This window comes from Bos taurus, chromosome 10 (genome assembly GCF_002263795.3).
Source record: "Bos taurus isolate L1 Dominette 01449 registration number 42190680 breed Hereford chromosome 10, ARS-UCD2.0, whole genome shotgun sequence".
In the NCBI taxonomy this organism is placed as follows: domain Eukaryota; kingdom Metazoa; phylum Chordata; class Mammalia; order Artiodactyla; family Bovidae; genus Bos; species Bos taurus.
Genome location: NC_037337.1, coordinates 46,981,605 through 47,053,172, shown reverse-complemented (window position 1 = coordinate 47,053,172; position 71,568 = coordinate 46,981,605). Strand labels below are relative to the sequence as shown.

The 71,568-nt window shown below is 45.2% G+C and overlaps 1 protein-coding gene and 1 long non-coding RNA gene across 30 annotated transcripts; one reads left to right on the top strand and one right to left on the bottom strand.

Moving 5' to 3' along the window:
* Positions 1 to 20,786: 20,786 nt before the first annotated feature.
* LOC132346368 (uncharacterized) lies at positions 20,787 to 30,303 on the bottom strand. Its single transcript, XR_009496190.1, has 2 exons — positions 26,416 to 30,303; positions 20,787 to 24,990 (listed from the first exon to the last, which is right to left on the bottom strand). It is a non-coding gene; the product is annotated as an uncharacterized lncRNA (long non-coding RNA).
* A 33-nt stretch (positions 30,304 to 30,336) lies between these two features.
* TPM1 (tropomyosin 1) lies at positions 30,337 to 59,910 on the top strand. Of its 29 annotated transcripts, none has more exons than XM_059890209.1 (10): positions 30,337 to 30,529; positions 31,280 to 31,405; positions 31,606 to 31,731; positions 45,411 to 45,544; positions 47,492 to 47,609; positions 48,776 to 48,846; positions 49,628 to 49,703; positions 50,175 to 50,237; positions 50,525 to 50,594; positions 59,101 to 59,910. In XM_059890209.1, exons 1-10 carry the CDS (start codon positions 30,416 to 30,418, stop codon positions 59,181 to 59,183), a joined length of 981 nt encoding a protein of 326 aa, XP_059746192.1. In that variant the 5' UTR covers positions 30,337 to 30,415; the 3' UTR covers positions 59,184 to 59,910.
* Positions 59,911 to 71,568: the final 11,658 nt, after the last annotated feature.

Sequence of the window (71,568 nt, the reverse complement as noted above, 5' to 3'; positions counted from 1 at the left end):
ATGCTTTCCTTGCTGCCTGCTGTGTTACTACCTTCACGTCTGCATGGTGGCTGTCGTAGTATGTGTGTGTCAGTCGTGTCCGACTCTTTATGACCCCATGGACTGTAGTCTGCCAGGCTCCTCTGTCCATTGGATTTTCCAGGCGAGAATACTGGTATCGAACCCACATCTCTTGCATCAGCAGATGGATTCTTTACCATTGCACCCCCTGGGAACCATTATCATTTACTATATAAGGGCAGTTATTAAGCATCTACCAAGTGTCAGGCACAATGCTATATGCTAACCCTCAGATCAATCTTGCAAGCTAAATGTTGCTCTCTTAATTTTATGGGTGAAGGAATGCAAGTTCAGAGAAGTTAAATAACTTGTTGAAAGTTAACTTTTTGCATTAAAGTGGCACAGTTGGGATTCACATCTAGATTTGTCTGACTCTGAGGTCTATGTTCTACTCTGTCAACTGTTACTATAACAGCATTAGAGATGCAGTGGCCTTGACACCAAATGAGCTTCCTCTGAGTGCAGCTCCTGGAGTTGTAGGGCCAGCCAGGATTCCTGGTTGTAAACCAGAAACTGAATAGCTAACTTAAATATCAAAGGGGTTTGGGAGAGACATAGGGTAAATCAAAGACTGACAAACTGAAGAAGCAGGCAAGAACCCACCCCTACCAAGACTCACACAATGGGAAATTCACCTAGGAAGGTATTCAGATGCTGGGAAGCCAGAACAGAATGAGACACATTCACTGCAGAGTCTCAGGAATGGCAGAGCCTCAAGGATAGAATCCCAGTGATGAAAACTTGGTCAAATGTAGCTAAAAACCATAGCCGTCGGTACCTAGCCTTATTGCCCTCAATATTGAGGGCCTGGAAAAACAAGTCACCCATACAGACTTGAGGTGATAAGAGTCTGTTCCATTTACTCCTCCTCATCGCAACCCCCAAACTTAAGATTTTGTAGTTTCCCGATGGCTCAGCAGTAAAGAATTTGCCTGCAATGCAGGAGACCCAGGGTGAATCCCCAGGTTGGAAAGATCCCCTGGAGGAGGAAATGACAACCCATCCAGTATTCTTGCCTGAAAATTCCCATGGACAGAGGAGCCTGGTGAGCTACAGTCCAAAAGGGTCACAAAGAGTCGGACACAACTGAGCACGCACACACACAAACACACTGTTAGTGTGACACTAATCTCAGGACTCACCCATTCTACCCAGCCTTCAGGATTGCCCCAGTGATCCTTATCTCCTGGTATTCTTGCTCTTTGTATGGTCCCTTTCACATTGAATCAGGGCTGACCTAGGTTAACAATAGAATGCAACGGATATGCCGATACGTGGCTTCCAGAGCTGGGTCATAGAAGCATTACAGCTCCTTCTTGGTCTTCTTGATATGTAGCTGTGGAGAAAGCCAGTTGCCATATTGTGAGGATGCTCAAGCAGCCTCCTGGAGACAGTGATGTGGAGGGGAACCAACTTTCCAGCCATGTGAGTGAGCCACTGAGTCTGGGGTTAATTTGCTGTACAACAATAACTGGAGATAAGGAGATAAGGGGAGGTAATATGTGTGAAAGCTAACCACTGGAGCAGTACCTGACACGAAGTTCTTCCCGGGGCTGAAAGGGACTTTCCGGCAGGTGTGGCCATTTCCTCAGTAACATACCTAACAGATGCTCAGACTGTCAGTAAACCTGGAGGTCCCTTACATATACTTCACATGTAGTTTTGTTTGCAAGAGAGGCTAAATATCTTGGCCTCCTGAAGCAAGGGTAAGACGATGGTGGAGCCCCATGTAAGGCAGTTCGTGAGCAGCCTCCCCTTTATGAGAAGTGTCCTTCTGGCCCTCTGAGCCTGTCTGGCCACAGACCTTCCCATAATGTGTTTTTCCTTTATAAAAACCTAGGATTAGAACACTACAGCCCATGAATAACTCCCCTCTTTTTGTAAGTTAAGCTGTATTAGAACTCAGCCATGTTCGTTCATTTGTGTATTGTCTAATGCTATTTATGTGCTGCAAGAGCAGAACTACAGAGATATCAGGGCTTCCGTGGCGGCTCAGTGATTAAGAATCTGCCCACCAATGCAGGAGACGTGGGAGACAAAGGTTTTGTTTCCTGGGTTGGGAAGATCCCCTGGAAAAGGAAATGGCAATTCGCTCCAGTATTCTTGCCTGGGAAATCTTATGGACAGAGGAGTCTGGCAGGCTATAGTCCATGGGGTCACAAAGAGTCAGACTCTACTGAGCAACTAAACAACAAGAGATATTGTGTGTGCCCTGCAAGGCCTAAAATACTATCAGGCCTTCTAAGGGAGAGTTTGCTGACTTCTGGTAAAATGGTCAAAGCATTGCTGGCTAGCTTAGCTGAGAGCCAAAGAGGCAGCCTGAGTTGTCTGATCCCTGTTCCCAGCTCTGCAGAGGACAAAGGGGCACCATGGCTCTTCTCTCTCTCTCTCTCTTTATCTCTCTCTTATGAAGGACTTTCCAATAGGATGAACAATAGAAATGTCAAGTGGAATCCCACCAATCCTGACACATGAGCCCAAGAGAGATCTCCCTCCTGCATTCATTATGTCTTCCTATGTAGCAGACTACCCCAAAACTTGGTGCCTTAAAACAATGAACAGTTCTTATCTCTCATGGTTTCTGTGGGTTGAGAATCTAAGGAGTTGCTTAGGTTGGTGGTTCAGGTTTGGGTCTTTGATGACGTCAAGATGTTGGCTGGGCAGGTGAATTCTTTACCACTGTGCCACCTGGGAAGCCCCACACCTATATTAGTGGTTCTCAATCCAGGGTCACTGTGACCTCCAGGGGACGTCTGACATTGTCTGCAGACTTGTTGGTTGTCACTGCTGGGTCAGGAGAGAAGTACCATTGGGAATACTAATGACCTTTGATGTATTGGGGCCAGAGATGTGTTAAACATCCTACAATGCACAGGACAGCCCCCTACAAAGAATTACCTGGCCCAAAATGTTAACGTGGCTGAGGCTGGGAACCCCTGATCTATACGATCACTCTTTATATTCAGTTTTGTAGTCAGATCATGGACATTTCCTCATGTCAAAACATATTTTACCTTATCTCTTTGTATTCTTCATTCAGTAATAAATTTTTAAATGAGAAATGGGGTGGGGGAGATGTTGGCTGGGGCTGCGGTCACCTAAAGGCTTGACGGGGGCTGAAGATCTGATACCAAGGTGGCTCCATCACCTGGCTGCCAAGTCTTTGTTGGGAGTTGACAGGTGGCTTCTCTCCCACCCCAGCAGGAACTCTTTTTCCTTCGCTCTCTTCTTTAAGCTGGGCAAGTTGTTCCATGGTGTTTTGCCTTTTCTAAAAGCTGCCCCAGAGCCTGAGGTATTCATGAGAAGTGATCTGCAAACCTCATCTCAGGTTGCTGGAAGAATTACACTCTCATACTAGTCTGGGCAAAAGGCTGAAGCCCCTCCTCCACCTCCTCCCCCAAATCCTGGCAGCTGGGCAAGGGTGGCACCTAAGCTGGCTGTGCAAGGCCTGCAGAGAGATGGGCAACTGCAAGTCCAGAGTCATCCTACATGGAAAGCAAGCCCCCCTTACTCTGAGGCTCCCTCCTCGATCACCCCAGTCAACTGTCCGGGCCTCTCCCTTGCCCTCCAAAACAGCAATGTGACACTTAGGACCTACATTTATTACATTAACAGCTGGAGAACAGCCATATCATTTCCCAACCAGAGTGTAAGCTGTGGAATGAAGAGCCTTCTGACCCTCTTCCTGTCCTCTGCACACCCGGCCCCACACCCAGAGATGAATCAGAGGTTACAAATGTTTGTCGAGTGACTGCTCCACTGACGGCATAACACATGGGCTGCAGACCCTGCCTCCCAAGGCCTAAAATAGCAGATATTGTGGTCAGTGGGGCAGTGGAAAGCAGGGTGCCTCTCAGGACCCATGCAGGTAATTGAGAGTCAGCTGACAGGTAGGAACACCCCAGCCCACTACAGCCCCATGTGTTTCTCCAGGCTGTAAGCAGGACCTGTCCTGGAGGCCACCCCAGAGATGAGGCAAGCCTGGCAATCTGCTGGTCTGCAGGCTGGGGCTGTTTCCCCTGAGATTCCAGGCCTTCTGGAGCAAGGTCTCAAGTTACTCCTTCCTCCCCAGCTCCCCAGCCTGTGATGGGAGCTGCTTCAGGACAGGGCCGTCACCACCACCCCATTAGTGCAGGAAATATTTGCCAGACAGCGTCACCCTCCAGGAGGAGAATGACAACTGAAGATCTATGCTTCGTGTGTCCCAGGACTCTTTTAGCTTTGATGGGTTCCTTAATCCTTCCTCTCTCCCAGTCAGCTCAGACACCTGCGGGCCTTCCACACACTGCGTCCTGTTTAAGTTTAGAAAGTGACCTAACAGTTATACTTCCTGGCAATAGCCTTGCAAGTCCCCTGGTGTACACAGCCTGGTGTGTCTACATGGCAACACTGAGGCAAGACGAGGAGACGGTTCTGCATAGGTAAATAATAGAATAACCACAACACTGAACACTGTGCTAAATATTTCATACATACCACCATAAGTAAGCCTCAGGACAACCATAGAAGGTGAAACTATATAATGTAATATGTCAATTGTACCTCAGTTTTAAAAATCAAGGCTGTATTCACAACAATTACACAGGGGCTATTTTGTGATAATAAACAAATCATAATACTTTTGTTTATTGGCAGGCCCAGCCATAACATACCAGAGGCATCAGACTAGTTCTTTGTATTGACCACAGACAGATATTGAAAGCTAGAATCATGTTATCTACTTATGTTTCCACCTGCACATTTTATTTTAGGTATCATAGTTTTATTTTTATATTCATAAAAACATTTTTAAACATTCAATTGCATTTTCAAGAGATTACGTAGCAACTCCACTTTAGTTTTAAGGTAAAATTTTGCCTTAATGTTGATTTGCAAAGTTGATATGAATTGATTATCATTTATATTTTATATTTCATTTCAACAGATTATTTTGCATATTTATTTGCATAAATATTCAGTCACATAAAAACATTGGATGGGTTCACATCCCACTCCAGTCACACTCACTTTTCTCCCCACAACTTGAGCTGGAAAACAGTGGGTTGTCCAAGTGTGGAGCCCTTACCATCAGCACCTGATTCAGCAGGAAGCACGTAAAAGGCTCTCTGAATGGGCAGGAGGGGCCTCTCTTACAAACTGTTCCAGCGGCTACTGTGTATGCTGTTCACTTCCTCACTTTGTCTTGCTTTAACCTTGGCCTTCTGACTGTCCCTTGGAACCTAACTATTCACCCAGCTTGCAGATTGCCTTGATCGTCAGTGTGAGCACTGCCTTCCTGAACCAAGTCTTTGTCAACTTGGCTTTGATCATCACCATAGCCCCCTCCTTCCCAACAAGTATCCCTCACATCCATTGGACTAGTGTGATACAGTTCACTAGTACAAATATTGGGTTGGCCAAAAAGTAAGATTTTATGCAAAAAGCTAAACGAACTTTTTGGTCAACTCAGTATATGCTGTAAAACTGCTCTTGTCCCCTCAAGAATACATAGAGAATGGTCTCCTTCATCACTCATTTCATATATAAACCATTTGTACAGACCAGCCTGACCCTGGCCTCACTAGGCCCCCTCTCAGAGTAACTCATAAATCATTAAGACTACAAAGGAGATTGACCAGTTCATCACACTTTTTACAATTGGGGAAACTAAGGCACGTGGGGAGGAAATGACTTGCTTGTGATCACACAACAACACTGGAACTACAGCCAGCTCTCCAGACTCCCAGCCCAGCATCCCTTCTCTTGCTCCACACCACCTAGTTAAGTAATTGTGCATTCCTGCAGCACCCCACCCTGTCATCTCTCCATGACATCCTAAAGAACAGTTATTGTGAACTGTGGGCCAGAAATTTGACACTGAGTGTGCCAAGGCAAAGCAAAAGAGGCTATTTCATCAATGACAAAATGGCACTCTTCAAAATTGAGTTGCAGGGCTTCTGCCGCCCTGAGAGTCTGCATGCCTTTCTGGAGACTAAACATTTTCACAGTTCCTTTGGCCCAAGGGTTATTTTCTTGTTGGAAAAAATTGGAAAATCCCCCTTACAGATGGTGAGAAAAATAACTTCAACTGGACTAGTCCAGAGACAAAAGTTCTTCTGAAACTGAAGGAGGATAGAGTAGCCAGGGGACGCAAATATTTACTTTATACAAAATACTGAATGTTTCTTCTGGGTTTTTTTTTTTTATCTGGTGATGTCTAAGGACTCCTAACTGGCTTGTTAGAGAGAAGCTGGGTCGCGTGGGTCAAAGGAGGAGCTGGGCAGTCATGAGCCTACAGAAGAAGGCCAAGGTCACTGGGGTCCCCTGTCTGGCTATGGTTGTTAGGAACTGCAGCCCGCAGACCCTGGATGGAGAATGGAATATTTCTTCGTGGGGGAACAGCCACCCACCCAGATGAGCCCCTCCCTAGAGATGGAATTATCAAAAGTCTGAGGCCCTGTTTTTATTACTTATCTTCAAAAATGTACTTCTTCCTAATGAATTAATGCTTTGGGCACTGAAATTTCTCTTGTTACAATTCATTTCTTGATATCAGACTAATTTATGTGCATTTCATTGATTTCAGAATGGTTTCTTTTTTTTTTTTGGTTGCACTGGTCTTTGTTACTACATGTGGGCTTTTTCTAGTTACGGCCATAGGGGCTTGTCTTGTTGCAGAGCACAGGCTCTAGGCGCACAGACTTCAGTAGTCGTGAAGTACTGCAGTTGTCCGTACCAGTTGTAGCACGTGGGCTTTGCTGTCCCGTGGCATGTGGAATCTTCCCAGACCAGGGATTGAACATGTGACTCCTGCATTGGCAGGCACATTCGTATCCACTGTACCATCAGGGAAGTCCATAGTCAACTCATTTTTATCTGAATATTCTCAATTATTTAGCTAAAGAAAAATGAGTTTCTTTAAGGAAAAAACCTAAGTCAATATCTGTTTAAAATATTCCACCCAGGAGACAAACCTGAAAAAAAAGAAATGTAACTGTTGGAAACACTGAAACTGTCGGCAAATTCAGGTGTCACGGAAGAGAGATTTCTCCTGTGAGATTAAGGAAATCAGCTGGCCATACCATCTATTCTGAGAACCCACTGATGTTTTCACAAGTGCTTACAGCTGCATTGTCATGACTGACTGTAAATATTGCCTAACAGCAGGTTACCATCTTCTGGAATGGTTTCCGTTTATTACATGAAGTCACAGACCAAGGGTTCTTACTTGCCAAAGAGTTTAGAATTGCCCTGCAAAGGCCAGTACAAGTAACGAGCCTTAAGTGTCACTAGCTTCACAATGAATCTGTCCTGTAAACCATAAAAGGCAGTTGGCTCAGATTCCCAAGGGTCATTTCACCTATACTTCAAAAAAACCTACCTTAGAGACAATGAGATGGAAATAGCCTGGTGAACTGGGATTACAGCATGATCCTGGGGTATGACTAGACCAGGGGAAGAAAGAGCATCAGATTCAAACTGTGTGACTTTGGGTGATGTTTTACATACCAGAAATAAAATGGTATTAGTAACACTGCATATTAATATCGATACTTCTATAAAATGGTTAATAATGCTAGTTTGATCCACTGCACAGAGGTGATAATCAGATTCTAAAAGATCTAGAAAAGTACTTTATAAACTACAAAGTACTTTGTGAAAGTAACATATGCATATATATATAGTTCACTCAATCATGCATTCCTTCAATGTTTATTGAGTACCTTCTGTGTGCTAGGCACTATTCCAATATTAGAGATAAAGCATTAAATAAATATTATCTTCATAATAGATAAAACTGATTTTCTTCCTGACCTCTAAGCTGAAGTGTTCTTTGGCATGGTGGTCAGTCTCCAAGATGGTCCCCAGTGACCCTCAACTCTATTATCTGTGCCCTTATGTTGCCCCCACCACATTGAATCTGACCTATGTGACCAATTGAATATGGTAGAAGTGACATCTGCAGCTCCCAAGGTTAAGTCATAAAAGACATTGCTGCTCCATCCTTGGTCTCTTGGATTACTTGCTCTGGAGAAAGCCAGCCACCATGTCATGGGAACACTTACGAAGCTACATAGAGGCCTATGGGGAGAAACACAGTGTTCTCAGCACTCAGCACCAAGTTGTATGCATTATATTGGAAGTAAACCCTTCAGCACCAGACGAACCTTTAGATAATTGCAATCCATCTGACATCTTAACTATAACCTCATGAGAAGTCCTGAGTCATAGTTGCCCAACTAAACCACTTCTTAATACTTGACCCACAGAATCTGTGAGAGACTTATCAGTTCAGTTCAGTCGCTCAGTCATGTCTGACTCTTTGCAACCCCATGAACCGCAGCACGCCAGGCCTCCCTGTCCATCACCAACTCCTGGAGTTGACCCAAACTCATGTTCATTGAGTCAGTGATACCATCTAACCATCTCATCCTCTGTCGTCCCCTTCTCCTCTTGCCTTCAATCTTTCCCAACGTCAGGGTCTTTTCAAATGAGTCAGCTCTTCACATGAGGTGGCCAAAGTATTGGAGTTTCAGCTTCAACATCAGTCCTTCCAGTGAACACCCAGGACTGATTTCCTTTAGGATAGACTGACTGGGATCTCCTTGCAGTCCAAGGGACTCTCAATAGTCTTCTCCAACACCACACTTCAAAAGCATCAATTCTTTGGCACTCAACTTACTTCACAGTCCAACTCTCAAAGCCATACATGACTATTGGAAAAACCATAGCCTTGACTAGACGGACCTTTGTTGGCAAAGTAATGTCTCTGATTTTTAATATGCTGTCTAGGTTGGTCATAACTTTCCTTCCAAGGAGTAAGCGTCTTTTAATTTCATGGCTGCAGTCACCATCTGCAGTGATTTTGGAGCCCAAAAAATAAAGTCAGCCACTGTTTCCACTGTTTCCCCATCTATTTGCCATGAAGTGAAGGGACCACATGCCATGATCTTCGTTTTCTGAATGTTGAGCTTTAAGCCAACTTTTTCACTGTCCTCTTTCACTTTCATCAAGAGGCTCTTTAGTTCCTCTTCACTTTCTGCCTTAAGTGTGGTGTCATCTGCATATCTGAGGTTATTGATATTTCTCCCTGCAATCTTGATTCCAGCTTGTGCTTCTTCCAGCCTAGCATTTCTCATGGTGTCCTCTGCATATAAGTTAAATAAGCAGGGTGACAATTTACAGCCTTGATGTACTCTTTTTCCTATTTGGAACTGGTCAGTTGTTCCATGTCTAGTTTTAACTGTTGCTTCCTGACCTGCATATAGTTTTCTTAAGACGCAGTTCAGGTGGTCTGGTATTCCCATCTCTTTCAGAATTCTCCACAGTTTATTGTGATCCACACAGTCAAAGGCTTTGGCATAGTCAATAAAGGAGAAATAGACGTTTTTCTGGAACTCTCTTGCTTTTTTGATGATCCAGTGAACGTTGGGAATTTGATCTCTGGTTCCTCTGCCTTTTTTAAAACCAGCTTGAACATCTGGAAATTCAGGGTTCACATATTGCTGAAGCCTGGCTTGGAGAATTTTGAGCATTACTTTACTAGCATGTGAGATGAGTGCAATTATGCGGTAGTTTGAGCATTCTTTGGCATTACCTTTCTTTGGGATTGGAATGAAAACTGACCTTTTCCAGTCCTGTGGCCACTGCTACATTTTCCAAATTTGCTGACATATTGAGTGCAGCACTTTCACAGCATCATCTTTTACAATTTGAAATAGCTCAACTAGAATTCCATCACCTCCACTAGTTTTGTTCGTAGTGATACTTCCTAAGGCCCACTTGACTTCACATTCCAGGATGTCTGGCTCTAGGTCAGTGATCACACCATTGTGATTATCTGGGTCGTGAAGATCTTCTTTGTATAGTTCTTCTGTGTATTCTTGCCACCTCTTCTTAATATCTTCTGCTTCTTTTAGGGCCATACCATTTCTGTCCTTTATTGAGCCCATCTTTGCATGAAATGTTTCCTTGGTACATTTTTATACTAATGTACCATTTATACTAATAATGAGAGACATTATTTTTTTCTTATTTTAAGCCACTAGATGTTGAGGTAATTTGTTATATAGCAACAGATAATCAACAGTCTTGGTCAAATAATTGTCCCCTAAGGATAAATGAACAAGGCCACATTTGGCTTCATATCACTACAAACTGATGTTTACTGCCTCTCATTTGTCATTTGGCTGGGCAACATTGCTCCCATAGCACCAACCATGTAGATCAGTTCAGTCAGTTAAGTCGCTCAGTCATTCCAACTCTTTGCAACCCCATGCAGCAAGCCAGGCCTCCTTGTCCATTGCCAACTCCCGGAGTTGACTCAAACTCATGTCCATTGAGTTGGTGATGTCATCCAACCATCTCATCCTCTGTCGTCCCCCTCCTCCTGCCTTCAGTCTTTCCCGGCATCATGGTCTTACCATGTAGATGGTGCTTCATAAATAAGTGTTTGCTGGCTGTTGGGTTAATGATTTTAAAACCACTGAGCACAACAGTGGCTTAGAGGGCAGGGAACAGGTCACACAAGTTTGGCCAAGACACGAGAGACCCACCAAAGCAAGTCAGGTTGTGGAGAATGGTCTCAGCCACAGATGATCTAGAAGTCCAGAGGGATGGGCTGGCCTACAGGAGTTTTGGAGATAACCAGTGAATATTCTCCTGGCTAGCCAGACAGATCCAGGCTAGGTCCATATTGGAGGGAGGAAAGTATTGGGTATAATTTGGAGAGAAGGTAGGTACTGGGACTCAAAGACAAGACTCCAGACTAAGAGAAGGCTGTAACGTGAAGTATGAGGGACAAAATAAAGAAACCCAGTCTCAGAAGCTTAGGGAATCAGTGGTGAATGAGTCAGAAGCCCAGACCTGGAGCTCAAGCCAGCTTAACCAAAGCTATAGACCAGCTGGCAGACTGATTCAGCACATGTCTACAGGACTGCAGCTCTAGGTCCTGCCATTACCCCATCTGAGACCTTGCTTGATCCAGGAGCCCAAAACAGAGTACAGCGTGCAGCAGAGACAGTTAAAGAGGCTCCCTGTCTGGTGAAGTAGAGAGCAGAATGGGCAGAAATTAGATCCATCTGTGAGTTGGGAGAGGGATCCAGCTGGTATAAGGTGTTAAATCTCTTTCCTCAAAGTAGAGAGACCTAAACCAAACCATGAGCTGAAATGTTAACTGATTTCAACTTCTGAGCCTCCATTGGAACTGCTTTTTCATTATTGTTGCTGGTCTGTGGCCAAGTAGACTCTTGTGGTTTCTTTGTGCTTCTTCTCCCTGGCCACTTGGGATCGAGGGTCAACTAGATAGATGGATTCAAGCAGTCTAGAGAATCGAGTCTAGGCAGCAGGATGGTTAAGAAAAGCAGACAAGCATGCAGATGACTTCCACAGATTCTCAAGGGACTCAGGGGTGAGTGTTTAAGATCAACACTCTCCTCTGGAGAGTGAACCAGCCACCAGGTGTCAAGGGCACTCTAGCACATGACTGCCTTCACAGAATGTCCTGACTCTTCAGCCCAATCTCTCCTCCCAATCACACCCTCACCTCTCTCCTCTGCCACCTCAGCTACCTTTTGGATTTGGCACCCATTACGGCCCCCTTCAAGAAGCAACAGTTAGAACTGGACATGGAACAACAGACTGGTTCCAAATAGGAAAAGGAGTACATCAAGGCTGTATATTGTCACCCTGCTTATTTAACTTATATGCAGAGTACATCATGAGAAATGCTGGGCTGGAAGAAGCACAAGCTGAAATCAAGATTGCCAGGAGAAATATCAATAACCTCAGATATGCAGATGACACCACCCTTACGGCAGAAAGTGAAAAGGAACTAAAAAGCCTCTTGATGAAAGTTAAAGAGGAGAGTGAAAAAGTTGACTTAAAGCTCACCATTCAGAAAATGAAGATCATGGCATCTGGTCTCATCACTTCATGGGAAATAGATGGGGAAACAGTGGAAACAGTGACAGACTTTGATTTTTTGGGCTCCAAAATCACTGCAGATGGTGACTGCAGCCATGAAATTAAAAGACAGTTACTCCTTAGAAAGTTATGACCAACCTAGACAGCATATTAAAAAGCAGAGACATTACTTTGCCAACAAAGGTCCGCCTAGTTAAGGCTATTGTTTTTCCAGTGGTCATGTGTGGATGTGAGAGATGGACTGTGAAGAAAGCTGAGCACAGAAGAATTGATGCTTTTGAAGTGTGGTGTTGGAGAAGACTCTTGAGAGTCCCTTGGACTGGAAGGAGGTCAAACCAGTCCATCCTAAAGGAGATCAGTCCTGGGTGTTCATTGGAAGGACTGATGTTGAAGCTGAAACTCCAATACTTTGGCCACCACATGCGAAGAGTTGACTCATTGGAAAAGACCCTGATGCTGGGAGGGATTGGGGGCAGGAGAAGGGGACGATAGAGGATGAGATGGTTAGATGGCATCACTGACCTGATGGACGTGAGTTTGAGTGAACTCCGGGAGTTGGTAATGGACAGGGAGGCCTGGCGTGCTGCGATTCATGGGGTCACAAAGAGTCGGACACGACTGAGTGACTGAACTGAACTGAACTGAACGGTCCCCTTGGTTTGTTTGTTTTAATTGGGGTATAGTTGCTTTACAATGTTGTGTTAGTTTCTGCTGTACAATGAGGTAAATCAGCTGTATGTATACATATATTCCCTCCCTCTTGGACCTCCCTCCCTGCATCCCATCCATCTAGGTCGTCACAGAGCACTGAGCTGAGCTCCCCATGCTATGATGTAGGTTCCCACTAACTATCTATTTTACACGTGGCAGTGCACGTACATTAATCCCAGTCTCCCAATTCGTCCCACAGCCCCTTGTTTTGTTTTGTTTTTTAATCTTCCCCCCAACTATGATTCTTCATCCTCAATCTAGCAACGCATCCTTGAGCTGCTGCCATAAGTAATGCCCTTCCCTGCTTGCTCACCCAGCAGTTGGACCTTCTCAGCCGGGCACCCATCCCACAGTTAGAGTGTTCACTATTCTCACCTCAACGTTTTCTAGTTCCTGAGTCTGAGTTTACCTAGATTTGCCATGAGGGGGGCCTTTTACACATCCTTCCATGCCAAAATCTCAAGGGAAGCTGTCTCTGCTTAATCATACTATGACAGTTTTTGTTCCCCATCTTGTAGCCTGTCGACAATGGACAATGTCTCTGAAACAGATAACAATGAAACTCTAGTGATTACACCATATTGTGAGTCTCCAATGAGGAGTCAAGTCAAGAAACTTCACTGGCAAGAGGACTTAGCCCAAGAGCTCTGGGGATAATCAAATGGAAACAAAATACAGGGTAACCAAAATAAAGTCCTCATTTCCCAAAATATCTTTGCCTTCTATAGCTTGATCCTCTAACCACAAAAAGGATAATACAATGTGAAATGACACATTCCCACCCAAATTCCTTTTTCCCACTCTAGAGACTGCTTGTGGTTTTGTAACATCTCTTACTTTTTCAAATTTATAAAATTTTCCGGGTATTCTTTCCAAAACTAAATTCCTCCCCCTACCCAAATCACCCAGATGCTATGTAGATTTGTCCTGAGTTCTCCATGTAAACCTCTGCCCTTTCTACTCTTTATGGGAGTTTTTCTACAGCAGTTTCTCTAACAACATTCACCAGTGTGAACTGAACTAACACAAGTCATTGTGCCTTCCTTGAGCTGTAAGAATTGTTATTACTGGAAATGTTTCTGAACTAAATCAAATTGGGCTCTGGTTCCTCACAATCCAAATTCAGTGTAAAGTCCGATTTGGGTCATTTTTTGGTAGTTTCTCTGTTTTCTCTTTGGGGCTTTCATGACCCATAAGCAAGTCCTTTAGTTGTGGTTCCTCATGGTCACAGTTGAGGTCCCTGGTCCAAGCTTGTGGAGTCCTTCTAAAGGTGAGCTGCTCCACAAACATATCCACGACCACCATGCCACACTCAGGCATGGGACAGAAACCAAAGTTGTGTAAGTACGGTGTTTGCACCTAGGCCCTTAAGCGTCCAAGCAGGCATCCCACCCTGGGTCCTGCCACCCTCAGGAATGAAGGTCTCCCATCATCTCTCCAATCCAAACCCCAAGCCCCTGACCCCTTCTCCCCTAGGACAACCAAGACTTCCTCTTAACCAGATCTTGTAAAACATCCCAGATGCTGGCTCCTGGAATCACACACACATGCACACACAATGAAGCAGTTTGTTATCAACCCTCTACCCCATTCTCATCCTCCAGGGGAAGATGTGCAGGGCTCAACAAAAGGCAGCTCACTGGCTGCCCTATCCAGTGAGGCTCAAGAGAGAAGTAACTCTCTCTTCTGCTGAGGAGCCCACAGCATCACAAAGACGACTCTCATTTGTCATAACTTGATCGTTCATTTGCAATCACCTTTCCATGTTCTTGATTCTAAAATAATCTACACCTTTAGAGCAGAAGGTCCACGGAATAGAACTCACAGGTCAAGGGCTCAATGAAGCTTGGTTGGTGAGTATTGAAGAATGATGTGAAACTTGCCTTTGCTTCTTGCAGCTCGGGCACAGTACAGTTTGAGGGAATAAGCTAAGACTTCCAAAACTATACTAAACATTTGTCTGTTTGGTTTGTTGAAACAATTTGTTGCATGTTTGTTTGGCACTGTCGGAGAAGGCAATGGCAGCCCACTCCAGTACGCTTGCCTGGAAAATCCCATGGATGGAGGAGCCTGGTGGGCTGCAGTCCATGGGGTCACTAAGAGTCAGACATGACTGAGCGGCTTCACTTTCACTTTCCACTTTCATGCATTGGAGAAGGAAATGGCAACCCACTCCAGTGTTCTTGCCTGGAGAATCCCAGGGACAGGGGAGCCAGGGGGCTGCCGTCTATGGGGTCGCACAGAGTCGGACACGACTAAAGCGACTTAGCAGCAGCAGCAGTAGCAGCAGTCAAAGATGGACATGGGATGGGGGAAGGAGAGGGTGCGAAGAATTGAGAGAGTAGCACTGAAACATTGTTACCATTCTTCAGTTGAGTCTCATTCTTTGTAACCCCATGGACTGCAGCATGCCAGGCTTCCCTGTCCTTCACCATCTCCCAGAGTTTGTGCAAACTCATGTCCACTGAGTCAGTCATGCTATCCAACCATCTCATCCTCTGTCATCCCCTTTTCCTCATGCCCTCAGTCTTTTCCAGCATCAGGGTCTTTTCCAATGAGTTGGCTCTTCACATCCAATGGCCAAAGTATTGGAGCTTCAGCTTCAGCATCAGTCCTTCCAATGAATATTCAGCATTAATTTTCTTTAGGATTGACTGGTTCGATCTCCTTGCTGTCCAAGGGACTCTCGAGAGTCTTCTCCAGCACCACAGTTTGAAAGCATCAAAACATATAGCATTGAAATATATATGTTACCATATGTAAAATTAGATAGCCATTGGATATTTGCTGCGTGATGCAGGGAGCTCAAACTCAGTCCTCTGTGACAACCTAGAGGGCTGGGAGGTGGGAGGGAGTTTCATCGGGGAGGGGACATACATATACCTATGGCAGATTCATGTTTATATAAAGGTAGAAACCAACAAAATATTGTAAAGCAATTATCCTCAAAATAAATTTAAATTGATAAAAAGACATAGATGATGTGGCCCTGACTCCTGAAGACTTTTATTCTCTAGGTGAAAAGGTATTCACCCATGAGAAAAGGTCAATAATAGTATACAATAACAGTGAAAGTAATATCCCAAGACACATTGGTACATCTCACTGGATTCCTGCAGCAATCCTGAGTGATATGTATTCTGATCTCCCATTTTGTAGATAAGGAAACAGAGACTCAGAGAAGAGCTGGTGTCCTCCCATAAGCTATGCATCTGGAAGTGGAAACCTACATGGAACCAGAGGAGACCATGCTCAGCTGTAACCCCTCCCTAGCTTGGTCCCTACCCTCCCTGATCTGCAAATTTCCCAACCCATACCCACAATCTTTCTATGTCTTAAAGGGCAACTGACTCCGTAACAGTCTATAAAAGTTTTATTGTTTCTGCTTTTAGAAAGTTGCTGAATCTCCCCAGCACTTTGTAAATAACGTGGCGCCCCAACTGCTCCCCCACCCTGTCCCTAACCATAGGCCCCCAGGGAAGCCAAGGAAGTTCAGTCAGGGGATTCTGAGGACACAAGCTCTACCTATGGGTTTTCGACCCACCACCCCGTCTGTCCCAACTTGCCAAGGTGGCAGGTACCATGGCCCAGGTGAGAGGCATCCTGGCTTTCTGATCTCACTCCATACTCTGCCCACCAGTCTCCCCGGTACATCAAAAGTTGTTTGTTGTTGTCCAGTTGCTACTGTTCAGTCCAGCTCTTTGCAGCCCCATGAACTGCAGCATGCCAGGCTTCCCTGTCCTTCACCATCTCCCAGAGTTTGCTCAGGCTCGTAGCCCTTGAGTCAGTGATGCCATCAAAAGACTTCTCACTGTTTTCTGGATACTCCTTTTCTCCAGGCTTTGGCTCATGCAGAGTCCTCCTGGAGTGTTCTTCCTCCAGTTATGCTTGTCCAGCACTGCCCGCCTACTCTTGAGCACTAGGTCTAAAAATCTCTTTCAATCCTTCCTCAATTTCTTCCATCTGTATATGAGCTCACCAGTCTCTGTAATGCCACAGAATTTCACCTGGATCATCGAAAGGCATTCTTCTCCATATGCTTCTTATTACAGTTATTTGAGAATTTGCCTTGGGGGATAGGAGTGTTCTGAGTCTGTGTCCAGCCTCCACCACTTATGACTTGTGCAAAATTGGGAAACTGAGCCATAAGCAGCTCATCTACAAAATGAGGTTTCTTGAGGATGAAGTGAGATAATAAGGAGGAAAGCACTTACAAATGATAATGGTCTTTAATTGTGTTACACTTACACTCTCTGCCTCAGTTTGCACATCCAAAAAAATGAGGAGTAATGGCGTCTCTCTTGGATTTGCAGCAAGGATTAAATGCCTTCATGTATGTAAAGGACACTTAGCACAGTTCCCTGCCTCTGGCTCTGCCCCACACACGTGATATGAGCAGAGTTGGGACCATACGTCCAGCTTTATGTTCTTTACTCTGACCATGAATTATGCAGGACTCAGGGTGCTGCTGTGAACTCTCCTGCATGTGGGTGACTTCTGAAATCTGGGCAGGAATTCCAATGATCTGCAATAATAATTATCATCATAAACAGTTGGTGGTCCCTGCCTCCAGGAAATTAGTTTTGGGGGCCAGGTCTGTGCTGTGATGGGACACCCTCCTCAGGGGGAGAAACTGCAGAGCACGTGTCTATAAAACCAGAGTTGATTCTCAGAGCCAGATGAAAGGACTGTAGCTGGATGCTGTGCTAGAGTCAGAAATGCCCCTCAAATGGCAGTTTGGGGAGCACTGGTTTACACTTATCAATTAACTCGATTACCACAACAACCTGATGAAATGGGTACTATTATTTACTCTCATTTTTCAGGTGAAGAAACTGAGGCCAGAGAGGTTCAGTGACTTGCCTAATGTCACAGAGCTAATAAATGGCAAAATCAGATTGGGTTAATTCCAAAGTCTAATGTTTTTCAAATAGTACTTTCCAACTCCCTAAAAAATATGCAAGTAGAAGTGTATACCCTCGATTCTCATGTGTGAAACATAAGACAAGACATGTCCTCGTTCATTCATCCATGGTTTATACTAATGACACACCTGGTAGCAAGACAAGCAAGCTTGTTTGTTTTGAGGAGTAAATAGGATTCCCTGATCATCTTCCTATGTGTAACTGTTGTAGGGGGAGCAACAGACATTATGGTTCTGTTATGATACTTAATCCTCCTAAAAATTTTATGAGGTGGATAGTCTATAGTTTGCAGAAGGAGAAACTGAGGCTAAGAGAGATTAAAGGGCCATCATCCCTATTCAGATTGTTACCCTGGTTGATGCCAAAGACCAGAAAGGCATTTTTATCCCCAAACAAGGCAGTCTGTCTCCTGGCATTGACTTCTAAGATGGGACCCATTCAGCTCTTGGGTTGAACAAGAAGGCTCATATGTGGCCTGGCTTTGCCCTGGATCAGGTGTGCTCAGGGAGTGGGTTGTGACACTTGGGGCTTCTGTTTATCTCCGACAATTCCAGGGTTCCCGGGCCCACCAACTCAGCAAGTACCAAAAAAGAGTCACGTTGAACCCACTGTGGGTTCCCTGTAATGGAGGAGCCTGGAGAGCAAGCACCAGCATTTGTGCCCTGGAGGAACTGACTGATGTCTGGGAAGTTGGCCTCCCCAGACGACGTGAGTAATGGCTCCCCCACTGAACATACACCTGGGAGAAACACAGCCTTTGCAGCCAGATGGCTGCTTAAACAGTGAAGTGGATGGAGAGTGAGCAGAGATGAAAACAGGCAACAGTGATCTTTGTCTTCTCTTTTTCTCTTAGCCGGGACGATACTAGCTGACTTTCCTATTGCTGTTAATAACCTATCAGTACAAGTTATTGTAACTGTACTTTTTCTTTAATTTCATTTATTTTTTATTATTTATTTTGGTTCACTGGGTCTTTGGTGCCACTGCTGCATGTGGCTTTTCTCTGGTTGTGGTGAGTGGGGGCTACTCTCTAGTTGAAGTTCAAGGCCTTCTCATTGCAGTGCCCTCTCTTGTTGTGAAGCACGGGCTCTAAGGCACATGGGCTCAGCAGTTGTGGCACACGGGCTTAGCTACCCCGTGGCATGTGGACTTTTCCCACACCAGAGAGCGAATCCATGTCCCCTGCATTAGCAAGCGGATTCCCAGCCATGGACCACCAGGGAAGCCCAGCAACTGTACTTTTTTTAATATATCCGTGTAACATTTGTCCACTCAATAAATGTGTGTTGTGGGTCCACTGTCCTTAAGTATTGGGAGAGGTGATACAGTCTAGAGGTTAAGAAGGTGAACTCTGGTGTCTGTCAGAATTGGGTTCAAGTCCTAGCCTTGTTCAACCTAGTCTAGTGAGAGTCTGCTGCTGCTATTACCTAGGACTCAGTGCAAGTCCTAAGCTGGGTCCTGGGGAAAAAGGAGAGTAGTACTCAAGGAGTGTTCCTGCTGGGAGAGGCATTAAGACAAGTACACAAATAGCCTGTGATTGTGAAATAAGAAACATGCAGAATATGGCAAGGAACCTAACAGATTATTCAGAGTTATAAGCCCTGTCCCTTTCAAAATCGTTCCTTTGGGAGGTCTCATATTTACATATAAAGCATTGTTGCCAACTGAACTGAAAGGAGTCTCTGAACATTTATTGATTTTTAATTATTATTATAAAATTAAAACATGTTCATTTTTGAAACTTTGAAAAGTACAGAAAGTATTTCAGAAATGTCTCATAATTCCATTATCTAAGAAATATACAGTTAATGTATCTTGCCATATACCCTTTTATTTGTAATTTTTCCAGAAATAGTTTTGAGCTCCACACTAGGAGCCTGGCTCCTTAGACTTGGTAGCACATTCTTTGGAATTTACCTCATGAGGCAAATCTTTATCCTTTGAAGGTAGGTTGGCATTCTGGAACAGCCTTAAGTTGCCAGGAACCAGAAATTTGGTTAGTGATTGAGCTGAAGCCATGCGGCTTTCGGTCCAAACACAGATGGTAAAGTTACGAAACTAATTTTATGACGTGGCTTGTAAAACAGCACTAACGATTGTTCCAGTCAGTAGCTTGAGATTTGAGTTTGCCACAACAGTGGCTTAGCAATAAAGGATCTCATGGAAGGCCAGAATGCTGGGCTGGACCACTTTATTTTTTAATTGTTTTTTTTTTTTTTTTTTTTTGGCCATGCTGTACAGCCTGCAGGATCTTAGTTTCCCTGACCAGGGATCAAAACCATGTTCCCAGCAGTGGAAGCTCAGAGTCCTATCCACTGGACCTCCAGGTAATTCTCCATTTTTTTTAATTGATTTTCTAAAATTTGTATTTGTTTTTTGGCTATTCTTGGTTTTTGTTGCTGCCTGGGCTTTTTTCTGCAGTTGTAGCCTGTAGAGATACTCTCTAGTTACTCTGACTTCTCATCGCAGTGGCTTCTCCTGCTGTGGAGCATGGGCTTTAGGGTACAGCAGGCTTCAGCAGTTTCAGTATTCCGGCCCTAGAGGCGGACTCAGTAGTTGTGGTACACAGGCTTAGTTGTTCTGCAGCATGTAAGTTCTTCCCGGACCAGGGATCAAACCTGTGTCTACTGCATTGGCAGGTAGAGTCTTTACCACTGAACCACCAGAGATGCACCTTAACTGATTTTTAATTGCTGTATGGCTTTAGCCTGTATACATGCCAAAGTGGATTTTCCATCCTCTAAGAGACTTGGGCTATGATAAGACTTCTAGAAATTTTTGTGATACATTCAGGAATATATTTTAAAGCAACAGTAAGAAAAATGAGAAATTGTATAATTCATAAAAATATTCATTTATGCAAATTAAATCTTAAAGATATGGCTGCACTCCTTTTTGATCACCATATCCAATCCTACACTCCCTCCCCAGAGGAAGTGAATTCAATTATCAGATAGATGTGCAAATTTCCAAAATTGCTTATATTTGTGTGTATACAAAACATCTATTTCTGCTTTATTGACTATGCCAAAGCCTTTGACTGTGTGGATCACAATAAACTGTGGAAAATGCTGAAAGAGATGGGAATACCAGACCACCTCATCTGCCTCTTGAGAAATTTGTATGCAGGTCAGGAAGCAACAGTTAGAACTGGACATGGAACAACAGACTGGTTCCAAATAGGAAAAGGAGTACACCAAGGCTGTTTATTTAACTTATATGCAGAGTACATCATGAGAAACGCTGGACTGGAAGAAACACAAGCTGGAATCAAGATTGCCGGGAGAAATATCAATAACCTCAGATATGTAGATGACACCACCCTTATGGCAGAAAGTGAAGAGGAACTACAAAGCCTCTAGATGAAAGTGAAAGAGGAGAGTGAAAAAGTTGGCTTAAAGCTCAACATTCAGAAAACTAAGATCATGGCCTCCGGTCCCACCACTTCATGGGAAATAGATGGGGAAACAGTGGAAACAGTGTCAGACTTTATTTTTCTGGGCTCCAAAATCACTACAGATGGTGACTGCAGCCATGAAATTAAAAGATGCTTACTCCTTGGAAGGAAAGTTATGACCAACCTAGATAGCATATTCAAAAGCAGAGACATTACTTTGCCAACAAAGGTCCATCTAGTCAAGGCTATGGTTTTTCCTGTGGTCATGTATGGATGTGAGAGTTGGACTGTGAAGAAGGCTGAGTGCTGAAGAATTGATGCTTTTGAACTGTGGTGTTGGAGAAGACTCTTGAGAGTCCCTTGGACTGCAAGGAGATCCAACCAGTCCATTCTGAAGGAGATCAGCCCTGGGATTTCTTTGGAAGGAATGATGCTAAAGCTGAAACTGCAGTACTTTGGCCACCGCACGCGAAGAGTTGACTCATTGGAAAAGACTCTGATGCTGGGAGGGATTGCGGGCAAGAGGAGAAGGGAACGACAGAGGATGAGATGGCTGGATGGCATCACTGACCCGATGGACTTGAGTCTCAGTGAACTCCGGGAGTTGGTGATGGACAGGGAGGCCTGGCATGCTATGATTCATGGGGTCTCAAAGAGTCGGACACGACTGAGTGACTGATCTGATCTGATCTGATCTGATACATATGTATTAAACATATATACTGTATATATCAAACATATTGTTTACTAAAATGTACATGGTATGTGTGATTCACTGCTTGCATTTTTCACTCAACTAAATGAAAAGTGACCACTTTAAAGAGGCAAACTCATTTAAATATTTAAATTCTGGTTCACTTCTTTTTGAAATAAGTTCTTAACTTTATGACCAGGCATTTGGGAGAATTAAGAATAGCCAGAGAAATCAGCAGAGGCACAGAAGAACTTCCACTCTGGGCTAGCCCTAGAATCGTTATTCAGTCACTCAGTCGTGTCTGACTCTCTGAGACCCCAAGGACTGCAGCACTCTAGGACTCCCTGTCCTTCACTATCTCCCTGAGTTTGCTCAGATCCATGTCCATTGAGTTGGTGATGCCATCCAACCAGTTCATCCTCTGCCATCCCCTTCTCCTCCTACCCTCAATCTTTCCTACCATCAGGGCCTTTTCCAATGAGTTGGCTCTTTGCATCTGGTGGCCAAAGTATTGGAGCTTAAGCATCAGTCCTTCCAATGAATATTCAGGGTTCATTTCCTTTAGGAATGGCTGTTTCCATTTCCTTGCTGCCCTGGAATTGACCAACTCATTACTGTATGTCTGACAGTGGCACAAAGGCACACAGTGCATAGCATGGGCTGAGATCAAACTCCAGGATTAGAGACATCCAAACCATTCCCATTATCTTTTATGACCCATGCTACACTATCCTCCATATACGTACCAGGCGTCTTAAGAACCTATTTCTATTTCCAGTTTGCCTCATCTTTAAGAGATAATGAATCCAGTGAGTTATATCTGCTATGAGAAAAAAAATGGTATCCCTGTTATCAACCCTGTCAGGCTGATCTAGAACATTAGCTAGGGTTTGTCTCTAATCTCCACATATTTTCATAGATATCAAAAGAGGATTTTGCTTCAGGGAAATGTGTACAGACATTCTCCTGTTGCTTCCATCTGGCATGAGCAGTAGAGAGAAAGATTGAAGTTGGGAGCCAAGAATAAAATCATCAAAACGACATTGGCTGGCATCGAGGTACACGGATCTAGTGGTTTTCTCCAACCTCTTCCCAAGGCAGATGTGACACATACCAACCAGGATCCATAGAAGCTCCACAGTTTGGGGAGGAACAAGAAGAACAGAGCGGGTAATGCAATGTCTCCCACAAGAAAAGCCTCCCTTGGGTGGTATTTTAGGACATTAGCTCAGGCTGCCTTGTCCTCAGTCATCTCGCTGGCATTTAAGTAGCCCCTTGGGTTACAGATCATGGCAGGTGCTGGGAAGTAAAGAAGGCCACACTAAAAATACCCAGCTTCTTCTGGAACTCAGCCGGCAGCCGGAGCTCCGTCCTCCAGTGCCAGGACTTCAGAAAAAGAACAGAGAGTTTCCTTCGCCTCAAGCAGTGAGAAAGGTCTGGCTCCTTCCTCCGCTGAAGTTACTGAGGTGGAAATGGTCCTCTGGAGAAAACATACTGAAAGAAGCACTTCTACTGAGAAATAGCGATTTCTACTAAATCAGGACAACCGTCTCTCTTAAGGAGAAGCCAGGGTCCCCGTAGAATGCACTTGGAAAGAAGGATTTTGTTAGTCAGGCAAGAAAGGGTATTTATAAAAACAAGGAAGTCTATTGCCTATTTTCAGAACCATAGGCCACCAAACCAAATCATCTCAACTGAAGATGAAGCTGTTGGCAGTAGTGGGCATAGGCCCAGAAATAAAATTTTAGAAACCCCAATTTTGAACTAACCTAATGCAGCGGCTCTCCTAGAGCCCAGATGGTTGGGAGCCAGACCTCAGCTCGAGCAGGAGGCACCAGGGTTGTCCACATCCATGGCATTTTTGCATCAGGTTTCACAGTCTGCAGAGTAAGCGTGGAGCTCTGCTCACCACTTGGGAGGCTGCAAAGGTCACTTTCACATATGTTCTCAGTAGAAACTCGAGAACCAAGTATAAAAATATAAAAATGAATAGGTGGCATCCAATATGAAGGAATGCAGGAATTGCTGGGAAGCAATGATTAAAACCATGCCAAAGCCTCGATGTGGCCCCTGAAGCTGGCTCAGGTCTCTAGTTGGTGAAGTCTGTAGATGCTTTCATTTCTGCCCAGGCTCTGGCTTGGGGAAGCACCCAGTGCTGTCCTGATCACATATTTTGTCTTCATTTTTCCTCAAACACACTGCCTGGATGGACTGGTAGCTTAAACCTTTTGCTGATCCAAAGGTTTAAAAAAAGGAGGTGTAGGTTTCTAACAGTTACCTCAAACTCTCCTTTAAAGCTACTGGAAACAAAATGATTGTACTTATCCTTCTGTCTTCATAAAGATGTTCTTTTTGTCCCATCTTGGGCCATAAACACAAGAGTAGGCAAGAAGGTTGGTTGCCTTGGCCCAACCATACTTTCTCACCAAGTTCTCCTATCACTGGGGAATGAGGGTGCCTTTAGAAGCCTAGGCTGCAGTCCTGGGCTGGGCCATGCAGGGTGAGCCTTCAGTCCCAGCCTTGTTACTATTATCTTTTAACCATGTTCATATGGTGGTACTAGTTGTGAAGAATCTGCCTACCAATACAGGAGATGTAAGAGATGTGGGTTTGATCCCTGGGTCAGGAAGATCCCCTGGAGATGGCAACCCACTCCAGTATTCTTGCCTGGAAAATCCCATGGACAGAGGAGCCTGGCGGGCTACAGTCCATGGGGTCACAAGAGAGTCGGTCATAACTGAGTGTCTGAGCACCACCATGATATGTAGACAAGACCTCTGGTGGCCCCTTCTCCTCTCCTCTTCACCTTATAATGTGTTGCTTTTAAGTACAAAATCAAGTATTAATATAAAAACAGTTGGGAATGGTTAATGAAAAAAGCGCCATTTCTGGGAACTGGGGCATTCACATCCTTATTCCTGCACAACTACCTCCCAGGTGGGTGATGCTGAGTCATCACTGCCTTTGGTTTTCTAATCTATAGAGAGGAGAATAGCACTCATCCTGATGCTGACATAAGAAGTTGTGAGGAAGAGAAAATAAGCTTTTTAGGTGCCTTCTAAATTTTACAGCCATAGAGAATATTGCTGTTTGTTCTTTCTTTTTTTCTTTTGACTGGGTCTTTACTGCAGTGTGCAGGGGCTTCTCTAAGTTGCAGCACAAGGGCTTTTCATGCTCAGGCTTCTCTTGTTGCTCAGCATAGGTCAGCAGTTGCAGCACATGAGCTTCTCTAGCTGGGCTCAGTTTCCTCAAGGCACGTGGGATCTTAGTTCCCCATCCAGGGATCGAACCTGCATCCCCTGCATTGGAAATCAAATTCTTAACCACTGGACCACCAGGGATGTTCCAATATTGACATTCTTGAGACAGCTCAATTTCACAAGTCAGCGTGATTAAATCTATACCTCGTTGCTGCTATTGAAAGAGAATTAAGATATAAGACAGGAAAACTCGTGGTCTTTTTTTGTACTGGGAGAACCATTTTGCCCATACAAACCCTCCAGATAGCAAAAGTATTCAGGGAGCTCGCCACAGAATCAGGACCAGCAATGTGTCACTAAACAATTAAGGAAGATGTCCGCGATGTCCTAAAGACCTTTCTCAGAGCTCCAAACCCTCCCTAGAAACAGAGCATATTTTCCTTGGGTTCTTGAGGGTAGTATCACAAACCCTCAAGAAAGAAAATGTTCTTGTGTATGAGAAGAACATGCCGTATCTTGTTCTGTGGGACATGACATGCTGCATTCCAAAACCCACTGCATGAAGCCATTGTCTATCAGCTTAATTACAGATTCTTCACTTTCCCTTAATTGTGTGAGTCAGCACTGTGGACTCTGGGGGAGTCACAGTAACATAGGTAGAGAGGCAATGCTGTTAAGTAGGGTGGGACTATTAGGTAATAAGGTTTTTGTTTTGTTTTGTAAACAAACAGACCTTGATGTACATATTCAAGTAAGTGTTCCTTTTAAAGGTGTCACATTAGTAAGCTACGCTAATGTTGACTCACTTTTTTTTTTTTTTTTTTTGACTCACTTTTCTAATCAAATATTGGGAAACACAGTCTGGTAGGTATGGGGGCTCTTATAGAGGGAAGGGACAGTGTATTTAAAATGAAAGATCTCCTAGAAAACCTGTGATATGGGGACTTTCCCAGTGGTCCATTGGAATCCACATGTCCACTGAAGGGGGCATGGGTTCAATCCCTGGCCAGGAAACTAAGATTCCACATGCTGCCTTTGGGGAGTGCCTCCCCTGCAAAAAAAGTATTTTAAAAATCTGCAATATGTTCCTCACAGCTATGGGGGGGAGAGCCCAGACAGCATTTGGGACAACAGTAATATAGTTGAAAAACATAATAAGTGACCTCCCCTGTGCCTCACCCCATCCCCCCACCAAGAGGGTTTTACCCTGTAACATACATAGATGCTTCTCCTGGAGGAAAAGATCCATCTCTTACCCACCTCCCTTGATCTTATAAACTCTAGTTAAGTGCCATGCACACAAAAGGGGCTCAGTAAATATTTGTGGGACATTTGTCCTACCCTATCACAACACATACCCATTCTTCAGGCAACATAACATAGAATCTCTATTTTGAATGGAATTAAGTCTTTTGAGCCTAGTTTTCTTGTGGTTCCTTCCCAGGAACTGTTTCTCCTACTTGTATGGTTAACAGCCAAGAAAACAGTCATTCAACAAACATTTATGGAGAGATGACTGAATACCAAGCACTGGAGAAATCTTCTGGAAATTCCAAGGATGCTCTTGGTGTTCACACAGAACCTCTGGACCAAGGATCCTGTGCGGGGTTCCACATCACCACGATCTGGTCAGTTTTTCAACTTCCAAGGAACATTGACTCTCTCATGTAACCTCAGGAAGGAAAGGGTATAATTATAAGGACCCCCAGAACTGAGATTTGGTCATTGTTTCCCAGTCTTTTTTCCTAATGGTGTTTCTGTTTACCATGATATGTCTATCCCATTCTTTTTCTCTACAACCAACTTCTCTGCTTCCTCATACCTTAAATGATACATGGCCTGTCATGATATATTCGTCAGGAGAAGCTAGTAATGCTTCAGTAACAAACAGCCCCCAGTTCTCAATGGCCTGAAACAGCAGAGGTTTATATCTTGCTTGTGCTACATGTCCACCAAGGGTTAGTTCTGGAGAGAGGGGAACTCTACTTACCACAGCCACTTGGAAATTCAGACTACAAAACAGCAACAACTTTGAAAAAGAACACAGTGAGTCATACTAACTCATAGTATCTACCATAAGTTAGTTCTGTTCACATTTCTTTGGCCAAAGCACGTCAAATAAGCACACTTAATTGGGTGGGGATGTGCAATCAATCCTACCAAGACCTGATTGGGAAGAAAGCCCAAATATCTGTAAACAGCCTTAATCACCCTCTTACAAGTGATCTCCAGCCCAAGATCATAACCCCTTTTTGTTTCAGCTGCTTCAGCTACGGATTCATATTTTCCATGCTCCTCAGTTCAAACTACAGTCAAAGAGAAGCCCAGAGGCACAGTCCATCTCTGCCTAACAGGCCACAACCCTAAGTCCCTGGCTAGTCTATGGATCTGTCCTTAAGTCATAGCCACTCAGGTGGGGAACAGAAATATACTGTATATCCCATGGCTGTCTAGCTTGCCCCTCTTTTTCTTTTTTTGGCTGGGGATCAAACCCATCCCCCCTACATTGGGAGCATGGAGTCTTAACCACTGGACCACCAGAGAAGTCCCCAGCCCACACCCTTGATGTTATCCAAAGACCAGGAGATCTGACCAATATAGAAGAAATTCTTGTTTAAGTGAAGATATTTTGCCTGGTCCTAACCCTTGAAGGGTAGTGGATGGTGCAGACCATGAAGTTGGGCTGAACCTGGTTGATTGCCAGGCTATTCATGGAGCAGAATCTCACCAGTGGTGAAATGGAAATGACTGAGGCCAGGGACCTGTTATGTTAACCCATCAGTCTGGGGATTACTGATATGGTACCAAGGAATTTTTTAAATTGGCTTTGTGCAGCTCCATTTGCATACTGGACACCATAGTCTTTGACTTCTAAGCAGGTAAGAGAGGCAGGGAGGGGAAGAAAAAATGGATGTTTTAAACTTAAACAATAAGGCCTGAATGTATGAATCCCTAAATTCAAGCCCCTTTGCCATACACCCCTCTTATCTACCTTTCCAGTCTCACGTCCCAGTTCATCCCCAAGTGAACCTACTGTCCAACCACCATCAAATATTCTCTTTTCTACCCTTGGCTCATACAATACCCTCCTCTCTATCTAATTGCTATCCTTCCTCTAAAATCAGTTTAAAAACCACCACTTTTCAGAATAGTTTTTATCTGTCTGTCAGAATAGTTTTATCTGTCTGTCTCTGACCTGGTCATTTCTACTTCTTTCTCCACTGTTCATGCTGAACACCTGGAAGACATGGATGTATCTTACTTAATTGGGGATCCTGGAGCCTAGTGCCTACCTGGTATATAAAAGTGCTCACCAGTGGTGTGTTTGAATAGATGGTCTATAACACTAGTTCATTTAAGGGAACTTTAGCGTGCTTCTCTATGTTTGGCACAGTAGAGAAAATTCGCAATACATGGTCCCTCCAGGAGTTTCTCTAGTTCAGTTGCCTCATTTTATAAATGAGAAAACTGAGGCCCAGAGACAAGAGATGACTTGCCCTCTGCCACCCGAGCAGCCACAATTTACTGAGTACTTTGCTATGCGCTAGACAAAATGCTTTTCATTCTTTATCTCATTTTCATCCTTGTAACAACCCTAAGAGGGAAGAGTTTGTATACCTACCTTACAGAAGAGAAAACTGAAGCTTAAAGAGATTATAACGTGGTTAAGGCCATCTTGCAAGGAGGTAGCCAGGCCAAGTTTGGATTCCAGGGTCTAACTCTGGGGTCCCTACTCATAAACCTTATGCTGAGCTCCAAGTTGGGAAGTCAGCTCCCTGGGGTCCACACATCTGTATATCACCCAGAGGCCTTGAACTCTGTCAGTGTTCCAGTGGCTGGGTTCACGTGCGGTGATTAAAGGGTCCTGGTGAGTTTCTGTACCATGCAGTGCCTGTGCACACAAATCTAGTGTTCTGACCATTAGGTCAGGGTATTTTTTTCCCCCTCCTGGGAGGTTGGGTTAGTGGAAGAAACCTGATAAAATCCTGGGAGGAACTTGATCATTCTCTGAAGGACTTACAAGTTGTTTGACCTGCCTGATCTGCTCAGATACCGTCCAGGGAATATTCAGTATCCATGTAGGACAGGTTGTGAATTATTCTGCAGGGACTGTTAGTAAGACCCAACAAGACCCTCACCAGCTCTGCCTCAGCCAGTCTCAAGCAGGGTTTGGGAACAGCCCTTTCTTCCCTTCCCATCGAAAGTCTGAAAAGAGCAGGCTTTTCCCCATGGGGACTGGGAGGAGTAAGAGTTATAGGAGGAAATCCTCCTGCCTCTGAGCAGAGCTTACTGTACAGAGCAGGGCCTGTTCCCTCCTCAGAGTTATAGCTGTGGATACAATGACTTGGCTGGGATAACATTTATCCCTGTGTTCTGGTAACCTAGTACCTGAGTGCCTAACATGGAAAGAGGCCAACTCCCTAAACTCAGTGCAAGGAAAATGATTAAAAGTTAGATCTGGCGGCACCATAGGGATCATCTACCCCTCATCCCCAGGTTTAAAGATGTAGCACAGAGGCCAACTCACTTGTCAAGGTTACAGAGCTGCTGGTGATAGAGACCAAAAAACTAAGTTGCCTGACTCGAAACTCAATAGCCTTTTCCATTAAAGTCACAAGCTCCCACCCACACACCAACAAACACACCCCACCCTTTGGGGAAGTACCACACACACAGGCACACACAGAACCGGGTCCTATGTCCCTAAGGTATACAACTGTCTCTCCCCTGGGGGACAGGGAACCACATAAGACAGATTTGCAGACGTTCTGGCCCTCACCAGCAGACATATACAGCACCCCAGGCCTCCCTCCCAACTTGTCCTTTCTCTGCTCCAGTTGAGTTTCCAGAACATGAGAGCCATCCCGGGCTGACACCCTGTAGGCAGGGCGGGCGCCGGGAGCGTATGGGCCTGGGCGCCGTCGCGGTGGCTGCGGGGACCCCAGGTCAGATGCTTGGCGAGCCGCTGGGTCTGGCGGCCCAGGAAGCGACGCGCATCCTCTACCTGCCCGGCTGGCTCCTCAGGCCTCCTGTGACTTAGGACGGCTCGGCTGGGGACCCTAGGGCCGGAGCGTGAACCCTGGGAGGAGGGGGCGCAGAGGGCGGAGGATAGCACCGAGGCCCCCGGTCCGGAGAGGCCCAAGTGCCCTCTTCCTGGCGTTCAGGTTTGGAAAACGGGAGGCCTCGCCCGGCGGCTGCCTCGGCTGGCTGCTCGGGTCCCCATATATAGTCATATCCACCGTCAACTGGGAGGCCGGCAGGCGGCAGCGAATGGGCGAGCAGCCCCCGCGGGAGCAGCGGGGAGGGCGCGGGGGGCGGAGGGAGGAGAAGGGGGAAACGGGGCAGGAGAAAAAAGCTCTTCCAAAAAAGTATTGGCTGTCTTGAGGAATGCGGTCGCCCCCTTGGGAAAGTACATATCTGGGAGCAGCAGGCGGCTCTGCGCTCGCACTCCGGCTCCGCCGCTTCACCGCGCGCTCGCCTCCCTGCTCCCGCCGCAGCCCCAGGGCCCCTCGCCGCCGCCACCATGGACGCCATCAAGAAGAAGATGCAGATGCTCAAGCTCGACAAGGAGAACGCCTTGGATCGAGCGGAGCAGGCGGAGGCCGATAAGAAGGCAGCGGAGGACAGGAGCAAGCAGGTCTGCGCCTCCCCAACCGTGCGCCCGCGGGTCGCCCGCGCTCCGCCCGCCCTGGGGCCGGGAGCCCCGGGACCCGGCCTAGCACCCCTTCCTGGCCCCTCACCCCGAGGACTCCGGGAGCCATCCCCACTCCAGGGCGCCTGAGAAGCGGGAGGGGAAGAGCAGAAGTGGCTTATTCTAACTTTTTCTCTTACCTGGGGACGCTTATTTCCCTTCTCCGGTTGCCGGAGCCCGCCAAGTCCCATCAAGTGCTAGAGGCACTTCGTTCTGAGGATCAGAAAACAGTTTTGGATCTGGGGGTGGGGGAGAGGAGGAGGGTTGAAGGGAATCAAGTCCAGAAAGTTTTAGAAGTTCTTCTGGACTTTTGACCGGGGAATATAAAACATTCAACTGGGGGAGGGGGGAAGTCCGGGAGTGGGGAACGACAGTCACGGAGTTTTTTTGGTTAAAACAAAGATGGGACAGAAGAGAGGGTATGGCGGGCGCGGAATCGGGCCCATCCATTTCTTCTGCAACGCTAAGTTGTGGCCTTGAGCCCACTGAGACCTCGGTAGGAGTCTCGTCCCCGGGAGCGGTGGGGGGTATGAAGTAGCCTCGGGACAAGAGGAGGTTACCTAAGGACCCTTGAACCCCAACTCGGTGGCGCCCCAAAGCTGAAGGGCCCCAGCCAACCCGGTGCCCGTGTTGTGTGTGTGTGTCTAACACCCGGTCCGTGCCGGCCGCCCGCGCCCGCCCGCCGCCGCCCCCCAGCTCGAGGAGGACATAGCGGCCAAGGAGAAGCTGCTGCGGGTGTCGGAGGACGAGCGGGACCGGGTGCTGGAGGAGTTGCACAAGGCAGAGGACAGCCTCCTGGCCGCCGACGAGGCCGCCGCCAAGGTACCCCGGGCGCGCGCGGCGCGGCGCACGAATGGCTAACTCTGTCTCTCTCTCTCTCTCTCCCTCCCTGTCTTTCCCTTTCTCTCTCCCGCTGTCCCTGTCCTTCTGGCTCTGTGCACCCACAACCCTCCCTTGCGGGATCACGCTGCCTGCCGCACCCCCCACCCCGTCCCGTCCCCGTCCCCCACGGCCACTCCCAGCTGGAAGATGAGCTGGTGTCGCTGCAAAAGAAACTCAAGGCCACCGAAGATGAACTGGACAAATACTCCGAGGCTCTCAAAGATGCCCAGGAGAAGCTGGAGCTGGCGGAGAAAAAGGCCACCGACGTAAGTGCACGCACACGCTGCCCCCCTCACCTGCTGCCCTTGGGGCCTGCTCTGGGGGTCACCACAGAGGCCAGAGAACCATGGAGGAGGGTCACCTCCTCTTAGCTGGACACGTGCGCACAGCCTGCCATGGCCCAGAGCACTGGATGCTGCCCTCAACTGCTACTGCACACGTTCATTTTTATTTCATCCATTCCTCTCTTTTTTCTCCTTCTTTCCCTCACCCCTGGGGTTGGAGGCGGGTGGGGGTGGTGAGAATCTGGGAGAACACAGCAACTGAAATTGGACTCTGGAGGTGAACCCTTCCCCGTGGTGGCAGAAAACCTCTGAGGTGTCATCACCAAGGTTTGTGCAAGCAGAATGCCTAGTTTTCTCCACTTTCTTTCTTTTTGCTATCTCTGGTGGGTGGGAAGGCCTGGTTTTCAGTGACCAATCTAGTCAGGATTCAGAAGACCTGGCCTCTATATTGAAAGAATGACATAGTGTGTGCTACTTATTCTGAGAAGGTTAAGCTTGATGGTGGGCCTCAGAAACCCTTGAGGCCTCCTTACCAGGGAAGTCTTAATCCAGCCCTTCAGATCTGCCTGGGAAGATGATACTTGCTTGGGTCTGCACTCTGAGGGCACTAGATACAGAAAGTAAGCTGGGAGTTATATATAGCTCAGTGCTTTATATGGTATAGTGTGCTAGCTGCCCCTGGTTCCCCTGCTTGCCCCGCCCCGACCTGCCAGCCTCTGACAGCCACCACATAGTCTCGAGGATGATGCACACACCACAAAAGCTCTGCCAGTATTTTGTCTTCTGCCCTCTGAAATCTCTTCTAGCTGAAGAGCTTGCCTCTTCTGCTGCATAAGTCAAGACAGGCATTAGATTTCCAAAGAAATGACTTCTTTTTCACACCATTCTGGAAGCTAATTAAGCCTAGAGGCCCAATTAGGCAAGAATTCCTAGGGAAGTGAGCAACAATTTCAAGAATGTATGAGCACCAGGGAAAGCTATGCCCAGAAAGTTGAACGACTAAGGGCAACGGCAGAATTTTTTGTATGGGAGTAAAGTATACATTGATGGAGGGTCTGGGTTTTGAAATCAGTAAAGGCTTTCTGTGATGTGAAAGGTGTGAAATGTAATCTCCAAGCGTGCTTTGTAAATGAGAGATCCAGACACAGGACATTTAGCATCTGACAAAAAGAAAAAGTTTCAGTGAAGAGCAAGGTCCCTGGAGAGGGGGTTCAAGGAAGCACTGATTTAGCTAAAATATTTAAGTCACAAACTACCTGGCTTTAGAAAAAGCCAAAAAACATGTATAACTCTGCACCAGTTTTGTATAATGTAGGTCAGATGTCTGCTCCGTATATGGTTAAATGGAGGAGGCCTGTCTCCCCCAGATTCTCCAGCAGGACGTTTATTTAGCTTTTTCAAAAGGGCCGCTGATAGATCAAGGAGAGATATTCCTTATAAGGAAAAGAATGCAGAGAATTTGAAAATAGCCCAGTAAGACTGAAAGCAAGAGGAGAAAAAAGCTACTACAATTCTTAAGGGGGAAAAAAAATCATAATTATTGTGTAACTATGTGGTGCTATCATGTCTTTATTGAAAAATCTTGTTTAAGGGAGCTTTGGAATGAGATGAGGCAGAAGTAGCAAAGAGGATATTTAAAGCTAGTTGGAGGGGGGGAGTGGGCGGAGCCAGGAGGAGGGGGAGGTTTCTGAAACTGTTCCCTCCCCCCCACTGGAAAACTGTCCCTAATATGGTACACTTTTTTGGGGGGGTAGTATATTGATTATCTTCCTCTTTTAGGTTGTTTGCAACCTGTAGGGATGTAGAAGACATTCGTGAAGAAATGCTTTATTTAGAGTGATTCCTAACTAGTAAAAATAGTCAAGACCTGAGGAGGAAGAGACAGATGTCACAAAGGGAAGGAGGAGGTAGGAGAGAGGTCAACTTCCTGAGGTCGAATCATATTACATTTGGGACTAGGGCATTGGATTGTCATTACTCACCAGTGTAAAATATTTTTACATTTTTCTACTGCTAAAAACATTTTTCTACTAATTTTATACCAAACGATTTACAAATCCTATTCCAGAAATGGGCTCGTCCTAGCTTGAAAGGTTGTAATTCACATGGTCAAATCTCTGATGGCTTTGTTTTGAATTTCTTATGGTCTCTCCACCTAAGTGAGGCTGGAGGGGATCAAGGGCTCCATTTTCTTTGGCTTTAAACCCCTTCCCCAATAACTGTGATGTCTATGGCATCTGCAATATGTGAGTCTTTATTCCCTGTAGGTCTTTTCTTCCTAAATCAGTGATTCTCAACCTTAACTAAACATTGATGGTTTAAAAACTTAAAATCCAAGCTGCACCCTAGGCCAATTAGAATCGCTGGGATTGAGGTGATTCCAATGTGCAGCCAAGGCTGTGAACAACTGTCCTAAACTCTTTTGTATAATGACATCAGCATGAAAGTGAACTCACCTCAAACTGACTTTCCCAGGTGTTTGAAAAGCAAGACATTAAGTCACTAGTTGGCTGCTTGGAGCATGTGCACGTGTCCAGCATTTTCCAGGGCTCCTGAAGGTTCCCAGATGCTCCCTCTCCCACCCTCAAAGTTGGAGACCTACTGTCTGTACCCTTAGGGAAGCAGTTGTGACCACCCTCCTGACTAGACAAACTGTGGAAACAAAGCGAGAGGCTCCACCTACAGGATGTGAGAGCCCATGCTGGGACCTGTGAGTCTCAGCAGAGACTGTGATAATGTCCTTAGCAAATGAGTCAGAAAAGCAAGTTCAGTTGTTAGGGCTTTCGAGGAGGAGGGGGTTGTCAACTGTGTTTTCTTTCTCTTCATTATTCCCACACTTAAACACATTGGAACTGACTTGAAGGGCCTTCTGTGAGAAAGGTGAGGAAAGAAAGCCATGAGACTTAGAAGACATTTAAAAACATAGCCCAAGGGGAGTATGGACCGAGACTTGTTCCCAGAGATTGTGTCCACTTTGGTTTTCATCCAGCTGCAGCCGGATGCTCTCATAGGGTTCTGTTGGCTTCCTTGGTGTGCTTTTTTTTTTTTTTTAACTTCTTGAAGGTTACATACTGTATTGTTGCATTTATATAACATTCAAACAATTATAACATTATAGAGAAGAAAAATAGTAGATGCCAGGGCTTATATAAGGGATGAGGCAGGGGATAAGTGAACAGGACTTCCAAAAGGCAATTTGAGGGATCCTTGGGGTAAAGGAAATGTTCAGTATCTTGTCTGTATTTATTGTTGTTGTGTAGTCACTAAGTGTCTGACTCTTGGCAGCCTCATGGACTGTAGCCTGCCAGGCTCCTCTGTCCATGGGATTTCTCAGGCAAAAATATTGGAAGAGGTTGCCATTTCCTTCTCCAGAGGATCTTCCTGATCCAGGGGTCGAACCCACCTGCATTGGCAGTCACATTCTTTACCTTGGTGTGCTTTTAAAAGGCTTCTCAGTCCAGCCCAGAATTGGTCAGATTCCAGATTACAACCTTCCTACAATCAGAGAAGGTTGTAACTAGAAGGGACCCTTGAGACAATTGTTTTTATGGAAAAGAAAGTAAGTTCCAGAGAGGCTGGCAGGTCTGAGGTCCCACAGATGGTTATGGGCCATAGCCTGACTCTTAAGACAGTGCTTGTGTGTGTTTTTTTTTTTTTTTTTTTAACTTTTTTATATTGGAATATAGCTGATTGACAATATTGTGTGATAGTTTCAGGTGAACAGGGAAGGGACTCAGCCAAATATATATGTATCCATTCTCCCCCAAACTCCCCTCCCCTCCAGGCTGCCACATAAGATTGAGTGGAGCTTCCTGTGCTGTATAGTAGGTCCTTGTTGGTTATCCATTTTAAATATAGCAGAGTGTACATGTCCATCCCAATCTCCATAACCATCCCTTTCCCTCAACCGTAAGTTGATTCTCTAAGTCTGTGAGTCTGTTTCTGTCTTGTAAGTTCATTTAAGGAGTTTCATACCTTATTTCGGAGAAGGCAATGGCATCCCACTCCAGTACTCTTGCCTGGAAAATCCCATGGACGGAGGAGCCTGGAAGGCTGCAGTCCATGGGGTCGCTGAGGGTCGGACACGACTGAGCGACTTCATTTTCACTTTTCACTTTCATGCATTGGAGAAGGAAATGGCAACCCACTCCAGTGTTCTTGCCTGGAGAATCCCAGGGACAGGGGAGCCTGGTGGGCTGCTGTCTATGGGGTCACACAGAGTCGGACACGACTGAAGTGACTTAGCAGCAGCATACCGTATTTCTCCTCTAAGACAATGCCTGTTATTAACTAAAGCTATCATTGAGTTCCCTACTTACCTTGTATTGTGCTTCGCGCTTTCTATTATTTCATAATCCTCATGTACTACTTGGAGAAGGCAATGGCAACCCACTCCAGTACTATTGCCTGGAGAATCCCATAGGCGGAGGAGCCTGGTGGGCTGCAGTCCATGGGGTCGCGAAGAGTCGGACACGACCGAGTGACTTCACTTTCACTTTTCACTTTCATGCACTGGAGAAGGAAATGACAACCCGCTCCAGTGTTCTTGCCTGGAGAATCCCAGGGACAGGGGAGCCTGTGGGCTGCCGTCTATGGGGTCGCACAGAGTCAGACACGACTGAAGCGACTTAGCAGCAGCAGCAGCACGTATTACTATTAACCGCGCTTTTACAGATGAAGTCACGTTGTTTTCCAAGTCACACAGCCAGGCGAGAACCAAAACCCAGCAAGACAGCATTTAGGAGGTTTAACCTCTGCCGTATGTTAGTGGTTTTCACGTCATGAGTTTGGAGGGGAGGAGAGTTGCTGGGTTAGGATCTGGTGTTCTGGGGTTCTTTACAGTCCCTTTGGGGACACATTTAAGCCCCAAACCCCTCGCTCGGCTTCTCTCCCTCTTGGGCAGGGATCTGGCAGTCCGGAGCGGAGCGCTCCCGCCGCCAGTAGGCGGCACCGTCGCCCCTTGCAGCCAAATCCGTTACTCCGGGTTCTCCGCGGCGCCAGGGCGGGGCGCTGGGAGTCCAAGTAACATCCTAGGCGCCGTGGGGCCCCGGTCTCCTGCCCACCTGGTGCCCCCGCAGCGCGCGCCGCGCCCTTCAGCCGGGCAGCCGCGAGCACGCGCCGTGCCTCCCGCGACTGGAGAATTCCCGGGGTCCGCGGCGCGCGACCCGCCCCGCCCGCTGGGTCCGCCCCCGGCGCTCGCGCACCCGCTTGCGGTTCGCCTGAGCTTCCCGGGAGGCCGAGACTTCCGGGCTGAGCCTGGGCCGCAGGGGGCGCCGCCGTCGCGCGCTGCGGCCTGGGCGGGGCGGGCGGTCGGTCGGAGTGCGGCAGCCGCAGCAGCAGCAGGAGCGCAGCAGCCCGCCTCTCCCACCGCAGCCCGCCCGCTTGCCGGCCCGCCGCCGCTCGGCGCGATGGCGGGGAGCAGCTCGCTGGAGGCGGTGCGGAGGAAGATTCGGAGCCTGCAGGAGCAGGCGGACGCCGCGGAGGAGCGCGCGGGCAGCCTGCAGCGCGAACTGGACTACGAGAGGAAGCTGAGGGAGACCGTAAGGGACCCACCCATCACCCACCACCAGAGGCGCCTTCTCCCCGATCGCCCCCCCACCCCCGCCCCGGCGCCCCGCAAGGCCTCCCGGAGCCCACCTTCTCTACCCCTCCCCCTGCCTCGGGGGGCACCTGGCGCACCTGGGCCCGCAGGTGTCGTCTGGGGAGGGGTCTTGCCCCTTCACCTCGGCCCTTTTCATCTCTCTGGTCTACAGTCAAAGAACCGAGGGGAAAGCAGGAGTGGTGTTGAGAAGGTTCTGGAAGCAGCACTTTCCCAGAAGGGGCTCTGTGTGGGGTGTTTGCGTTCCACACGGCGCCTCGGGTCCCCCGAGGCAAAGGGATGTGCCCTTTGCCCTCCTGGCATTATTTACTCGGAAGGTGGGGACAAAAGAGGTCCCTCCTTGTGGAAATCTGTTCTTTTGGGAAGGACGCTAACAGATCACGTCTGAGGCATTGCCAGGTTTTGAGGCCCGGGGATGCTGAACTCGCCCATCTCTGTCTAGCCTTGGTTTCTTGAAAGCCTGTTTCTCTGGGGTGGGTGAGACACTGACAGCGCGTGTTTTGACTTAGTATGCGGCCCTTTGCCTTTCCCTTTCTTAACCAGCCCTCCTCCCAAGTTCTCCTGTACAGATAGATGTTCCTTTGTTACCGAGTCTTGAAAAAGTTGGCTAAATGGCTATGATTATTGGGTGTTTTCTCCCGCCGGCTTCCCCCTCCCCCACTTTGAGTGTAATATCTGGCTTCCTTCGTTTTTCCTAGGCAAACGTATCCAGCAAACAGGAACAGGATCTCAGAGGTAGTTTAGGCGTTCGCTGTTTGTTCGCTGTTTGAGTATGTGTGTTTTATATCAGGATACTCAAACACCTTGGAAATTTTAGGACAAGCGCTCATACACTGTCGTGCTTGTTGGGTGGGTGGGAGGGTGTGGGCACGCGCGTGCGCGGGGCCTGTGCGCGATCAGTCGTGTCCAACTCTTTGCGACCCCATGGACTGTAGCGTGCAGTACTAATAGAAGCCTTTAGAGAAAAAGTGTATGTAATGAGAAGTGTGTGTAATGGTGTTATGGTGGGCTGTAGAAGCTATGGGACCTGTGTTGCATAAAATACCTAGAAGCAAATGGATCCTCTTAAGAGGAAAGCCTAACTAGATGCAGTTTCAGATAAAATGGAGAGGAACCAGGAAATCGATAGGCAAGAAATCATTTTCTGTAAAGGACAAGACAGCAAAGGTCCCGTGGCTGTTTCTGCATTTCGCCAGGCAATGAATGAATTCCAACTCCTTCTCTGACTCGCTGTTGTCCTTGAACCATTAGAACCAACAGAACAGGATGATGGATAAGAACTTTTGACCCTGGCTGCGAATCATTGAACGTGTCAGCCCCTCAGTTCGCGGACTGCACAATGTTTGTAATGGTAGTACCTGCCTGTTGTGAGCATGAAAAGAGTATGTGTAAAGAAGTTGCCATGGCGCTTAGCACACTAGTGCCTTGTGTCAGTTAGTATTAGAATGGCTTTGCACTCTGCATCGCTCATTATTCCCTTGCTTTCAGTTCTCCAGCTATCAAAGGGCTTTAAAAATGGGATGCTCATTTCACTATATCTAAAAACACTCCATTTCAATGCTTCTAATCAGTAATTCTTATTTCAACTTGAACAGAGAGAGGACACAGGCAGGCTGGAAGGAATGTTTGATGGGTCAAAGCAGTGTTAGTGGTGGAAGTTGGTAGAGCTTCCCTCCCCCTGCTAAGAAAGGGTATATGTGGTCTTGTACAGGAGCGCCTCTTATGGACTCCTGTCCTGGTGATTGATGTTAGACACAGAAGATAAATTTTATGAAGGGCACATTGTGACTATTACACTCACCTTCTCTTTTGGGCTTAGTTTTTGTAACAGTACTCTTCCTGGGCCAGTTGGGTAAAAGGTAGTGCTTTCATTCTTTTCAAAGCTTTATGTTAAAAAGTTTAAATAACTTCAGTTTTTAAAGCGATTTTTGAAAATAGTCTATCCAGAAGATGGGATAGATGGACACAGAACTTTTTATGAAAACAACTTAAGGACTGGGTCAGCCCACAGAAGAGGGAATTTCAGATTGAGAGGTGTTCCTAACTTACAAAACTGAAACTTGAAGATAGCTAATTTAAGGTGGTTTCTTGGTAGTTGTCAGACATAGCTATGAGTTAAGCTAGCAGTCACAGTTTTTCTTGGCAGCAGAGATTAAAGTTTAGTGACAAAGTCGTGAACCACTGCAAAAAAATATTTGGAGAGTTAGCTCTACATTCAGAGTCTCAAAGGTTCAGACAGGCTGTAGTTAATTGGCCCTGTTACACCAGCACTTACCTTGGAAAAAGCAGTCATCTCTCTTTTTCTACTGGTTTATTTTTTCCAAGGTGTGTGGGCCCTTCAGAATGTTGGAATGCAACTACTTTGCTCGATGTAGTGGTTGACTCTAGGTCTTGTGACCCACTGGGGTTTTGTTTGTCTTTTGTCCTTATCAAAGGAAAAGAGGGAGCAAGAAGAAGCCAGTCCTCCTTTCTCCTTTCTGGATGGTACCCAGCAAACAAAGGGACTTACAGTTGCAACCTGTAGGTTCTTAATTGGTAACTTTATTAAATCATAGGAAAAACCAGCTTACAAAAATCCCAGCCCTTTCCCGCTTTAGAATTGGTAAATATTTCTGAGACCAGGATTCTAAAAGTGTATTTTGTGTTCACATTGGCACCCCCAGGGTGGCAATAACAGGAGTGTACTCTCTGCCTTTCTGCTTTCATATATAGATGAGGCTAAGGCACTACAATGCCCTGTTCATATCCCTTCTTGCTCATTGTACAAATATGCCTCATGAATTATAGGCTTTGGTGCGGATAGAGAGGTTGTTTTTATCTCTTATCCATGGGAGTGCCCCTTAATGTCATGCGTGTTTTTTTTCCCCCTTTCCTTACCATATAAGGGCAGAAGTTTAACTTGGCTGTAGTGGCTTGGTCTTACACAGTAAAGGGTGAAACCGTCTCTGGACAACTACACTTTGCATGAAATAAAAAGACCTGACCTGTGATCATCCCATGCTGCACTCCACTTCAGGAGGACTTGGAAAATATATTCAGAGGATTTGTTCTTAGAATATAATATTATTCTCCTACCATTATTTCTTCTTAAGTGTTAACAGGACTACTTGTTTTTAAAGTAAAAGTCATTGCTATTTTTAAATTGTCTCTAGGTATATTGACTGTAACATCTGGATTTTGTGAAAATCTAGGCCCTGTAAAAGTTTTCTTTCAGATCTGACTTGGAGAAATATTTTTGCTGTATTGTGTGGGCATGCCTCTGATGGCTTTGTAGCTTTGTAGCGTCTTGTAGAAGAGCACAGGAATGGTGTACACCTGCCCTGTGGAAGAGGGCTTCCCAGGTGGCTCAGTGGTGAAGAATGCACCTGCCAACACAGGAGACAAAAGAGGCTTGGATTTGATCTCTGGGTCAAGAAGATCCCCTGGAGCAGGAAATGGCAGCCCACTCCAGTATTCTTGCTTGGAGAATCCCATGGACAGAGGAGCCTGGCATGCTATAACCCATGGGGTCGCAAAGGATCAGACATGAGTGAACAGCTGAGCGCACCCCTTGTGGAAGGGGATGGGGCAAGGCACATACAGCTCTAAGGCACCTCACAAGTGCAGGGCACCTGGTGGTTGCTTAACAACAATTCTCCAGGAAGACAGTTGGTAGCCTTTACTAATATAGCAGTCTCTTTTCTGAGTAGCTCATAGCATGTTGAGACACAATAGCATTTTTGAAATAAAAGAAACTAATATCCTAAACAAAGACTTTGCCAGCAGTGTCAACACATGGGTTACCTTGTTAGAAGGTAACCTAGGACACTGAGGGTGATTTTCATGCCTGGAAATAATTTGCGTCTGGGGTCGTGACCCTTCCCAAATGCCTTGTTATTTATATCTGCTTTTTAAATAACAAAAGGTCCTGTGGCTGTGAGGTTTGTACTTAGGCAACAGCCAGTGAAGTCTTAAGTAGACTGCCCAGGTATTGTGATGAAAACAACCTTAGAAAATACCTGAATAAGCCTCAGAACTCAGAGAATACATACCAGAAATAAAAGCTAGTGAAGGTGAGAGATGTGAGCCTTTTGAACACAGCATAATCCAAAAAAAAAAAAGTGAAAAGAGTGCCGTTAATTGATGAAATTGAATGTATCTTCAGTTCTAGGGAGCCAAACTTAATTGTGATCAGACCAGTACTGTAAGGCCTGAGAAGCCTGGAAGAGTCCAGGTTTTTCCCTGGGGAACCTTTTGTAGGGATACTTACTCCCCAGATACTGCATTCAAATCCAGGCTGTAACCTACAAGCACCTTTGCCCATCTTGCTGTGAAACCTCCCAGGGCAGCAGCCGTTGGCTTCTTGGGTTGAGAACAAATGCTCTGTGTCCTTGTGTGAGCTGTTCCCCCTTGGTATTACTTGATGATGTTTTTGATTTTATACCACGCCTTTTTTCAAAAAGCATTGAGAGGACTTGCTCAGCAGATGATAATGAGTACAGTTCTCCTAGTCCTGGTTAGGCCTTGTCCCGAAGGCCTTTCTTTGAGTCAGGGGCTTGAATTGGGGGTGACTGTAGAGAACCTGCCGTGCTGATGTCAGAAGGTGGAAAGACCCCATAGGTGAGAACCAACAATTCCAGGGCTTCTCTGAGGCTCCAGGAAGCCTTGAAAAGTGAAACAGGCGAGCCTGTACAGGAGGAGCAGGGAACTGGGTACTCGTCCTGTCTCCCGCTGATGGCTATGTGACCCGAGCATGCTTCAACCCTCAGGGTCAGAGGTCCCTCCCTCTTCCTATTTGCTCAACAAAGAGCTGCATAAGTGCTTCCTGTAGGCTTTGCTGGCGTCTTTGGGTGGGGTGGTGGGTGGGTGCTTTTTTATAGTGCAGATTCCCACCTTCCTCTCTTGACCTCTTGGATCAGAATCTCGAGGGATGGGGCCTGGAAATGTGTACTTTTAATATGTGTCTTCCAGGTGAACTCAGACAGCCATTTGTGGGAATTAGGGACCCTTTGAGCTAAACATCTGAGACCCCATTTTTGTGGACCGCTTACAGGTCTGTTCTCTGCACTGACCCAGTGGGGCTCCTGGAACTGGTATCCATTCCTGGCTGTTGTTTGGGTGCCCTCTATGGGGCCTGTCGACTGGTATTCCTATAGGACACAACCCCTAATGTAGATTCTACAAAATGCTCCAAGGGGGAAAGAAGTTCCATCTATAAAACTGCATCCAGAGCTAAAGAAAAAGCAGAGTGGAGGCCAGAAGAGCAAAGATTTGGATCAATGGGGGTTCCTCTCAGGGAGGGAGATCTTTTGTGCAGAGGCAGGAATGAACATGGAGTGCTGTCTCCAACGCCCCAGGTACATGGGAGCCTGGGGACCCAGAGTGGCCTGTCACCTGAAAGGTCCTTTCCCTAGAGCATAAACAGTCTCCTTTCTGTGAGTACAAAGTCCTTGAGGTCAGGGCCCAGATTGAAAACAGAGCTGGAAACTTCTAGTGTGGTGGCTACAGAAATTGTTTTGAAAACCTTGTTGACATTTCTCTGGCCACAGCACCTATAACAAGCATATTTAAGAAAGAGGGAGAAAATACTTTTGAGTACATGACCTAGACACTCTACTGATTTTTTTTCTTGGTGGTATTTTAGGGGGTGGGTTTGTTTTGCTCTTCATTTTAGTTTTCAGCTTTCAGAGTTGCTTGCTTGTCCTCCCACCCCAGTTCATAAAAGGAATAGAATTTTCCTTCTATCTCAGGTCAACATGGCAAACAGGCTAGCCGTTTCGGCATCAAGCAGGTGGAGCTGGAGGGTATTTGAAAATGGTATGCAAGGCTACTGGGTTCAATAAACTGGGCTTAATGCCAGATGATACAATGTATGAGAATGACGATGTAAAAGAAGCCATAAGAAGGCTTCCTGAGAACCTTTATAACGACAGAGGGTTTCGCATTAAGAGAGCGCTGGACCTGAGCATGAGGCAGCAGATCCTGCCTAAAGAGCAGTGGACAAAATACGAGGCAGATAAATTCTACCTTGAACCATATCTAAAAGAGGTTATTCAGGAAAGAAAAGAGAAAAATGGGCAAAGAAATAATTTAGTAGTCTAAATCTGTGGATACAGCTGTTCTCAAGTATTTTTATGAAATTGGTTAAACCTGAAGTGTATAATGTAGAACTCTTTGGGCTGTAAATGTATTGCTTTAAATAAACATTATAATTCTTGTTGAGGGGAGTGAAAAAAGGAATAGAATTTTTCTGGAACTGGAAAATACAGAAATCTGACCTGACCCAAAGATATGCCGTTAATGTATACCTTCTTCCAGTTTTTTTTTTTTTTTTTTTAATACAGGGCTAAAAACTTTTAAAAGTTCTCGTACTTAAGAAATGTGTTATCCATATTACCCTCATCCCTCCCCCCACCGCCAGCCCCAAAAAAACCATGTTCACTGGCCATTGAGACCTGGTGGGGCCCAATTCTCACTGTGCATCTATAATGATTGACTTTGTGGGTGGGTACAGTTGTAAACTGACCTTGGATTCCTTTCACATTTCCCCCTACTCCCTGCCTCCATCAGCCAGTTGTTACTACATAGTTAATTTTTGACGAGATAAAAGTGTATTTGAATGTTTTTATAGAGTCCTTCACCGAGGTTGGAGATGCCCTAATCACCTCTCTTTCCCAGAGAGAACTTGGCTTTTAAAATTTTACAAATCTAGATGAGCAGAGAGCAGAGTGTTCTCATGTTCCTTTAGTTCAAGGCTGTGATCGTAGACTCTCACTACTTGTACATTTCAAGCCCTTGTACCATGGGTCCAGAACTCAGAAAGTTGCTTTTGTTTAAGTTGTTTTTGCTTATTTTATTCCGTAGACATTTACTGAGCCCATACTCCGTGTAGAGAATCATGATTCCTTGCACATAAGAAGGAACGTGAGTAAGGAAGATAGCACTGTAGGTAGAGAGCTAGCATCATCCCTAAGTGCAGGCCGTAATTTTTAGAAAACTCCCAAATGTCCTGAAAACCCCATCATTGCAGGATAAGCACACATTCAAAGTAGATGATGTGAGTCTGAGTGAACTCCGGGAGTTGGTGATGGACAGGGAGGCCTGGCATGCTGCGATTCATGGGGTCGCAAAGAGTCAGACGCGACTGAACTGAACTGAACTGAACTGAAAGTAGATGAGGAAACACTACCAGATTAGCAAATTCCATCTTTCACTTCCGTGCATAATATTTAAACAGCCACCAATGCAAGTGTATGTAATGGACTCAGCCAGTCTTGCAAGTGTCCTGAGGCTCATAGTAATAAATGCTTGTAACTGTAGGTCAACATCACATCCCCAAAAAAGGAGCATATTTCAGAGATAGATACCAAGTGAAAACAGTATCTAAGGAGCTTGAAACTCTTCTTGTAGCCACCCTGACTTGTGAGAAATGCCTGTAGGCTTAGGTCACAGGCGCTTGGGAAATTTGTCTTGGCACTATTCCAGTGTGACCTGTTATCCTCAAGAGGTGCTGAAGGGCACGGGGGCTTACTGGGTTTTGTTGTGTCTCTGTATGGTTTTATATTTTAGAACCACTGAACTTAAAAATCTTTTAGTTCCTAAAATATTTAATAAAGCCCCTTTGAGAATGTGATCAGAAGAAAGGAGAATTGAGACGCCTGAGTCAGAGTTCTCGCCGAGCTCCTCTCATCTTGTGTGATGGAGCCCGGGTCAGTCCTGTCGCCTCTATCCACACCTCATCCCCCACCGTGTGAGGTGGCTGTGATGAAGCTCCCCTCTGACAGTCAGATAAAGCCAGCCTGTTGAAATCTGTGGTAGAAAGGAACCAAATGAGAAAGTGTTGCTGACGGTCTCTCTGTCTCGCAGGGATGATATATGTGGATATATGTGGACAACCACTGGATAAATCAATGGATGAACATATCCAGCAACTCCAGAGTTGACCACGGCTTGTAGCACACTTTAGGGTAGCTCACCACAAAGCCAGGCTTCCTTGTTGAACCAACGTTTCAGTCCAGCCCCTCTTGAAGGCACTACCCTCACATCCTCTCCAACACTAAAACACCTCTCATTCTCTGCCCAGGCTGAAGCCGACGTAGCTTCTCTGAACAGACGCATCCAGCTGGTTGAGGAAGAGTTGGATCGTGCCCAGGAGCGTCTGGCAACAGCTCTGCAGAAGCTGGAGGAGGCCGAGAAGGCAGCAGATGAGAGTGAGAGGTGAGGCCTCCTCGTCCAGCCCACCTGTTAGCACAACCTTTCCCCCTGGTGGAACCAGAGGGCTCTCTGATCTTGGGTGTCTGAGGATTTCACAGCACCTTGGTGCCATTTCCTCACTTGATCCAGGGGTAACTACTGGTTTTATTTAACACTAGTGGAACACTTTTGTTTTAAATCTCAAGGTTGCAAAGAAGAAAAAGACTCTGTTCCTGCCCTCCTAGAGCTCACCACCCAGCGAGGGAGATGGATGTATAAACGGGAGGTTCTAGGGATGTGATTTGGTTCTTTCATTCCTGCTGACCATGGAGCAATTCTGCATTTTGTTTAAAAGATAACTTTATGTTAAAATACACCAAGAAGGCTTAGGCTGAGGTAAATAAAGTATGGGCTGTCAGTTGTCAAATAGCCCAACAAATGAGTGAAAGAGAAAGCACAGATAAACCAGAAATATAATCCACAAAAGTAAGTTGTGTTGGACTTAGTAAAGCTGGTAAGTCATGCGTGCACAAGTAAATACAGTCAGATCTGCATGTCCTCTGAGCCCACTCACCCCGTGACCTGGCTCTCCCTGACTTATGACCCCAAGATCCAGCCTTGTGGTAGTAAAGGAAGACCAGGGCCATATCAGCCATCATGTTATTCCAGCAGGCATTTTCTCTCATGCTTAGCTGCTCAAGTTAATGTACTCCTGTTGCTTGGAAGCACTCCAAGAAAGACTCCATAATACTGGAGAGAGTTCTGTCCTTAGAGAGATGAGGAAGCAGTGTAGTGTCTCAGACACTGGCAGTCGGTATCTGTGCTATGACCTGGCAGGTATATGCAGTCAATCCTTTTGTCCCTTTCTCCATTTTTGAGGTGCATTTCTGCTCCCTGCCACCATGGGAAAAGGGTGATTTCAGACTTTAGGATTAAAAAAGCTCGTTAGCTGAAGTTTTTCAGTTCATTATTCACCATTGTGTGTTGTCTCTTCTAACTAAGAGTTTTGGAATTTTTAAAGATGACTCACCATCTCTTCGGAGAAGGCAATGGCACCCCACTCCAGTACTCCTGCCTGGAAAATCCCATGGACGGAGGAGCCTGGAAGGCTATAGTCCATGGGATCGATGAGGGTCAGACAGACTGAGCGACTTCACTTTTACTTTTCACTTTCATGCATTGGAGAAGGAAATGGCAACCCACTCCAGTATTCTTGCCTGGAGAATCCCAGGGACAGAGGAGCCTGGTGGGCTGCAGTCCATGGGGTCGCAAAGAGTCGAACACGACTGAGAGACTTCCCTTTCACTTTTCACTTTCACACATTGGAGAAGGAAATGGCAGCCCACTCCAGTGTTATTGCCTGGAGAATCCCAGGGACGGGGAGCCTGGTGGGCTGCCATCTATGGGGTTGCACAGAGTTGGACACGACTGAAGCAACTTAGCAGCAGCAGCATGGTCAAATTCTAGCAGTTTCATTTGATTCAATCTAATAGTTACATTTGTGGCTAAAGGGGTAAGAACAGTTACTTTCTTTGTGGGAAAAAAGTACACAAAGGTAAATTTGCTTTTGTTCTAACCTTGATCCATTTCCAGGCTAAGGCTTACCACTGGAAAAGGGAAGAAGTCCCATTATTTATACAGCAAGTAAAGCATGTTAGCTTTTCTGATTCCCCCCCTTCCAGATTCAAAAAAAAAGGACCATGCCATGGTGCCTTTCATTTAACATGAGCTGCCTGGACAGTGTCAGCCGTACCAAAAGTATAAGCTTTCCTTCACAATAAACAGAGAGAGGGAAGTGGATGTCTTTTCCTGCCTTCGGCTCTGCAAAGTCTCACATTATGGCTTGGAAGATGAAAGTAGCTATGTTTCACTCGGTCAGTCACACTGAACCTCACAAACCATGGCTGTGCAATGGGAGTTCATGGAAGGCACCTCTAAATCTTGGCTTTTCCTGCCAATCTTCCTTTTCAGAGGCATGAAAGTCATTGAGAGCCGAGCCCAAAAGGATGAGGAGAAGATGGAGATTCAGGAGATCCAGCTGAAAGAGGCCAAGCACATCGCTGAGGATGCCGACCGCAAGTATGAAGAGGTCAGATCCTAGAGCTCAAGGCCTCATGGGTCCCAGCCATGGCCCAGAAGCAGGGACTGGGGGAGCAATGAAACCATCTGCTTCCTTAGCAGAAATGAGTGTTTTTGAGAAGGAGATTTCCTTTGTCTCCAGAAGATGGTTCTTAATTTTGATCCTGCTAGGGAGTCATTCGCACTGGGAAAGACCAGGGATTTGTTGTCCCCCCACCCTCAAAGACTAGGACAAAAGATCTTTGGCCAGACAGCAGGGAAGGTTGGGTCTCTTATGTTTTGTGAAAGGAGTCTCTCATGCTGTCACCATGCAAGCAGTTATCCCTAGTGAGATCCACCTGGTGCATCCCAGTTTAGGCAGGGTGGAGACACAGACCACACATTTGCTTCCTGGATTCATGGAGGCACCTCTCAGTCTGTCCTCTCTCCTCACGATTCCCAGGTGAATCACCTCCTGGTCATGTCCCCATGAAAGCACCCTCCTGTGTTAAGAGCCCACATGACTCTTTAAGGTTTTAGTTTTCCCTTTAGCTCTCCTGAAACACCACTGACTCTTCATCATCATCATCCTCTCCAGGTTATGCTATGCTCGCTAATTTTGAAATGCTTCATAGGATCCCTTCTTCCTGGTCCTTTCTTCCTTCGACCTCATTAGTTCTCTTACCAACTTCTCATGTTAGCATTGCTTGCTATTTCTGTTGGCATTTTTAACCTCCTCCACCAAAAGGAAGTGGAGGTACAGAGCTCTAAATTGATGAAGTTCTTTTAGGGTTATTTTCAGTCTTGCCTTGCAGCTCCCACCTTTTCAGCATAAAAGGCATCATGTCTCATCATCCTGCTATTTCAGAGATGGTGAATTTCATCTCTTCCCCTCCTTCCACAGTTGGTCTGGCTGCTGTGTAATTATACAGGCTTCAGTTGGGTCAGACTTCAAATGTGCCTGCCTACTCATAACTGACCATTCTGGATCTTTGTGAGCAGATGGCCTCCTCTCCATGGGCATTCCTGGTAGAGAGTTGCTTCCCTTCCAGTCCACGGGAGAGAGGATCATCTTGTTTGTAGGCAAGAACTCCCAGGGGCTGAGTCTAGCCCCTGCTCTCCTCCCACACACACACACACCGTCCTCAGAGCTTGGAAGCCCCATGGTGTCTGTGTTTTATGTGTGTCCTGCTGCAGGTGGCCCGTAAGCTGGTCATCATTGAGAGTGACCTGGAGCGTGCAGAGGAGCGGGCTGAGCTTTCAGAAGGGTAAGCGGGCCCGGCGCCAGGAGGCCCTGTGTGGGGTGCTGCGGAGCAGTGACTAAACAGCATGACCTTCTGGCAGCTGCACATTTACCTGTTTCAGCTCCGGGCTCCTCATGTGCTCATTCGACATGGATGAGCCACGAGTCTGGAACATGGAGGACTTGTGTGGGGTGTCTGTGTATGAATGCGTGTATCACTGCATGCCTTACCTGCACACTGATTTTGAGAATGGCCTTGTGCATTTCCTGTGTCCACTAACAGCCAAGTTCGACAGCTGGAAGAACAATTAAGAATAATGGATCAGACCTTGAAAGCATTAATGGCTGCAGAGGATAAGGTACTGATGGCTCATGTATGGGTTTTAGGTTTAACTGCAACCCAGGCGTCTTTCAGCTTCCAATGCCTACTGGTCCGTTTTTATAACGACTGCACCTTCACTACACCCTCTGCTATCTTATATCTTGCTTTAAGTGCTTTCTTTGGGTCCTTTATACTCTTTTGTTTTTCCTTCATAAATGCTCTTTGGTGCAGCCAAAAAAGAAGCCAAATCATCACAGTTTGAAGTTGTTGGATTTTGTCTCCCCACCTCTCTGCATTGGAAGGAAGGTCCAGGGCAGTGTCCATAGTGAAATTGGACATCTCAGCCCCTGATGGTTTGGCTTCTTTAAGGCAGCCCTTTGTTCTCTAGGACTCGGTTTTCATTTTTTTCCCATCCCTCTCCTTTTTCTCTCCTCCTTCCTCTGGCCTGTCTCCCACCCTTTCTACCTCTGATCGAAAACATTAGCAAATGTGCCGAGCTTGAAGAAGAGTTGAAAACTGTGACGAACAACTTGAAATCACTGGAGGCTCAGGCTGAGAAGGTAGGCCAGGAGCACCATGTCGGGGAGAGGCATCATTTAAGAGCTACTCAAGAGACAGACACCCGCTTTTTCCCTTCTAAGGCCCTGCCAGTCAGAGGAATAGTCCATTAGAGACTTTAGCCAGAGGCCTCATTTTGAGGCGATTTCCTGATGGTTATTGATACCAGATTCTTTCTTTTTTTTTTTTTTCATTCAATGGAAAATCCATTTTGTGTTGAGTATGTGAGTCATCCATAACAATTAATTTAAACGAAGTGCCAAATGGATAAGTGATCTTGTTCTTATCCCATGTAAAACAATAGGCAGGAAAGCAGAGACCGCATTGTGGCATGCCATCTGATCCCAGAGGCTCCATTACCTCCTGAGAGATGCTCAACATCTGTTGGCTGGGCTGGCACTTTCTTTGTATTAGAAGACACAAGTATAGGGTGAGCTGTGGCCTGACATCTGGAACGTTCTTTCTGATTACAGTACTCGCAGAAGGAAGACAAATACGAGGAAGAGATCAAGGTCCTTTCTGACAAGCTGAAGGAGGTAATATTAGGGGTGTTTTGAACAAAGCCAACTGGATTGAGTTTGTCTCTATGGAGCCGAGACATTTTTCATTTTAATGTTACAATGATCCAGGAATATTCCGGGGTGGGCTTGGAGAGCCAGCAGTGGTAGCCAGCCACCTCTCACCGTGGTGATTCACTGGTGGGTGGTTTCAGACCACTTTGTGGGTGCCAGGCTTGACTTTCATTTTCTGGTTTCCCTATCTTTATAGCTACCAGCCACCTAAAACTTCCCAATTTTGATTGAAATAAATTGAATTATTGCAGGCTGAGACTCGAGCTGAGTTTGCGGAGAGGTCAGTAACTAAATTGGAGAAAAGCATTGATGACTTGGAAGGTAAGATCTTAAGTCTTGTTTCTAACTTAGTCCTTATGGCTGAATACTGACGTGGCAAAGTGACTTTCCAGTCATGGCATCCTCCTTGACACACTCCTTTGCTCTTGCACATTTTTCCGGTCTGCTCTTTGGAGTTCTATGGTTCTTAAGCTCTCTGATCACCAGATGACCTCTAGCCACCAGACGGGGCCCGTCTTCTTTTTGTAACAGCAGATGCCAAGTGGCTCTACTTCACACTCTTAGAAGTGTGGCTGGTTTATTTTTCACTGTGAGTGAGGCGGTTGTAGGTGAGAATGACTGGTGTGTTTTCTGTCTTTAGTGATACCTTCTTATTGTCAGAATGGTAAGGATTTGGTTTTTAGGCACAACTTAATCTTTCCCCAGGTATGAATTCAATGTAAGGGCTTGGGTTTATTTTTCTAAGTTACTAATCATCTTGGCATATGCTCTGTGCCCTGAAAGGAGGGTGGAGGGTAACAGGGCATTATTGCACTTGGACATTATACGTAAGCATTTCTTCGCTAAGATATTGAGGTTTTATTTTGGTAACATCCTCTCTGTCTCTCAGAAATTCCAAATGTTGAGCTCCAAGGCTGTGAAAAAAGAAAGGAAAAAATATGTAAAATATATGCACCAAAGGTGGAGGGGGCTAGAGAAGGAATTGGGGGTTGGTTCAGATGATACCCAAGCTGGTGGAAAAGAGAAGGTGACACATGATGCAAAACAGTCTCCAAAGCGCAGCAAGGTATGACACCTTCATCGTTAGAAAAACTGAAGTGCAAACTTGGCACAGTGACACTGTAAGAAGCGTGGCTCTCCTCGGTTTTCAAGCCTCCTGGACCACTGAAGGAAGCTTGAGTGGGAAGGCCACAGGGAGTAGTCTGGATAGCACCGAGAAATCCATTTCCCAGTGGTCTAGCTCGGTCAGGAAGTCAGTGGTTTGAAGGTGGAGCCAGATAAGGATTACAGACTGTAGTCACAAATTGTTCCTCCAAAACAATGCCCGTGGCTATTTTTTCCACTGTTTATAGTTGCAGGTGGCTGACTACTCCAGTGCAGTTAAATTATAGCTCTATAAAAGCAAAGCTGTCCTATTGCTCCTCCCCAAGCGGGAGATAGCCTTCTGTGGTTTTGTTTAGGGTTTTAACATGGTTTACTGGTATACCTACCATATTTGTTACGATTTTCATATTGAGTTTCTTGTTTTATTTTCTAATGGGTTTTGTTCTTTCTGTTTTTGTTTCAATTTTATTAAAAAAAAAAACAAAACAAAAACAAAACGCACGTCTCCTGCATTGGCCACCTGCTGCGGCATCACTTCCTTCATGCATTGCCCTTTTCTTGCTGCTGTGTCGGGATGGTGTCCCTGCCACCCTCATTCACCTTCCATCTCTTGATCACTCTCCATGTCCTTGCACCTCTGCCTTCCACTTCCTGGTCATAGACGAGCTGTACGCTCAGAAACTGAAGTACAAAGCCATCAGCGAGGAGCTGGACCACGCTCTCAACGACATGACTTCCATGTAAATGTTCATCCACCCTGCCTGCTTACATCCGTGCCCTCGTGCTAATGTGATCAGTTCGCCACCACTCCCTCTTGTATCTCCAGAATCTCTGCCTTTACACCTTTCTGCTCACTCTCTTTGCACAATCTAGGAGAGTCATTGTTTGGGTTTTTTCACATTCTACTAGTATACAGATTGTATAGACAATTGTCTATACAAACCGTCTTCCTTTCAGAATCCATTCATTCCGCATTGTCTCCGCTAGATCGTTCCCACCATGCAGTGAACTGGCATAGAAGTGACTTGCGCACTATACTTGTAGGAACGTACACTAGGCTCAAGTAAAATCAGTAGGCCGTGCAGTTGTGCAAGAATTGCCCAAGAAATAGCAAAAGCCAGTTTCCTGTGATTCAGTTAAATATAATGTGAACATTTTTTATTAAAAAAAAAATACAAATTTAAGGAACTCTACATCCTCAGATGACTGAGGCTCTGAGAGGAGGGAAATTGATCCAGAACAGCATAAAGGATGTTGCTGTAAAACATCACATCTTTCTTTTAAGAATTTTAGACAAAAATGAACCTTTTGCTGAGTAGCCAAGCCTTTAATTTTCTGTTTATATAAAAAGAATTAACATATAAGCACCACAACCTGTGTCAAAGAAATGGGACATAAAGCATAGATTGTGTGCTCTTAAGCACATCATGTATTCTTTAGGAGGGGTTTAAGTTTCTGTTTATATAAAAAGTAATATGCAAACAGCACAACCTGTGTCAAAGAAATGGGACATAAAGCACAGATTGTGTGATATGAGTTTGAGGGTTAATGGCCCAGCTTTTACTACTTCTGGGCAGTAAGGGTGGAGTAAATAGTCTTAATCTCACGAGAACCTGGAGCATACACAACTAACTTTCATATTACTAACCAAGCCTGAACGTTGAACCGGTTCTGCCCCACTAAATTCTAACTTGGAGTGTTTCACAGAGGCTTCCTTTTAATCTCACAAGATGGCACTGAATTCCACATAAGCTGGAAATTTCACTTTCCAGGCCCACCTGTCATTCCTTTACCCATGCAGAAAAATGGTAGTCTGAAGAGTGTTGGCATGTGCCTGCTGCCTTACACATTATAGAATCATCATGCTACCCCCGGAGACATGACTGTTACCATGGAAACTGGAGAAAATTGCATCCTCTCTCCACTCATTTATAAATGAGGGGGTAGATCAGATCATCTGTCTCTGATTGCTAAAATGTGGTGATTCTATGAGGAAAACTTGCAGCATCACGTTTGGTTATGTACTCTGAAAGGTGGGCTTAGCTTAAAATCTGAGTTCTGTTCACTGGTCTTCTTACCATGATCCCTCCCGGAGAAGAGGCTTGTGCTGGCCTCGGGCCCAGGCCCTGGTGGGCAAGGATTTACATCCTCCCACAGCTGTGACTGGCAGCAGGTTTTGCATGTCTGCTTCTCACCTGTTTCGAGTGCTGCTCTCATCTGTTCACTTAGCTTCCCTGTTTTTTCTGTTGTACCACTTTTTTTTTTTTCTGTTTCTCCCACCTTTTCTCTTCATGCAGATAAGTTTCTTTGCTTCACTTCTCCCAAGACCCCTTCATCGAGCTGGATGTCCCACCTCTCTGACCTCTGCAGTTTGTCTGTTCTCCAGCTGACCCTGATTCTTTCTTTTCACATCCTGCCTTAGGGCCAGGTACACACTGTGCTTCCTGTTGTACAGAAGCTCTTCACTTCAGTGTAAAATAAACACTATGTAAGCTGTTTCTGTTTGCTATTCTTTTTACTTCTTATTTATTGATATTTTAGTTTAAACGCTGAATAAAACCACAAATCTGCTTCACACACAGGAGGGTTAATTTTTGGCTGCTGCTTTGCTTTTTTTTTTTTTTTCCAATTCTGAACATCATTCATTAAAATCAACAGTCTCTAAAGCGGTAGTTCCTTGTGGAACTTTTTCAAAATACACATGCCTGGGCCCATCTCTGGGTTTTGGTTTGCAAAGGTTAGAGTTAGGTCCAGGGATGTTTTTTAGGGATTGGGATGGTACTGGTGTATGAAATGGGTTGAGAACTTCCACACAGAGGATGTTGCTTGTTTAAGCCAGAAGGTCTGCCTTGAGCAGGGCCTTTGTGTGCAGATGTTGAGTTTGGGGTGTGGTGAGCCTGCTGTGTTGGAGAAGGAAATGGCAACCTACTCTAGTACTCTTGCCTGGAAAATCCCATGGACGGAGAAGCCCGGTAGGCTACAGTCCATAGGGTTGCAAAGAGTTGGACATGACTGAGCGACTTCACTTTCACTTTTCACTTTCATGCATTGGAGAAGGAAATGGCAACCCACTCCAGTGTTCTTGCCTGGAGAATCCCAGGGACGGGGGAGCCTGGTGGGCTGCCGTCTATGGGGTTGCACAGAGTCGGACACTACTGAAGTGACTTAGCAGCAGCAGAGCCTGCTGTGTTGGTATTTAGATGGTCCTGCTTGAGAGTGGGTAGCTAGCTAAGGAAAGGCTGCCAACCCACACTGCTAGAATATCCGGAAAGATGAAAAGGATATGGATACAAAAACAGTGTAAGTTGAGATCATTGTTGATCATCCTTTTACAGCACAAAGAAAAGTATATTCATTCCTCAGCCACCTTCATTTTGATCATGAAATGACACTCTTAGGTTTTAGGAATATATGAGTATGTTCAAGTCAAGATTTATTTTTTTGCTCTTAAGCACATCATATATTCTTAGGAGGGGTTATACTTATATAATCTTTGTGATAACTTTTTTTATTTGTGAATATTTTTAAAGCATAGCTATTAAAGTTGGTTCTTTTTTTTTACCCCCTAAAAATAGTAGAAATTGTTCAGTTATGGTTTATCAGTTATATTTATAAATTAAAGAACAGCATTTAAGTGATTTTTTTTTAAACATATCACAAAATTAGAACTTTAAAATAATGTGGAGTTTTCTCTCTTAATGCCCAACACTTCTCATCCTCAACAATCTGACTATATTTCTCCTGTGTTTTAAATGTGGGTGATTGTTATCTATGTATAGTTTTTCTGAGCCTAAGTACTTATATATCCCTATGTTCAAATAAATTTGAGCAAACTGAAAATGTCACTCTACAAAGACTTCAGAACAGAGTAAAAGTACTCTTTTTAAGAGGGCTGTGAATTTAGTAGTGGTATAATAGACTTTTAAAAATTTATAATCTAGACAGTCTCTCTCCCTTGAGAGTGTCAGGACTTCTGTAATTTCTTTTCTTTTCCTAAGGCTTCTTGGGCCTGCTTTTGACTGATTCCTGCTTTGTTCTTTTAAAATTCAGAGTAATAAAAGTGGGCCCTTCTCTGAGTAACCCTGCTTTCTGCCACAGAAAGAAATGACAAGTCTGAAAGTTGTGCTGAACAGATGTTTAATTAGTTCTGGAGGCACATCAATTTTTTGGGAACCATTCTAGAGGCTCTTACACTTTCTCTAGGTATATTCTACAGGGGGAAATGGGAAACCGATGGACTGCAAAGGCAAATCTGGAGTAGCCCAAGGACTTCCCTGGCAGTCCAGTGATTAAGACTCTGCCTTCCAGTGCAGGGAGCCCAGGTTCAGTCCCTGGTCGGGAAACTAATATCACACATGCCACAGGGTTTAGCCAAATTAAAAAAAAATAAAATCTGAAACAGCCCAAGAAGGTATGGGCACACAAGAGGATGACTAGCTAGTTGATTTTATCAAGAAATTGTCGGGGCCCAGGCTTCTAGCTCAGTGGATCATGCCAACTTAGAGGCAGCTGCTGCAATAGCCTTGGTTGGACCAAACCGCAAAAGCATTGCTTGGCAGTTGATGTCCCAGATATTGGGGAGGTAGAACAGGAAGGAAAAATATTTTCAAACATAATCCTCCCAGGCCCCCCAAGCATACCAGTTCTATGGTAGCCAGAGTAGAGCAGGTCCAAATGAGGCCGTAAGGATACTGTCATTTAAACTGCATTCACATCAACCCTCTGGGTTCTCTAGGGTTTCTGCAGAGTTCTTTCATCCCAGCTTGACTGTACGTTGGTTCAGAAGCTAAGACATCTACGTGCCCATGATGATGTCTCCCACGTGAGAGTGTGAATGTGCTAGTGGGGTTTAAATTTTGCAGCCCCCAAACATGCAGGACATCATGAAAGGGAGGGAGGATGTGGTCAGGAGATGAACTGGAAATGTTCTTTGTTTTCAGTGAGCTGGCCATCTTGTAGGAAGATAGATGAGTGAAGCAGGTCTGACCTAACAAATGGTGTACATTTAGAGTCTGTGAGGAATAGAGACAGTAATTCTGATTGGGAGCTACCTGGAGAAGATGACATTTGACTGGGGTTTTGCATATTCAGAACATTTGGATCAGCAAAGAAGACAAGGCAGAGATATTCCAAGCTAAAAAACACAATGAATATAAGGTATTCCTCATCTCCTACCATATGTGAAAGTGAAAGTGTTAGCCGGCTAGTTGTGTCCGACTCTTTGTGACCGTGGACTGTAGCCTTCCCGGCTCCTCTGTCCATGGAATTCTCCAGGCATGAACACTGCAGTGGGTTGCCATTTCCTACTCCAGGGGATCTTCCTTACCCAGGGATCAAACCCAGTTGTGCATTGCAGGCAGATTCTTCATACATGAGAGAACATTAAAATGAGGACTGATTGATTTCCCAACAAACCTGGGAACTAGAAACTGAACATTTTTATTCTCCCCAGGTGTAGGATTGTCAGCCTTCAGGATCGTTAAGTTAGAGTTTGTGGTTTAGGTTGTCCCTGGCATGCAAGACAGTTCTGTAACCTCCAGCTTTCCGTGATAAGGGCCAGGTTCTTGTCCTTGTTTGGGCATCCCCTGGTATCCCCATCAGATAAAAGGCTGACTAGCAGCTGCCTTCCTTGCCAAATGAGAAGATTACATGCCCTTGGGCAAAATGTACTTCACACCAGTCTCCATGTGGACGTTTGGGATTTTATACATGCCCATTTAGCACCAGAGAATGCCATCCTTCTAGGAAGTCAACAGTTAAATCAGTTTTGAGTGGGGTAAGTGCTTATTCTTTTGCTGTTTGTGTAGAGTAACACACCCTACGTCTAAGCTGGATGAGAGTTTATACTGTGTAACACAGTGACTGGGGCAGAGACGTGGAGCTTATTAGTTCTGCATTTCTAAAACTGTTAATACAGTGGGAGTGGCCCCTCTCGGGGCCACCTGAAAGGAAAGCCAGCCCTAGCAGTGGAGATGAAAGGGTTCTAGGGAGGGATGAGCAGAAACAGTAGGTCAAGGTTTTGCAGGCAAGTCTCTCAGTCACTGAGTCCTGCAAGGAATGGATGGCCTACTAGGCTCACCTCCAGCCCTGCCCCAGTTCCTAAGGCTGTTGCCAGAAGCTTCATTGGGCTCAGTTCATATGGTGGTTTTAGTGAGATGCATGAGGAACATGCCCCCTCTCTCCTCCTCGGATCCTGCCAAGGAGGAGGATCCTTTTCCCCCCTCTTGTTTCCCTTTCCTCCTGCCAAGAGAGGAGTCCTGGCTCTTCCTTTGTCAGCCAGGCCTTCCCTGAGCACAGGACAGCTTCTCATGGGGTGAGGGGAACCTGCTCAGCAAGTGACCAGTACCTGAGGTATCTCTGTGTTCTGTTTACTCCTCCTCACCAACTCCAGCTAACCTCTCTTCCTTCTGCCTCTTTTCTTCTGCTAACCTGCTTGCTGACCTGTACAGATCAACTCTACCAGCAACTTGAGCAAAACCGCCGCCTAACTAACCAACTAAAGCTGGCCCTGAATGAGGATTAAACTTAAGTGGGGAAGAACCTGGGCTGAATTCTAGGAATGCAGCCCGTGTCAGGAAATATAAGACTGTCATACCTTCAGATAGTAGGGTTGGAAATGATTGCTTTCTGCAGAATTCTGCAGAATTGAACATGAATCAGTTGAAAGGTTGGCCTTGCCTGCAATTTTCCTCTTATATCTGGAATAATTAAGTTCTCTTTAATCCCCAAACTGCTTTTATGGTAAAATTACATCTGTGTATATGGATCAATGTTTATAATCAGTTCAGCACTCGTCTTTGCAATAGCAGGTCCTCTTGTTTGGACTGATGCATAATGAGAACCAAAAACATGTTTTCTATTTCCTACAGAGAACTGAGTCTTGCTTAAAATTAGAAAGTCAAAGCAGAGGGATGTGTATCAGCATATATATATATATGTATATATATATAATATATAGGATATGATATATATAATAATATATTCCTATTACATATTCATATTTCTCACTTCTAAGTATCTGGTATAGTGTTTGAAATATGATTAAATGTACCTATGCTTGGGCAAAATAGCTTTTGAAAACAGGAGTTCATGTCAGAAGTCCCCGATTGTCTGAAAGGTATGCTTTTACTTAGTCTTAACAGTGTTGTTGGAATCTGGTGAGAATGTCATGCTAATAATAAATATAACACTGTGAGAATAATAAGAGAATGTCCTACTGGAGTGTGCATGAAACATGTTGGTTATTTTTTTTTTAAACGAGCAACAGAAATAAATCCTTGAAACGTTGTCAGAAGGCCTAGTTATGTCATCTTTGTTTTCTCTGAGATTGTGTTACAACACAACTCTCGGACCTTAGCTGCCTGTAACTCAGAAATGTCTGCTGCTGTTATAACTTTGAGTGCTGCGCGCACCTCTCCCGGTTCTCACAGCGCATGAGCAGTGAACATCCACCAGCCCCACCTGCATTTTGTTCCCCGGGGATTACTGGTGGAGATTCACCTGGCCGCTCTGTGAGAGCCTGCTGTGCCTGCAGGTTCTTCAGGTCCAGGACAGCGTCCCCTTTGTAGGTCCCTGTCTGGAAATGAGTCATGTCGTACGAGCATGCCCGGTCCTAATCATCTCATCCTGTGTTTGTGATTGATGTTTGCCTGCCTAAGTGTACAAACCACCGCTGTGTCCAAAGCTCAGCTATTCATGACTTAATTTTCTAATCCCACCACAGAGAAAGTGGCTCATGCCAAAGAAGAAAACCTTAGTATGCACCAGATGCTGGATCAGACTTTACTGGAGTTAAACAACATGTGAAAACCTCCTTAGCTGCGACCACATTCTTTCATGTTGTTTTATCTTTTTGTTTTGTTTTGTTTTTAAACACCATGCTTACCATGAAACCCCTTAATGCATTTTTTATTTACTTTCACCACTGTCACAAAAACATCCACAGGATACCAGCTAGATCGGGGGTGGGGAAGACACACACACAGGCAAGCCCGTGTTCAAGGTGACAATGATTTAAATGTGCCATTTCCCAAGTTGACATTGCCACACCGTAGAGAGTTTAGCGACACAGTATGCTTAGTCAGTCCAGGAATCCTTGAGGAAGCAGAAAGATTTCCACTCAAACTGCCAATGACCAGGAAGGGTAATGTTGGAAACAATCGGGTGTGGATTGGTGCTACTTTAAACAAAAGGTCCCACTATGGTCTCTCCTTAAATATTGTACGATTTAGAAGTCTGTCCAACACTAATTTATTTTGTTGTGAGTTTTACAATGAGGTGAGACTGTGGATCCTGTCTGTCAGAATTCACTAAAGCTGAAGCTTTGTAAGCCACTGTGCTCTTCTAATTGGCGTATTTGCAGCTCGTTACAACTTGTGGGATAGCATGCGATGTGGATTTCCAGCATGTTCAAGTGAAAGATGTGGGCACCACATACAATGGTGAAGAAAACACATTGTCTTAAGAGTTACAACTGTATGGAAGCCTTGTACAATGATATGGAATAAATGCACATTGTAGGACGTTTTCTAAACAGGGTGGTCCTGTCGTTTGTCCGTTTTTACTTTGTGAACTTCAGATCGCGTGATTGACCTACCTTCCCTCACACATGTTTCTTAAAGCTTATGAATATCTCAGTGTCTGGCAGGGAGTGGGTTTCTTGTGTGATCCTCCCAGAAGCACTCAAAGCAGGATCCCTTTAGTCTGTTAAAGTTACAGGAGGAGGAAATGGCAGCCTGGGAAATTCCACTGACAGAGGAGCCTGGCAGGCTACAGTCCATGGGCTCACAGAGAGTCAGACACAACTGAACGACTAAGGTAAAACAAGTAGCAGGGGACCCTTCCCAAGTCCCAGCCTTCCTCCAGGTTATGGGTTATATCTGCACATACATACATGTAGGCCTTTTGCTGTGGTTCTACCAGTTTGGGGAGTTTTCCTCAACTCTTAACTAAGTCTTTAGCAGTGGCGATCATACACATCAAAAAATTGCGAGTTAATGCACCAAATGTTTTGTCCCCCAGCAGTGTGATTCTATTTAAAAGTAGAAGTGATTCTATTTAAAAAAACTTCCCTGGTGGTTCAGTGGCTAAGACTCTGTGCTTCCAATGCAGGGGCCCTGGGTTTGATCCCTGGTTGGAGAACTAAGATCTCACATGCCATAACTAAGACTTGGCACAGCCAAATAAATGAATATTAACTTTTTTTTTTTTTTAAGTAGAAGTAAAGGATCTTGGTGATTTTCTGCTTTCTAACTCGTGCTTGAGTTCTGAATGCCAGTACATCCTTTTATTGGACTTGGAAACTGAAAACATCACTGGCCAGTCTTGAAGACGTTAAGCAAAGAAAAACAGATTACACTGTTAATTGGCTAAACTTGTACTACAGGGGAAAAGGAGGACATTCTCATATAAAGCAAACACAGTAAAACGGAAACATTCATTTGGATGCACAGATGTTTTCATTGAAAAGGATCCAGTATCTCTAGCTGTTCTTCCACACTCTTCTCAGGTATTCTCTGCAGAGACCCAGAGAGAAGCCTGGCATCTGAGTTACAGTTCCCACCTCTAAAAAGTTGTCCTTTTAGTGGATAAAAAAGATGTGGTGTGTATATACAATGGAAAATTACTCAGCCATTAAAAAGAACGAAATAAGGCCATTTGCAGCAACATGGACGGACCTAGAGAGTGTCAAACAGAGTGAAGTCAGTCAGAGAAGGAGAAATATCATATGACATCCCTTATATGTGGAATCTAAAAAGAAATGATGCAAATGAACTTACTTATTAAACAGACTCTCAGAAAACTGAACTCGTGATTGCCAGGGAAAGGGATAGATAGGACTTTGGGAAGGTCATGTACACACTGTTATATTTAAAATGATAACCAACAAAAACTATTGTATAGCACATGGAACTCTGCTCAAATGTTATGTGCCAGCCTGGATGGGGGTGGGGGGAGGGGGTTTGGGGAGAATGGATACATGTATATGTATGGCTGAGTCCATTCACTGTTCACCTGAAACTGTCACAACATTGTTAATCAGCTATACCTCAGTACAAAATGTTTTTGGTATTTAAATAAAAAGCTGTCCTTTTGCTCAAAGCAAATATGAACTCTCTGTGTCTCAGCCTTCTCGCATCTTCACCAGCCCTGGGCACTCCCCTGCCCACTCCCAGGTAGACAGAGATACCCCTGCCTCCACTCAAAAGCTTTCCTATGCCAGCGTGTTTTCACCTGGGGAGCCAGATCTGACTTCACGTTTCCTAATTGCCTAGCCTGTCAGGTCCCTAAATCAGATTCTTCATCTATGGAATGGGTACCTAGCACACAGGTTACTAGCATGGGACTGGAATGTGTGAGCCGGGTGACGAGTATGCATCACAGTACCTCAAGCGGACTCAATGACCACTCCTGCTGCTGCCCCTTGTGCCCAGAGACCACCACAGGGGACTGGTGGATGCTGGTACAACACTAACTGCCCGATGGCGATGAGGACTCTCTTAGATACCCTGGGCAACAACCCGTCGTGAGCGCCTTAGAGCTGTTCTTTCAGCTTCACCTCAGCCCCATTTCACTTACAGAACAGGCTCAGGGAGGCTGAGCGAACCTGCTCTCTGGTCCAGAGCTCGCAAGTAGTGTGGTCAGATGTCAAATTCAGGCCTGTGCAACTCCAAAGCCCTGTTTGGGCTCTTCTTCCACATGTTTCAGACATTTTGCAGCAGAAGAAAAGCAGCTCCTGGACATAGATAGAACCAGATGAGGAGGCAGGTACGGTTGTGGGAGGATGGGGCCAGAGGCTGAGTCAGCCTGCAGCTGCCCTGACCCCCATGGGTGGTTTAGGGCCCAACTTCCTCCCGGGTTCCAGGGACCAGATGAAATCAGTGGATTACTGTGGCCTCATGCTAGTTCATAGAATTGTTATTAACTGATGATTCTGATACATAGAAAAGGAAGAACGCCCTGTCCCCACGGGGCATATGTCTTACACCCAGCGTGATCGTCTCTGAACGTGCTGCTCAGTGAGGTCAGGGGAGAGCAGTGACAGGTCTTCAGAGTGCCAACACCAAGGCCGGACGCTGATACAGTCACCATTTAGAAAACCATGTAGTGCAGACAAAGAATTGAAGGTTCGTACTCTGAATTCCATTGTCAAGACTTAGCAGGCCCAGATTTCAGAATGCACTGCCAGACATGTTGCCTTGTTCAGGGTAAAACAATGTGGAACTCCACAGAGAAAGGTTACAAGGTAAGCATATAAGCATCTTCCAAAAATACTTAATTTTGTGATGGGAATTCTATGATGTCTTATTAAGGAAAAAAGAAAACCACTTTGTGGGTACATTCTGAACCTTTTGAGGCTGGCTGGCATTGAAGAGAACAGTACTTACTGCTCTTAGAGATATCATTAGCAGAAACAAAATCTAACTTTTGTGTATGTTGTTATGTATCCTCCAGAGTTTAAAACCTTGGGCCTGATTATTTTTTTTCTCCAAGAAAAATTATTTTTCACTTCAAAAAAGTGCTTGAATCTATCTTAACCATTTTTTTACCTTTTCAACACTATTCATAAATGTGATTAAAAAAGAAAATGCCCTCAGATGTACATACCAAGAAAATCCTCTGAATTCTCCAATCAAAACAAAATGCTGAGGTGTTCAGGGAGCCATCATTTCGAAAATTGGAGACAGATTTGGAAAGAAATTGCTAGGAATGGCAGGCGATGCAAGAAGTATTCCTTCCATTGTATACACGTTTTGATTGAGGGTTTTTAGGCCTACATTCCTCTGACAGATGTCATAAATTTTGTGTCAAACGATGAATGAAGATATGTTGAGGGCTCACTAATGTGATTGCAACTTTTGCCAAATTCTTGAGGAATAGGCATCGACCTAAAAGATAAGACTGGTTCCTGCTGCCTGTGAGCTTGCTTTCTGTCTGTTACCAAGGCCATGGAGAACAAAGAGGGGAGTCAAGGCCTTATCAGGGCCTGCCAAGGCTAATGCCATAACTGAAATGCTGATGCGGAGCCGGAAAGAGGCTTATCGTCCTCAACGCTAGAGAGCTCGGTGGCTTGCTCAAGGTCAACCATCTGCTTGTGTGCAACCCCAGTTCCCCTCCAGGCTAGGCAGCACAGGGTGGGGCTTGGAAACCAGAGAGACCTGCTTCAGGTCCTCCACCACTTCCTGAGTGACCCCTGGTTAATCTTAACCATTTGTGCAGCAATTTCTCCAACCTTAAAGATGGTTTGCCTGTGCACTTCTTCACAAGACCAAGAACTAAATGAGGTGATGTGTGTGGACGCCCCACCCCCGCCCTGCCTCTGCTTCCAGTTCTTCTGGCCCTTGACCCAAGCCTTTTCTTCCCCTTGTGTTTGGTCCTTGGGGAAACTGAAATAACTTTTTCCTTTTGAAATGAAAATCCTGAGCACCAATCTCCAGTAGACTGTTCATGGCTTTGCAGTGGTACTTCCACATAAAAGGCATTCACAGTATGGTTGTTGATTGACCCAGACACAAATGCTCAGGTAACAATTTCAGCATAATCACCTGTGCATAGAAGGTGAAGAATGTTTCAGAGTAGCAAGAGCCATATCTCATTTTTAAGTAAAATACTGGCTCTTGAAAATTTCTGTTACTCCATTTCTTGAACTGCATTTGGATGTGTTGCTGAGTGAAAGGGAACAGAACATCAGATACTGATGGTTGACCTTGCAGCAAATACAAGTGAAGACAGATCAGCCCTCGTTCGTTCTTAAGAGACTGCAGTAGATCCCCATCTCCAGAGGAAACCTAGTGACGAGAAAGGTGAAAAGCCCTTCTGTATGTGGCCCAGGAACACACAGAACACTGTTCTACTCCCAAGGGGCCAGCTGGACATGGCTGGGCCAGAAGCACAAAGGAGTGGGCTCCCCTGAATGGATGCTGCATAGGGATGGAGGTAAGAGGGGAGTACAGTTGATGATAGTGAGTCCTAACCTCCTATCAACTCAGGGTTTGAAATGCTGCCTTTCCAGTGGAACTCATTGCTTGAACTCATAAATGGAAAATTAAATTCTCCAGTAGATGCAGTGGGATCCTATAGCCCTGTGGCCTTCTGATGAACCAGGTTTTGATGTGCTGGCCACCTCCTGCTTTAGGACCTCCACCCACCCACCCTGTCCCAAGCCCACTTCCTCTGAAAAGTACGTTTCACAGTAAAACAGTTTGCCAGTTAAGCCCTTGAGTCATGCTGTGGTTACAGACACCATTATCCAAAGTGAGCACCATTGCTATCCCAAAAGGGTTTGGCATTGTTGCTGAAAGTCCAGCAATCAGCATATTAGAAGTGTGACCAAGCACCCAGGCAATAGGGTTTTTCATTTTCGTTTTTAAAGTAAGTGCTAGCTTCATGGAGATGGCTGGCTTATCTGTATCTTAGGACCCAGCTGGAAAGTGATTCATCAGTGGCTTACTTGAGCTTAATGACCACCATTTCCATCATGTGTCTTCCTGCTCTGTTCTCACAAAGTACTCTCTTTTTCCAGGATACTCCAGGACTGTCTGCCTTAGCACCTTCCCAAGAAATTAAAAAGAATGTGGTGGGTAATTTGCCTAGAAATAGAGATGTAATCAATGTAAAGAAAATGTGACTCAGTGAAGTGTATCTGGTCTCAAATCCTGGCAGAACTGTTCACATCTCTTCCATCCCTGATCCTCTGCTTGAAAACTCCTATCTGGACCTTCTCCTGTTTCTGGTTTGTCTTCTCTCTTTCCCCTCCAGCTGTAGTTTTTCATTATAATCTCTTATTCTGCTCACTCTCAAACATAGAAAGTGAAGTGAAGTAGCTCAGTCGTGTCCGACTCTTTGTGACCCCGTGGATTGTAGACTACTAGGCTCTTCCCTCCATGGGATTCTCCAGGCAAGAATACTGGAGTGGGTTGCCATTTCCTTCTCCAGGGGATCTTCCCATCTCAGGGATCGAACCCGCATCTCCCACATCTCCCACATTGCAGGCAGATGCTTTAACCTCTGAGCCACCAGGGACTCTGTATATCGTCTTGTAGTGACTAGAGAGTACATGGAGATTAAAATTGTAAGTAGGGATTTTCCTGGTAGTCCAGTGGTTAAGACTTTGCCTACCAGTGCAGGGCATGTGGGTTGGATCTCTAGTCAGGGAGCCAAGATCCCACATGCCTCGTGGCCAAAAAACCATAAAACAGAAGCAATGTTGTAACAAATTCATTAAAAACTTTTTTAAAATGGTCCAAATCAAAAAGAAACTTACCCAAAAATACATCAGTAATTTGGCTTACAGGACTAAGAATTTCCATTTCCACTTAAAAAGCACTCCTATTATTTTAGGGACTATATGTTGGAGGTTGGAGGAAAAAGTATAGAATTTTTGGCTGCAAAGAGTCTATAATCTACAGGAGGCAATGCAGACATGTTAAATAATAATAATAGGATATGATTGGCAAGATGAGAGTAAATTATACAGAAGTACATGGAAAACAGGCATTGTTCCCCCTTCCTGGAAGATTTTTAAGCACCTAAAACCAATGGGAAAGGCTTTTCTGGGCATGCTGTATAATTTTCTTGAGTATTCCAGCCACAGTCATGCACAACTCACCCTTACCTCTCAAACCTTAGAAACTAGAGCTCTGTTAGTTTAGATCTGCTTTGATCTTACTATTTACTCTCACCACCAAGTTTTTGCTCATTATTGTAGGTTTATTTCGTCGAACTTAATTTACAACTTTTCCCCTCTTACCCTCCCCTCATTTCTTGTTTTATCCCATTGACTTTCCAAAAAACAAAAAAATTGGGATCTTACTATACTTTTGCTTTTCTCTTAGAGCATCTCCTAATCTTCAGAGCAAAGAGTAGTGTATACCTAAATAAACATAGGCTCTTCGAGATTACAAAATCAGCTTTCTACTCCATGAGGGAGGTCTGCAGGGAGCCAGCCTTTGCTTCCCAGGAAAGCAGATGGATGAGCATCACCACGAACTCATTTAGTCCATGGGAAGACTCCTCCGTGCTTTTCCTGAGGCCCTTAGAGAAGAGTCACCTGATCTGCTGGGGTTGCCAGACTTCAACTTTCTTAATGGGATAGGAGCCCTGGGGGTCTCTAGGTAATCTTTCTTCCAGCCTTCCATGAAAGACAGAAAGCAAGGTAATGTACATGGGCTTTCACTACTGTGTTTTTTTTTGTTTTGTTTTTTAATTTTTACTTTTTGGGCACAGCATGTGGGATCTTATTTCCTGACCAGGGATCACATCCTCATCCCATCCATTAGAAGCACAGTCTTAACCCTTAGGCCACCAGGGAAGTCCCTATACTGCTGTATCCATAGGAATTGCTTGGTGATGGCAGCTCCCTTTCACTTTACTAGTTTGGATTCCGACCCAAGAAAAATAAAATATTACTGATTAACATGGAATAATGAAATCTGGATGAAAAAGACTAACTGGGAGAATTAACTCCAGCTTGTATAACAGTAATAAATAGGTGTTACATATTTAAAGGAATATGTAAATTTCATGTAGCGATTTAGAAATTCAAATGAAAACCTATTTGCCATATTTGGATATAGGACTGCAAGGTAAATAAGCCAAATGTACATCTAAAGTACAAGGCACCATATAACTAAACATTTCTCAGTTTATTTGTCACAAAAGATTGTAAAAATAGAAAGTCTATAAAGAAAAAGGTCACTAGAAGTCTCACCATCACTTTAAAAAATTATTTTCCATGTGTTTTGCCTGTGTGTATGCAGAGGACTTTCTATTTAAAACTTTGCATACCTTCCTATTTGCTAATCTAGTCTTCACGGTATCATTATATGAAATGGTTAATATGCCATAGTTTGTTATTCTCCTGTTTTTGAAACATTTGGATTCTTTCTGATTTTTTTTGTTCTTATAACTAGAACTGATAGGAAATTCTTTGTATATTTTCTGACTCATAGGAAATGAAAACATACACTTTGGGGGGAAAAAACTATTTATTTTAAGTGTAGGATTTCCTAAATATAGTGTTAAACTGTTTAACTATCAATATGCAGTGATTCCTGCTCCAGCCTGGACTGGACAATCCATTTAATTTCCAGCTTTTGGGTTCTTAAAAAACAAACAAACAAACAAGACAGTTTCTCCAAGCTGGTTGAAATAGAGGGCTTTAAGAAATCCAGTTCCATGTTATCTCTGTTTCTCCCCCACCTCCTCCCACCAACGTAAACACACAAACTTGAACTTTAACAGATGCTTTCATGGCGGCCACTCTTTCCTGTAACCCATGTTTAGACCTGAAGTTGATAAAAGTGAATAATGGGTGTTTGCCAACAAAGATGTCCGTCTAGTCAAAGTTATGGGTTTTCCAGTAGTCATGTATGGATGTGAGAGTTGGACTATAAAGAAAGCTGAGCGCCAAAGAATTGATGCTTTTGAACTGTAGTGTTGGAGAAGACTCTCAAGAGTCCCTTGGACTGTAAGGAGATCCAGCCAGTCCATCCTAAAGGAAATCAGTCCTGAATATTCATTGGAAGGACTGATGCTGAAGCTGAAATTCCAATACTTTGGCCACCTGATGTGAAGAACTGACTCACTGGAAAAGACCTTGATGTTAGGACAGAATGAAGGTGGGAGGAGAAGGGGATGACAGAGGATGAGATGGTTGGATGGCATTACCAACTCAATGGACATGAGTTTGAGTAAGCTCCGGGAGTTGGTAATAGACAGGGAAGCCTGGCATGCCGCAGTCCATGGGGTCACAAAGAGTCGGATACGACTGAGTAACTGAACTGAACTGTTGTGTGGTCTCCGAGGCACTGCTCAGGGTCACTCTGACCTCCGTTTTTGGTAAGAGTCTTAACTACTGGTAGTGAATGGTGATAGATGGATGAAGCAGCAATAGGAGAAACTTAAACTGCACTATGACGGATGCGGTCTAGGATAGAGGTCAAAATCCCAGGCTTTGCCCATTCTTGTTTAAGGACATTTTCCAAACAAGTTTGTTTTGCATTTTGTGTTGTGTCCCCATGTGGTGAACAGGTGGGAGGTTTTTACTGTAAGTTTTTTGCCCTGAGATTGACCGCCTAGAGAGTTTCCTGAAACATGGACTGAAATTGCCATTTCAGAACAAACCCGAATGAATGTATGCCTCAGAACCTATGCCTCAGAGTCTGTTCCAGGGATGTTGCTGGGCTCCGCCCCTTCGCCTCCTCTCTCCTTCTTTGTGTGACAAAAATAAAAACATACAACTACAAAAACAAAAATCAAAAAGCCAGACTTTGAAGTAAGACCAGATTTTTGAAGTCACTCTGCCACTTACTGGTTGTATCACTTTGAGAAAGCTATTTAATGTCTCTGTCTGCATGATGGGGGTGATAATAATAGTACCTGCATCCAGGGCATGATTAAGATGCTACGTGTAAAGTTTTTAGTACAGTGTCTGACACAGCAAGCTTTCAGAGAGAGATAGCTTCATTTTTTTGTGTTGTTATTTAAACACACCTGAGTCTTGTGTCTGCCATCAGCCATTACAGCCACCCTCCCTGGCTTCAAGGAAAAGGCTGCCTCTTGTCTCTTCCATACTCACCTGGGAGGCTGCCATATGGTGCTGCCCTTGCTCTTTCAAGCCTGCCTCTGGTGTTCATCAGGATGGTTCAGAGCCAGATAGCCCACTTGGATTTTCCCCCTGAAATCACAAGGAGATAAGGTTTCATTGCCCTGCAGAACTAAAATCCAGGGAATTCCCCAGCGGTGCAGTGGTTAACACTGCGCTTTCACTACTAACGATGGCAGTTCAATCCCTGGTTGGGGAACTAAGATCCTGCAAACTGCACATTGTGGCCAAAAAACCCCTAAAATCCAAAACTGATGAACAATAAGAACAGCCCCTCTCCAGTGGGGGAGGCAGGGCTTAAGTAGACCCTGCAAGACGGAAAGGCCAACCATCACCAGCCCTGTGGGAGCCACCTCCCCCATGCCATCCAGAAGACAGCATGCAGGTCCTGTGTCTCCACCAGGGCACGATGGGGGCTTCTCAGTGACACTATGCAAACCCAGCTCACCCGGCTATTGATCCTCTTCCCACACACCAGAAGGTTATCTAGGGTAACTTCTTCTTCAGACAATAACAAAATCCTCTCCCTCCTCTGGGAAGTCCTTAGCATCTGAGGTCCTGCTTCATGGTTTCCTCTGTTGAGATATGGCTCCTGCCTCTGTATCTCTAGCCTGGAAACAAGGGGTTGGGAGGAGGAAGCAGGCTCTTCTCAGTCAGAGCTCGTCCTGGAGGTACAGAGGCAGGAGCTGTGGCTTTTATCACAGAGTGTGGGGCAGGGTGCAGGGACCCAGCCAGCACCAGGAGCAAAAGCCAAGCACCTGCTCTGTGTGTCTGGGTCTGGTTGGCTAGGGTATCTGACACCAGGGGACATCTTTCCTTTCACACTCTATTGTCCCCTGGCTTCAATTACATTCTTGACTCAGAGCCTAGGAATGGGGAAAACAGGCACTCCAGAAATTTTTGGAGCAGTAGCTCATTCTAAAGTTTGCAGCCTCCCCGCCTCCCTAACCACACCTTGCACTGCTGGTCTCCCAGGTAGAAGCTGTCACCACCACTTCCACATAGCTGGGCCAGGTCCCCTCAACCTCAGAACTGGCATTAAGGTGGGTCTTACAGGGTTGTGTACTGAGTGTGTCAGCAAAAGCAGGAGATCCAAAAGAATTAGAAAACATGATAGAATTTAGGTTTTAATATTTCCCCAAAAAAGCATTGATGAAATCACCATTGAAAAAAAATCTAAATATGCTTATTTCCACTTGTATTTTTTATTTTTACTTGAAGTATAGTTGATTTACAATGCTGTGATAGTTTCAGGTGTACAGCAAAGTGATTCAGTTAGACATACTTTTTTTGTTTCAAATTCTTTTCCTTTATAGGTTATTATACTGAGTACACTGAGACATCCTGGAATGTGAAGTCAAGTGGGCCTTAGAAAGCATCACTATGAACAAAGCTAGTGGAGGTGATGGAATTCCAGTTGAGCTATTTCAAATCCTGAAAGATGAAGCTGTGAAAGTGCTGCACTCAACATGCCAGCAAATTTGGAAAACTCAGCAGTGGCCACAGGACTGGAAAAGGTCAGTTTTCATTCCAATCCCAAAGAAAGGTAATGCCCAAAATGTTCAAACTACTGCACAATTGTACTCATCTCACACGCTAGTAAAGTAATGCTCAAAATTCTCCAAGCCAGGCTTCAGCAATATGTGAACCGTGAACTTCCTGATGTTCAAGCTGGTTTTAGAAAAGGCAGAGGAACCAGAGATCAAATTGCCAACATCCACTGGATCATGGAAAAAGCAAGAGAGTTCCAGAAAAACATCTATTTCTGCTTTATTGACTATGCCAAAGCCTTTGACTGTGTGGATCACAATCAACTGTGGAGAATTCTGAAAGAGATGGGAATACCAGACCACCTGACCTGCCTCTTGAGAAACCAGTATGCAAGTCAGAAAGCAACAGTTAGAACCGGTCATGGAACAACAGACTGGTTCCAAATAGGAAAAGGAGTACGTCAAGGCTGTATATTATCACTCTGCTTATTTAACTTGTATGTAGAGTACATCATGAGAAATCCTGGACTGGAAGAAACACAAGCTGGAATCAAGATTGCCGGGAGAAATATCAATAACCTCAGATATGCAGATGACACCACCCTTATGGTAGAAAGTGAAGAGGAACTAAAAAGCCTCTTGATGAAAGTGAAAGTGGAGAGTGAAAAAGTTGGCTTGAAGCTCAACATTCAGAAAACGAAATAATGGCATCTGGTCCCATCATAGATGGGGAAACAGTGGAAACAGTGTCAGACTTTATTTTTCTGGGCTCCAAAATCACTGCAGATGGTGATTGCAGCCATGAAATTAAAAGATGCTTACTCCTTGGAAGAAAAGTTATGACCAACCTAGATAGCATATTGAAAAGCAGAGACATTACTTTGCCAACAGAGGTCCGTCTAGTCAAGGCTATGGTTTTTCCAGTGGTCATGTATGGATGTGAGAGTTGGACTGTGAAGAAGGCTGAGCACCAAAGAATTGATGCTTCTGAACTGTGGTGTTGGAGAAGACTCTTGAGAGTCCCTTGGACTTCAAGGAGATCCAACCAGTCCATTCTGAAGGAGATCAGCCCTGGGATTTCTTTGGAAGGAATGAT

Coding starts and splice junctions, on each gene's coding strand:
- TPM1 (XM_059890209.1), top strand. CDS start 30,416: ATGGACGCCATCAAGAAGAAGATGCAGATGCTCAAGCTCGACAAGGAG. Junction 31,406..31,605: donor CCGACGAGGCCGCCGCCAAG/GTACCCCGGGCG, acceptor GGCCACTCCCAG/CTGGAAGATGAGCTGGTGTC. Junction 47,610..48,775: donor CCGACCGCAAGTATGAAGAG/GTCAGATCCTAG, acceptor GTCCTGCTGCAG/GTGGCCCGTAAGCTGGTCAT.